Below are 72089 nucleotides of genomic sequence, written 5' to 3'. Positions count from 1 at the left end.
CTGGAAGGTCACAGCTGGGTCACGCCAAACCTTCTCCTCTCCAGGCTGAACAATCCCAGCTCTCCCAGCAGAGCTGCTCCATCCCTGGGATCATCCTGGTTCCTCCCCTGGGCTCTCTCCAGCAGCTCCAGGTCCCTCCTGTGCTGGGCCCCAGGGCTGGGGCAGTTCTGCAGGTGGGGTCTCACCTGAGCCCAGGGCCAGAAGGGCAGAATCCCCTCCCTCAAATTGCTGCCCACACTTAATTGCAGAAAAATAAGAGGAAAAAAAAGCTATATTTTGAAATCCAGGGTATGTGTAGCAACTTGGAAGCAGAATGTTGGATAGGAAAACCCTTTCTTACCCTCTCCAGCTCTGCTGCAGATAAAAACTTCAGAGGCATCATTTTGTCACACCAAAGGAAAACAAAACATGCCTGTGACAAGCTAGAAGCACCACAATCTGCATCAAAATCAACTTCAACTTATTTCTTCTTGGTGATTTTGTTGTCCACTTTGTTTTAGCATCTAGAGACTTGAACTGAGCTGGAATGTGCAAACACCCAGAGAATGTCTAACCCCATGAGCTGAAATGGTCCCTTGGCTGGAATCAAGGACAAAATGAAATCTGGGGTGGTTTCAGTGGTTGCTTTTCACTACAGTGTTTTTGCATAGAGTTGGAAAAAAAAATCCAGATCTTGTTTTTGAGGTGTTGGAAGGTCCATACCAAGAAACTCTCTGCTCACGGTAGGCTATTTTCCTGACTCCTGGGGCATGTTTGGAAATCCCAGGTTCAGCTGTGGTATTAACCCCCCTCCTGCAGAGAGAGACACAAACAAACAAACAAACACAAGGAAACAAAACCCTTTAGTTTAAAAGCAGCAAATCTGGAAAGGACACAAAACGATGAAACTGAAAAAAATCAACTAAAAGCCGCCTCAACACCTCATGGGAAAACAAAGTTCAGCTTAATAGGCTTTATTAATGATTTTTTTAGGAATTTAATATTAGGCTTTAAATTTTTAATTACAAGAAATATGGAGAAGTCAGATCTGCAGGTAATAAGAATTCACAGCCAGAAAGTATCCATTTTTTATTTCTTCTGGTAGTTTGTCTCAAAGCTCCTCAAACTGTTGTGATTTGCCCACTGCTGACACACAGCTCCAGGACAAATGCTCGGGTTTGTCATTTGAAAATCCTGTCGATAGCACAGGAAGTCCAGCAAAAACCAGTCAATAAAAAAATCTGCAAGAGTTTCAGACATTTTCTGCACATTGTAAATGTTGTTTGAAATCCTGCCTTGAAGGTTCGGCTTATTGAACATCACTTTTTAAGTGTTCTGTTCTGGTTTTAGCTTATCAAATGAGGTGTATTTGCTGTTTAAAAAGTGCCAGCAGTAACACTTTAGTGTTGGAGGATCTATGGCATCAGAGAATTGTGGGGTTGGGAGAGACTTTGCTACACCATTTTCCCACCCAGGATAAGTGGGGATCTTTTCTGACTGATGCTCTGAAGGAACAGCAGCAATTCTGGATCATCTACCCCTGGACAAAAATTAGAAATAATGTGGTATTTAATTTTCCTCACCACCAAACTACTGCACTTGTCTCAGGACTTCCATTTCTAGACTGAAAGGTTTGCTGCTTTTGTGGTTTGTTTGTTTTTTTTTTCCATCTGAAATAGAGAACAAGCTACCATGAAGTTTCTTTCATATGGCCAGTGCCTTACCAAAACTCGTGACTTGTCATTTTCAGGTTAGCTGCAAAGCATAATTCCTTCTTTTTTCGTGCATGGCAGAGTTCAGTCTTGCAGGTTTTGTCAGCCTGTTCAGCCAGGAGGGGCAGGCTCAGGTACAAAAACTGTGTGTGCCCTCCTCAAAGAGATATAGATTTAATATCACCTGGATCAAACTACAGGAACTGCAGCTGGCTGCATAAACTGCTCTGAAATGGAATCAGCTTTTTCCATCTGCGTATTTTCTAGCAATGCCATCATGCTTTATTCAAAAGGATTAATACAGACAGGGTACAGCCCTGGGAACAGAACCTTCCAAAGGGATGTCATGCATGGTTCAGTCACACGTGTTGGAACAGTCTAAACACACAGTGGCAGTTCCAGTACTTTTATCATCTATGTTTGTAATCACCTGAAAAGTTACCCTCAATTCTGAGACAGTGTTTTGTTTTGTTTTTTTCCCACAAAGCTTTTGATTGGCATGAATCATCTCTCCTGCTGTTTCAAAGGAGAACTTCAGCATTAAAGCACTGGTGCTTCCTACCCTGGGTGTCCCAGCCAGTTTCCCAGCAGTGAGCTGAAGCCCTGCCATGGCAGTGAAGTTCTGTTTGGTGCCAAACCAGAGCTCCCTGCGTGGAAACAGGAATATTCAGGAGGTTTCACAGTAGGGGCAGAGCCATCATAATGACACCTTATCTAAACACAGGATGTAGAGTCACTCATGCATCTTTCCCAATCAATGCATAAAATCTTTTTAAAAATACCTATTTAACAAAAGACACAGTTAAATTCCCTGCCACACCAACACCTCTGCAGGCAGATCCAAAGGAATGTGCTGGTTTTGTTCCCCCATGCAGTGAGTTGAGAGCAGAGGGCTCTGAAAAACATTGCTGCTGTAACATCTCTCCAGCTCAATATTTTGCCTTTAATTCTCACACGGCCATTTCCTTTCTGACACAGCTGTGGCAAAAACTTGGGAATGCTGCAGGGCCCTGGTTTGGCTTTCATCTGTCTGACACTGGCCTGGAGCAGACCTGATGACATCAGGGTTGTTGGATCAAGACAATCTGAAGGTGTTTTAAAAACAGTTTAAGTTCTCCAACATTTATATAATTGATTTTTAACTGGAAGAGGAGAAGAGCAATTGTTTAAACTGCTCTAGCTTGACACAAAGCCGGGGTGGATTTGCTGAGGTCAGGGCAGTGGGAGGAAGGGTGAAGGAACAGGGAAGGAATGACCAGGAGCAGCAGCTCCTCTGTGGTCAGGGCTGGTGCAGGAGCAGCTGCCAGAGCAGCCACAGCACTGGATGGCCAAAGCCCCAGGATCACAGCACACATCCCAACACACTCACAGCAAACTGCCTCCTTACACTGGAGAACAAAGGCCCCTGAGGCTGCCCACAGGGGGATTTGGATCAGGTGTCAAACCACAGACTCACAGAATTGTTCTGTTTGGAAAAGACCTTTAAAATCATCAAGTCCCATCAGTTCAGCACCACCATCTTGTTCACCATCAAACCATGTCCCCATATCAAGACATTTTTTGAACACTTCCAGGTGTGACTCCACCACTGCCTTGGGCAGTCTCCTCCAGTGCTTTACAACCCCTTCCATGAAGGAATTTTCCTAAAATCCAATCTAAATTTCCCCTGGCACAAGCTGAGGCCATTTCCTCTTATTCTGTTGCTTGTTAAATACACCAAAATAAACTCTGAGGAAAAATAAAGAGCAATAAAAAGTAAACATTTGGGTTGAATGCACGAGTAATCCATTGTGGCACCTACTGAAACTGGAAGAGCATAAGAGAAAGAAGATAATTTGTGGGCTAGTAACAGAGTATTGCAAAAAGGCTGACATTTCAGGAAAGGAAACATTCTGAAAGTGAAGAACAGTCTGTCTCTCCAGGGGAAAATACTTAGTCTGTGTTATTTCTGATACCATTGTCTGCTTTGGCTTTTAGAGGATGCATTTTCCTATGTTTACGAATTTTAGAGTTTTGCAGTATTTAAATATATGGAGAAGCATCTTGAACTCCTGATCTCTAAAAGCACAAGCATAATTACTCTCTTGACTGAACAACTTTCATGATTGTTAGTGAGCTTCTAAAATCTTCCAGTCTCTCACCTGTGGATTCTTGAAGGAAAAGTCAGTTTGTTAGAGTGGCTCACGTCCAAACACCTCCTCCTTCAGTCACATCCCCTCTCATTCCCCACATCCCTCCTATTCTTCCCACCCACCACCATTTTCCTCTTGTCCTCAGCAAAACCCATTGCTGCATATTCTCCCTGCTCTCCATGGACGTGAAGGAAAATTGGCTTTTTTTTGTTGGAGTTTTTTTTTTTTATACCCTTGTCAAAGACACAGCAGCACAATTCTAGTGGCTGCTTGACATTAGTTAATCCCATCATCTAACTAGACTCAACTGTAATATGAAAAAACAGAGTTTATTCATTAATCTTCCCATTCCCTTGACAAGCAAAAAATCTGAAATCAATACCAATGGTGAAAAGCTTTGTGTAGAATACTAAAAATATCAAGGTATGCCAATATTTTTTGATCAACCTGTACAAATTGGAGCCAAAATAGTTGGCTGTGCCCCCTATTCACATGTGAACAGGCAGCTGATTTTTAAAAGAGTAAAAGATTTCTACATCATTAAAATGCAGATGTTAAATACTTTATAGCAGACAGTGGGATCTTTGTCAGAGTCCTTGTTATAGCCTCTGTTTTTAACATTTTCCTCATGGTTTATGCAAATAGCCAGGCACACACAAGTCATTCCAAAAACTTGTCTTGAGTGTAGGTGTGTTTGGGTTGGGTTAGATTCAGCAGATCAAAATGAAGAAAAACATCTCCAGTGACATTCTTCACAGGAGCACAGAACAGGAATGGGAGAACATCAAAGACAGAAAGAAATATCCTGGGATTATATTTTTAACCACAAAGACAGAAAGCCCTAAACCAGATATGCTGGGGAGACTATGGGATTTCTATCTTCCTCTCAGGAATAAAATCTGCTGGACAGATCTGGCATGGAGATGACTTAGAAAACCTCTTTGTGGGTACTGCTCTTCCACAACTGCACAAATGTCTGCATCAAAAGGAGTGTGAAGGAACAGTGCTTGCAGGACAAGAAGCCTGCCAGGGATCTAAGCTTCTAGAATCCATAGCCACGCAGAAGTTTTTAATTTCTGCAGTTCCCTTTTCATTCCCTGGAGCTTTCCACCTTTACAGGACAGTGTCTCACAGCTCAGTCTAGAAATTATACAAGACCAAAGGCATTTCACAAAGGTCTGTGTGTTTGTAACACAGTCTCTGTCATTCTGGTTTCCAAAGACACAGCCAGTTTTCAGAGGAGTACCTAGAAGAAAGGCAGTGTTTGTTAATATAATTTCATGGCAAAGATGCCTTCTCATGTTTATACATTAGATCATGAAAACGACAGCTACATATGGCATCCAAGAGAACTGAACAAATTAAATTTCTTGTTTTGACATATTTTAGGTGTGAAAAGAAGGAAGCAGTATCTTCACAGGAAACAATCTAAAGTCAAGAGCTACCCACCACTAAAAACTCAATCCTACTATCTTTGCATTCCCAGTGCCTCCTTTGAAGCTTCCATTCACCTTTGAAATTCCTATATCAAAGGAAAGTTTGTTATTTTAAAAGGCCTTCAATTATTCTGAAACTTATTTAATAGAATCATCCTCTCCTTCCATCAGCCAGGCACAGAGACTGACAATACATTGGCACAGCAGGAGCTTAAGGGTTGCTGGAACAAAATCATTGTTCTAATGATGATTACTTTGCTGTTATGTCTGTTACAAAAGGAGAATTTGGAGACGCTGTTGATCCTTGAAATTTATTCTTTCATTTTTGTAGGAGTTGCCCACAAAGATTTCTGCGTGTGGGGCTATTTTTCACTATTACTCATAAACAAAACTCATGCCTGAAGTTAAACACACAAGAAAAAAAGGCAGTTAGGAACCTCAGTGTGCCATGATGTCTGAGTGATGTGGATATTCAGAATCAAGTGCTTCTCAAACCTCTCACCTCCAAAACAAAACCAATCTCAAAGTACTGCTCTAATACTTCAAGTGTCGGAGCTGAATTAAAAGCAAAAATATGGAGTGCTATGCCTCATCACAAAGTGATAACAAGCAGCTTGTTTACACCTCCAACCTGTAGGACAGGGCTTCCACCTGCTCTGGCTGCCCAGTTCACTCTGCCACTCTCCAGAGCCCTACTCGCCATCATTTTCAGCACTGATGCTCCAAGCTGCACATCAGCACATTCCAAGCCTTGCTGCAGCCTTTCACTGCTGGTAGCAATGCATGGGCATTCCCAAATGCTCTTTGCTGCGGCCACCTCGCTGCTGGAAACAACTCCCCTCATACTCTGACCTTTTGTTTTTAATGCTGGAGGTGGGCTGGGTGCCCCCAGCCCAAGGAGAAGTGCCACGTGGGAATTCCCATTGCCACACGTAACCAGGGCCATGGTCACCCCAGTGCCTGGAGCTGGCCCAGCAGGGAACTCCCTCCTCAAGTATTTTGGCCCAGCATGAGCAGCTGGAGTGGGCTGAATATTCCCTATGAGTCTGCTGTGCAGCTCCTTGCCCTAGGTATGGATGTGACAGGTCAAGATGAAAAGAAGGAAGGCCCTGCTCTGCAATAGTAAGGGAAAGGAGCCACCACAAAAGGACAAAACCTGTTCCAACTAAAGGGCCAGGGATTCCTGTGTGGATCATCACCTCCATTTAACCTGGGGCTGACCAAGCAGCTGTCTTTTTGTCTGGATGTCTGTGCAGTTGGGAAAGAAGGGTGTGCAGGGGGGAAATCTCCTTTTCTCCTTAATCCAAAACAGGTGTCTTAGGCGATCATCAAAATAACATTCATTAACTTACTGTGGAGATAGCTCCTCTAACCCAGGCTGGAGATACAGAAAGTAAACAGATGACCAACCAGAGCCAGAACAGGAGATTTTTCATGGATGAAAGGGCTGGACCAACCCTGGGTTTGACACTGCTGGCAGTGCTGGTGCTGGCCTACCAGGATCTGATCTCCGGGGGAAACAGTGGGCATACTAAGACCAGCACAGTCTTACTGGGAGCTGGGAAGGACCACACTCTTCTACCTGAACATTCAGCATGAGATTACAGGCTGCTTTTCCCAGTTGTCTGGGCTCCTGGTTTCAGACATGTCTGAGAAAGGCCACAGGACTGTACTCAGCTGATGCAAAACAAAGTGGCTGCTACTCCAGAACCCCTGGAGGTGTTGCTTCTGCCCTGAAGTGCTCTTTTATTTCTGCCACAGCATCTAGATGGCACTTTTCATGTTGCAGGAGTGTGACACTCACCTTCCAGCACCTGGTGCAGGGTGTCCCCCAGGGCAGAGTGTGAAGAAAGAGGAGGGCTCTGAGGTTTTACCTCTTGACAGAAAGCAGACTGTGCTTCTGCCCTGAGCGTGGGAAGGTGGGGGATAATCCCAACCACACACCCACAGGGGCTGCAGGACAGGCAGAGAGTTAGGGACAGGGAGAAACTGCAGCCAATCCTTCCATGGGAGCAGGGGAGGAGGTGTGAGGGGTCACAGCCTCTGGCAGCCAGGAGCCCACCTGGGCTGGAACACCAAACAAGACCTGCCTGACTTGGATTTTGGAGGGGTTCCAGTCTCACCTGGAGGAAGAGCAGGAAGGGCACTCCCCCACCAGTGAGCTGCTGATTAATCAGAGGAGACAAGTGCTGCTGTAATGAGGAGAGGCATCTTGGAGCACTTTCCTCACACACTTGACACTTCCCATGGCACTTAACCTGACAGGCCACGGGCTCACTCTGCTTCTGCAGAGCAAATATCAATACAGATTAACACCTCCCAAAGCTGTCAGGCACCAAGACCAGATACAGTGTTCTCCCTCCTGACCTCTATGAGAAACAAGCTTCTGAAATATCCCATCTTGTTGGATTTTAAGAGGAGACAGAAATTAAAGCTATAAATATGCTGCTAAATAGAAACACAAAAAGGGAAAGTGTGAAAAGCCTTAATGCTGATAGAAGTTAAGGCAAAAATGAAGATCGGGATAACAGAAAGGAAATATTTAAAAACAGAGAAGGGTGGAAAGGGTGATTGTTGAATCCTGAAGCATAAAACATGATAAGGATTTTTCAAACAATCTTAATATAAAAATAAAGGAAATTTTCCAGATTGCAGTGGAAGCTCTTGCCTGTAGAACAATGTGTCCACAGTGAGATACTTTAAGAATATTTTTTTCTGTAACTAAAAGATAATTAATACTCTATTGTGGAAGATAGAAGGTACACTTCAAAAACAACCTCGTCTTCTTGCCTCCATCAGCTGACTTCCTGGAGTGCTCCATTTGTCTTTAAGTGGACTCTTAGAGAATCCTGTTGAAGACTTAAGAGCCCTCAGTAGCACCTTTTCCTCTGCTTACCCTGCTGCCTGCTTTAGGCATCTGCAGCAGAGTCACATGCTTGGACTGAAATGTCATCTCCCTGCTCCTCCTCCTCAGCACTCAGGTGACTCCTCCTATGGCACAGCGCTCAGACTGTTGGGATTTATGACCTAAAGTGTGAGAGGGTTTTTTTTTCTTTTCTTTTTCTACACAACGAACAAATCAACCAAGATCTTCTCACTCCTCCCAGCCGCTTCTGGAGTTTACTTTTCTCTCCCCATCTTTCCCTCTCCACTGCTGTGCTCACAAAGAACAGGGAAGGGAAATATTGAGATGGGGAGATAAGGCAGTGTTATAAATGCAATGGTAAATATCAGATTAATAAAGAAACAATTTATTAGAAAAACAATCCCAATCACCGATAAAGAGACAAACCACAAATAGGACGTGCAGCACAGCGCTGGGTGGACAGGAGTCCGCACTCTAAGGTACAGATTTTCCCAAATCAATACGGAGCAGATCGCAGCCCGGAGTTTTATAGGGTTTTTCGTGTCCCGAGGCAAAACAGGTGAGGGGAATAGTCCAGCTAATAGTACAAACACATCTTTGGATGGGTTTCCTGGATTTGTCGAACTTTGCAAATTGTATTCCGGGAAGGTTCCTTTCACATGCGGATCGGGCCCGCCGGTCCATGGTTATTCCAATGTGTAGTCTCCAGCGAAGGATTCCTCTTAGTTCGGGGAGGAATTTTTCTGTCTGGGTACTATGCCGATTCTTATCTTGGTCGGCCAGTGTCTTTGCTCATCCTGATGGCTCCTGTCCTGCTCTTTGTCTCAGGCTGGTGAGCGGTTGCTGTATGGGCAGCCGCTAGCTCGAGAGGAATTTTTTTAACAGACTATACCTTTTCACATTTTTATATTAACACCAATCTAACATATATTTCTATATTTTTCATCACGAATTTTTACCCCAATGTCACATTTTTTACAGCAGGGACAGGAGCCAACCTGGTGAGTGGGAGAAAAGCACCAGGTTAATTCTACCTTGGTGAAGTAACAGGGCCAGAAGCAAGTTTAGGAAAGAGCTCCCTGACTCATCCCTACTACACTGCTTCAAGACTCAGCCCTGCAGAAGGGAGCAGCTATTCCGCTACAAGAGGTTCTCTATTTTCCCTGTCTATTTAAATGATATTTATGACTCTGGCCTAAAAGGAACCATTCAATTACCTAATCCCTGACTGCAGAAATAGCCACAGGTGCTGAGGGCAGGGCTGGGCTCTGTGAAGCTCAGCTAAGGAAAAGGGCAGGCAATTCTTTCAGGCATTGACTGTTCCACTTACAGCACTGATTGGCTGTTAATCTTCAAAGTAATTAATCTTTCTCATGCTTATTGATTAACAAAATGTAGAGTCCCTGACAGTGACATTGTTGCTGACCTTGGGAATTGTTTTGTGGTTGCCAAAAAGGCAAGATAAGCCACACTCTCTGCAACTGTCTCACTTGACTGCTGTGCTTCAAGTTTTTATTTTCCATGATGACGTGGAAAAAGAATTTGTGTGGCTGGCACAGCACAGCCAGAGCAGCTACAACCCCTTGCTCTGTTTCCAGGTGAGTGTTCCTGTGAACCACCTTGAAACAAATGGAGTTGCCTGCTGTGTCAGAGATGTTTATCTCTAAGGAATGTTGCACTTATTGGAAAAGCTGAGTGAAAAGAGCTCTCTCATGAATCTGAGAGTGGAGATTAGACTTGTTGCCTTTAGATTAAACCTCTCCTAATTAACCTTCCAATTAACCTCACATCACTCCTTTGAACAAGACCATAAATACAAATGTTACTACATTCCCTTTTATCAGAGAAGAGAGCTTGCTAGATGGAATAATGATAGATGGCCATAATCTACAGAGAATTATATTGGTAAAAGTTTCAAGCTCTGGTCTCAGTCCCCAGGAGGAGAAGAGAGGGCACAGGTGCTCTGACATGCACAAAACACAAAGCACAAAATTTTCTCCTCAGAGTTTTGCAAAGTGAACTCTGAGATGCAGAATCACTTGAAAATACTGGCCACATTTGCCATGTTTAAAGAAAACCTGAGCTGAAAAACTATGCTGTGGAGAAATTAAGGAAACCAAACAAAACCTAACCAACCCAGTATCCATCAGACAAGAATCAATGAATCTGCAACAACAAGGCAATGCTCCAAAGGAAATCGTCCTCTCCCTCATGTGAGGAGGAGCAGTTCTGCTCCAGAGGACATTTTTTTAAGTGATTCCCAATATGCTGAAACATCTTTTTCTCCTTATCCTTACCCAGAACAGCCCCTATCTTTTTGCTTTCTCAAAGACTTTTTTCCCTGTGTGAAAAGTTCTCTCTGTTAGAGACAAAGTTCTGCTGAATGTGCAGGTGCTGAGAGTGGATATTGTTTAAAAACTGGAAATAACTCAGTGTGAACTTTCAGTCTATGAACTTTAATGGTTTCAATACCAGTTTTCCTTTCCTCACTCTTTGGGCTCGTTGTCAGTGCTGTCTTAGGTTGCAATGCAAGATGTAACCAGCAGTATGTATTCTATCACCATCTGTTAAACCCAGCTGGGGCAGTGTTCTTTATCTCCTCCACTACCCACCCTCCCTCCAGGGGATCTCTGCTGTCCATGGGCCATCCAGGCTCACTGCAGGGCTGATATAATTCCATCATCCCATGGGGAGATGCTCCACCCAGGGAGAGGAGCCCAGCATTCCCACCTGGATAAAATCTGAGATTCAGAACAGCAGCACAGCCTGTTTGCACTGGATTGCCAGAGGAAGACCAGACCCATCTCACCACCACTGGACCTTCAGAGGAAACTACACCCTTCTACAGGATCATCTGTGCTCCAACAGAACCACATCTGCCACTGCAAGAGGATTTGACTGGACTGCTCCCAACACCCTGACCAACAACAGGGTGTCAGGTTGTGTTCTGACACTGTCAGTGTTTTCTTTTTGTTTGTAAGCTTTTCTGTACTACTACATTTTAATTTTAATTTTCCTCGTAAAGAACTGTTATTCCTCTTCCCATATCTTTGTCTGAGAGCCCATTAATTTCAAAATTAAAATAATTCAGAGGGAGCAGTTTACATTCTCCATTCCGAGGGAGGCTCTGACTTTCCCTGGCAGACACCTGTCTTTCCAAACCAAGACACATGTTAGGCTAAGTAGTGGAAAGTTTTAGAGTTTTAAGTTTAGCTCTAGAAGTAGTGATAAAGGTAGTAAGAAGTTTTAAGGTGCTGTAGGTGATGTAGGTTTACGTGGCATTATACGATTGGTTAAGAAGATCCGCATTGCAGCAAAATGTGTAAAACGAAATAATTAACTACTGGTTTAAAGACACTAACAAACTTTGTGGCAGTAGTTTATTGGCTAATAAATCTTTAAAAGGCATTGTAACTAGAGATCTTGTGACCTCTGATTTCTGATGTGAAGACATTTTCACCCTCTCATGAGACTGAAAGAAGATAAGAACAATAAATCATCCTTTTAACACGTCTCTTCAGTGGTCCCAAATATCTCGATCCCAATGAGTTGGGAAGTGCCCATTTCATTTAAATCCTACTAACCAATGTGTCTTTTGTGTCACAGAAGCCTTTTCCCAACAGATTTAGGCTTGAACCCTTTTGAACATGCATTTGCATGTACATGTTTGACTCCTCTTCCAGGACTAGAACTGCTAAACTCATACCAAGAGAAATGCCTCATTTAAATCCATCTCTGCTCACTTTCTCCAGCAAAAGGGACCAGCAGAACACATCAGTCTGGAAAAGAATTTAAACATCACTCAAGCTCCGGGGAAAGGTAACAATTTTAAATTGTTAATCACACTGATGTTTTGGGCAGTGCTCTGGCAACTCTTCATTTTCCTACACAATAATTCAAAATGCTTGAGTGTTTTTTCTTGCTTTTCCCTAGCCTACAATTCAAGCCAGGAATGTTGTATCCTAAAAAAAAAAAAAAAAAAAAAAAAAAAAGAGTGATGCTAGGATACATTACTGTGCTGCCAGTAATGTAGCTTATTGCAGCTTACCAAGGACATGCACCTGTACCTGCCTGTGCACAGAAATAACCACCCTCACACAGGCACTGGGAGTCTGTAACATATGGATGAACCTGGGAATGAAAAAAAAAAAAAGGCAGAGAAAGAAAGAAGAGGAACGAAATATCTGTTTTACCAAGGAATATGATTTTTTTTTTTTTTTTTTTTTTTTTTTTTCCAGAAGAAGAAAACCCCAAGTTATCTGGTAAATTTGTGTCTCTGGACTGAATTTGAAACAACGCAGCCACACTTAACAAAAACACAGCCATTAAAACTGGCAGAACAGCTGGAAAATCAGGCTTTTCAAAGAACACATGTGGCTCCCTGGACAAAACCAGCTACCACAGAGAGCTAAAATAGTGGAGAAAAGAAAGAACACCTGCAGTTAAAGGAGCATCCTTAGTCCTGAGCTCAGCACTAGAGCCGAGGGCAAACACAGGATGGAAAGCTGCTCTCCAGCCTGTGTGAGCTGCTGGGTGGGATCTGCTGAAACAGGGATTCAGATGGAAATCCAGGCTATGACTTTGAAGAGTGCCTGTAAATATTAGCGTTTGCTTTTTCAAGTTCTGGCACTTAAATAAATAGCCAGAAGTAAAACAAAGTTGGCGTACATTTTGGAATGTTTTGCAAAGAGCTCCAGAGATGAAAACAAGCATCCTCTCAGCCTGACCCTTGCAAAGCATCAAACAGAAGGGTTGCATGTTCTCAGAACAGAAGTAAGTGCAGTGTTTTCAGCCAAAGTAAAACCAATATCTATTCATCATATATAATTATTTGGCCAACTTTCCATGGAGGAAGGTTTTTGTCATTTGTTTGCATTCAGTTAACTTGGGGCACTTTAAAAATATACAAATGCAAATAGAGAAGGAAAAATGAGTTTCCAGTGGGAGAAAGGTCCTGCAGAATGCCACTGTAGACAAATTCTGAATTTTATGTTTTCTAAAGAACAGAGACTAAGCTCTGGCTTTCTCAGAATCACAGATTTCCACAGAATCACAGGATGGTTTGCTTTGGGATGGATATTAAAGCCCATCCAGTGCTACCCCTGCCATAGGCAAGGACACCTTCCACTATCCCAGGCTGCTCCAAGCCCCAAAGTCCAACCTGGCCTTGGACACTTCCAGGGATCCAGGGGAAACCACAATGGCATTCCTAAAAGAAGTGTCTCCATTATTTGGCTCTGCAGTCTGCCCTTGTGAAACCCATGACGCCCTTCTGGCTGTAGACAAAAACATGCATCCAGTCTGCAGGTGATTGTAAAAAACCTCCCCTCCTGCCACTGCTTCCCTATCCCAGTCTTGGAAATCCTCTCACAAGGCCACTGTCAGCGTTCAATTCTTTCACTCTGCTGTACCAGAGCTATTTTTGCATTTCTGCATAGGTTCTCTAATCTGAACCTGCCTTTTGAGCTGAAGTTTCATCTTATTGCTTCTCCAGGAGTGTTCTGGTAGTGCTGAACAGATAAATGATGGCCACAGATAGCTACTTACCCAGAGTATGTCAGCAAACCTCTGACTGCAAATGCAAAGCACTGCAGGCAAATTTGGATTGAATTCAGGACAACCAGACACAGTTTCCATACAGTTATACATTATTTTATGGCTGCTCATTATCTGGACTTATTTCTGCTTAATGCCTATGGAGAATGAGATCATGAAGCCAGTCCTCTTATAAACAAACCTCCTGTGCTCAAGAACAAACAGGAATTAAATAGGGAGATTTTGCCCTTTTTTTTAATGGATAACTGCAAGATGTATTATAAGCATATATAGCACAGCTAATGTGATACTCAGGAGAAAAAGTAAAGGGATTTGGCTCCACTTCCAACAAATGAGGACAATTCAATCTTACTTTTCGGCACAGAGCAAAAGGAAAGAGAGAAAGTGGTCAGCAATTTTTGGGCTGTTAGTTCCACACTGCCATACTGCCCAGTCCTCAGACCATGGAATTATTTACACTTTAAACATTTCATAGCTTCAGCTGCTTCTGAAGGAGGATTTTATGTAAGATTAAATTGCCACCAGAAAAATTTTTAAAGGCAGACCACCACCCCATCCCCAATAACACAAGAACTGCTCTCATATCCAAAGCTAGATTACACTGGATATTAATACATAAGGAAGGTTGTCTGTTCTTATGAATCTTTTGGAAGCTCTGATAATTGTGGAGAGTAGAAAGAAATATTTCTTCCTTGAATGCAATTTGGCCTTACAGTAAGAAGAACATGGGAGTTGGTGAAAATAATTTAAAAGGAGTTAAAAGGTGGTAAACTGGAAGTTTAAGGTGGTAAACTGGAAGAACAGCTCTGTTCTTAAACTTCCAGTTTACCACTTTTTAAGACCTTTTAAGTTCTTTTCATTGACAGCCATGTTCTTCTTACTGTAATTAAGACCAAATTCCATTCAAGAACGAAAAATTTCTTTGTACCCTCAACTCAACAAGTTAGCAGACCTTCCAAAATATTCATAAAAACAGATAACCTTTATTGTATAATAAATATCCAGTGTAATTTAGCTTTGGATACGAGAGCAGTACTTGTGTTATTAGGGAGGTGGGGGTGGTGGTCTTTCTTTTGAAAATCCCAGGTGCATATGTACCTGCAAGCTTTTACATCCTGAACCAGCACAGCCAGGAGAACTCCAGCTAGGAAGAGAGAAGGACTGAAAAAATGAGTGAAGGAGGATCTCTGCAGACAATGGGATTGTCTAACACCAAGGAAATGATTTGGAGGAGAAAAATGGGGATTTCAGTACCTTGTGTGTTATGAACTCCCATAGAATTAGAGAGTCATGGACTATCCTGAGAAGGAAGGGACCCACAGGGATCATTGATCCAACCTCAAATATCCCACCCTATGCATCCCTGGGAGCAATGTCCAAATTTTCCTGGAGCTCCTCGGGGCTGTGCCCATTCCCTGGGGAGCCTGGGCAGTGCCCAGCACCCTCTGGGGGAAGAACCTTTCCCTGACCTCCATCCTAAACCTCCCCTGGCACAGCTCCAGCCCTTCCCTCACGTCCTAGAGATTTTCACACCTTCCACTTTGAAATATAACCCTTTCTACATTGGGTGTACGTACAAACACACAGAGGAGGAAAACTGGCAAAAAAATGCATGTTATAGACACAGATATTTATAAAATGGATCAAAATATTTGGACCTCCTGCACCCCATTGCTTTCTCCCCTCATCCCCTCTTCCTCTTCTATCAAGCTTAATTATTCTCAAATAAAAGCAGATTCAGAGGCTTTTCTTTTTCATGTGTGAGTCTTCCAGCCACAAGGGTTTTGCTTTCCACTATTTTTGATCTTCCTACCATAATTTGGGCTATGGGAAAACAGAAATAAAACTCAAGCTGAGCCAGAGGTTCTCAGCATGAGGAACCACTCAGGTCAGTCCACTCAATAGCACTGTCAGGTGTTCAGTGAGATTAAAAAATCAAGTAAGAAAAACATTTGAGGGATAACCTGGAAAGAACAGCCAGAGAATAAGTTTGCTGATTGTTTCATGGAACTACATCCCATAATACTGCAAACTGCCCCATTCTCCTCCACTAAAACTTCACTATTACTGTTCTTGTGTATTTTGCTGATGCTGGGCTTTAATTTTCACATGTGATGAGCATCTACCACACAAACATAATCCAAGAGCTTCTCTGGATGCTCAGCCAATCTGATCACCAGGACATACACAGATCTATTAATATTTCATCCTGACATGTATTTTTAATCAAAAAGATCTTAAAGTCCAGTTAAATCTCCAGTTTATATATTCCAGTCCTTAGATGTTTCATTAATAGTTTATGGGATACAGACCTTACACAAAAATGTCAAGATTGTAATGATTTACACGGATTTCTAGGATGAGCACACACTAAAATGAGTTCTGTATCTTAAAACTCAGTACCAAAGAACCATTCGCCATTATAGAAGGACAGCTACAGATGTGAAAGTTTCCATGAACAGAAGACACAGTGACATTTTAATAGTTTGTTTCAATTACACCATTGCAGTGTTCACTGTAGATTCAAATCCAGGCTGGAAAGAAGAAGAAAACTGGAAAAGAAAGCAAAAATTAAAGATCTCTGTGACATCTGTATATTTTAGAGCACCAGTTCCCAGACTGTCCCAGACAGAGGCCTGGATTTAAAACCAACACTGAAAACATATTAACTCTTCCTAATATATCTCAGTCTTATCCTCCTATTGAATCTGACTAAGTATTTGATAGTTCATAACTCCAGCCTCCAGCACAATTACAACAAACCAAATAAAAGAGATTTCCTATGACTGCTGTATTTATTTTAATGGGGGAAAAAAAAAAGGTAAAAAAGGGCTACTCTGTGTAGAGACAAATCAATTTAAATTCTAACACGAAAGGATTTCACACTGAAAAACTAAATGCTGATGACAGGATAATTGATAAAAAATTAAGAAAGATTATTGGTTTGATGGGTTTTTATTTTTTAGTTAGGGTTTTTTTTTTTCACTTTTTCAGCAAAGAAATTTTGCCTAATATCCAAACTGACCCTCTCCTGGTGCAACTTGTGACCATTGGAACTATTGGATAGTGCACTGAAAATCGTAATTTTTACTTACCAGCCACATATTACTCACTGTGGTGAAAGAATTAAGTCTTTGAGGGTAAAAACTTCCAAAACCTAGCAAGTCATATTTTTGGGGCTGATCAGAGCAGCAGCCCCGCAGTCAGTGATCAATCCAACACCAAGCCCAGAATAGCCAATTCCGTATTGAAGTGATTTGTCAAATCTGGCAGCAAGGTGGAAAGAGGCACTGGTGGGGCTGGACCACAACAGAGACATGAAGATGCTCCCAGGGCTGGAGCCCCTCTGCTCTGGAGCCAGGCTGGGAGAGCTGGGGGTGCTCACCTGGAGAGGAGAAGCTCCAGGGAGAGCTCAGAGCCCCTGCCAGGGCCTAAAGGGGCTCCAGGAGAGCTGGAGAGGGACTGGGGACAAGGGCTGGAGGGACAGGACACAGGGAATGGGTTCCCAGTGCCAGAGGGCAGGGCTGGATGGGATATTGGGAAGGAATTGTTCCCTGGGAGGGTGGGCAGGCCCTGGCACAGGGTGCCCAGAGCAGCTGTGGCTGCCCCTGGATCCCTGGCAGTGCCCAAGGCCAGGTTGGATGGGGCTTGGGACAACCTGGGATAGTGGAAGTTGTCCCTGCTGTGCTTCTCCTCTCCTTCCTGGGTGCACTGTGCTGGAAGACCCAGTGTTATTTTGTAGTATGGTAGTAGTGAGGGAAAAAAGCAAATGGTTGCTGTTATTAAAAAAAGTATATTTTTTTCGTTCAGTAATATTTTCTGGGATGGATGGTCCCTGTAATCCTGAGTCTTCACAGCACATTTTCTTTAAAACAATAGATTAAGTTAATAACCCCTTTAAAGTACATAAAAGGTACATTTGTATGGCATAAGAAAGGCAAATATTTGAGTTTCTGCTCTAACTCTGTCAGTATTTCCAATCTCAGAGATGTGCTAAGTGTGCCAGGGGCTATTTCTCTCATACTTTGATTACTCATTCCTAGAAACTCTTGCCAATGTTGGGGGATGTTTTTTATTTCATAAGGAAACACATTATTTGAAAATCTGATTTACATTGACTAAGGTTTCTAACAGTACAAACTTCTCTCTTTAGCCCCTCATGACACTTCTCCATTCCACTTTACTCAGAGACACAACTCATATCACCTCTTCCCCTGGTCCGAGTTTCCTTCTATTCAAAGAGATGGTTAACATTTTCTATCATTTATAAAAATTTCTATCATTTTTTTCTCTTTCTTTTTGAGGTTGGCCCATATTTTATTTGTTGAGGACCACCCAAACCTCATCTACTTTTTCCAGCTACGATGCATCACTTGGTCTAATAAAAAATAATTGGTATATCTTCCTGTGAATCTCATCTCTTCCAAGCCTCTGGACAAACCCAGTTCCAAGCTCACTTTCAGGAGTTCCTGATGGAATCACTTTATTCAGTTTCTCTGGAGGTTCGCTGGTAGAAAAGCCCACAAAGCTCATTAGCAAATGATCATATTTAGTACCCAAGCTGCATCTTCTACATTTATCTGCCTTGCTGAGCAATGTTTCAATTCTTCAGGAAATATATGCAACATATTTAAGACCAACCACAGCAAATTTTCAGATGTGTGTGACTTATAATTACAAGATTTGATGCATGGTTTATGCACCCTTGCTGAACACAGGTGTTTTTCTAAGGCTGTTTGCAAAATCCAGAAAGTGTGAAGTGAGGTTTGCTCCATGCAGGAACTGGGAAGAAAATTCTGTCTCAAAGATTAGGGTCTTAGTTTCACACAGCATTTCTTTTTTTGCTGAATATGTGGTGCAGTCACTGCTCTTTAGGAAAAAAAAAATCTGTTATTAAAATATCTAAGTTTTTTTAGTCCTGCTAAAATCGAGCAACTGGCAAATATGGTGAGCAAAGGTGATTATTTCAAAGATAGGAGTGGAGTTTTTGAGATAGTTTTAATGAGCTGCCAAGCCTTCTCACTCAAACAGGAGAGGTGTCACTCCTCTGGAGTCCAGCTCAGATTGTGTCCAGGCTCTCCAAATCTTATTGGGATGTTTTTCTGACACATGTCAGGGTGTGGGGCACAGATCTACACTGCTATGAACAGAGAAAATTCTCAGCCCTCTGCCCTCCTTTACGGAGAGGAACTCCACCAAGCTCAGGGATTCAGAACCACCTTTCTCACTCTCTGGGAGCATTTCAGCATCAAGTGAGATTTACACATCTGCTGATATTCCTTTGTATCCTTCAGATGAACCAGGGCACCATGTCCAGCCCTTGCCCTGCCAGAGACTGACACTGACCCCTCAGAGAGGCACCAGACCAGTGGCACAATCCCACATTCACTGCAGGTTTGTTGGAATTCTGGAAACTTAGATTTAGTAATACATGTGAGTCAAGATGGAGGGCTTTGGGCATTGTCTAAGTCCTTCTTCTTCACCTTCTTCTTCCCTCTTCTTCATGGGTTTAGGTGGTTTTCTGTAATTGGGTGAAAAAGGTCCACATTGTGGGCCTTGGGTGGTCATTATTGGGTCAGAAATATAAATAATATACATGTCATCTTGTTATTGGGTAATTATCTCTTAAATAACCTTGGAAAGAGCCAGAGGTAAGTCTAATTTTACCTTCATTTTTTAACCTGTTGGTTAGAGCTCACAGCTCTAAATAGGTAAGAAATAAGAAAATCCAAGTCCAAACACGACATCTAAATTTCCTGTGTATTATTCCTGACCTCAGCAGAGAGAAAAAGAAGCCAGAACTGTACATAGGTTGTTCCCTCTGGAGCTGCTTTAGTCTTGCCAACAGTTTTCTGCTATTGCTTGGGCAGTCTCTTCCTGTTGACAGCCTCCTCATTCTGTAACACTGAGCGTGGCCTTTCATAGCCCCAAATACATCAAAACAGGTACTGAAGTACAGCCCTGTCAAACAGGGTTTTACAATACATTAAACACCGTTTTACAATACATTTGTGATTAAACTGGCATTTAAACACAAGGAGAAAGAGCAGCGAAAAGGAATCTCACAGCTTGGCATCCTTTCATGAAATTTTGAAGGTAAGAAAATATTAAAAAATATTTTCTGTCTAGAGGCAGAAGATAAACAAAAGGTGTTACAGTCTGAAAATGAAGATAAAACACTTCAACAGTCAGCAATAAGTAAGTAAAATAGGAGAAGGAGGAGAGAAAGAAAAAAAAAAAAAAAAAAAAAAAAAAAAAAAAAAAAAAAAAAAAAAGAAAACAGCTCCCAAAAAGGTATTTAACATAAAAGAGGTGGATTAGCAGGATCTTCCAAACATGAGAAGGGGCAGGAATGGTACCACATATTGTTAGCATCCTAGCATATATTTTAAGAGCTAAAATATTATGTGTAATGTTCTGCAAAGAATACCTGCAATCTACACCCCTTTTCCCCATATAAGTTGTTATTTAAGGTTCCCTTCTCTTGAAGTACGTGTGATGGGTATGAGAGATGTGAACATGAATGCAGACAAAAATGCTTTTAGTGCACTTCACAGCAGCTCAGGCTGGAATGGAATGCCAGGGCTATGCATCTAATTTTTAGCTGTGCTGGATACATGATTGCCTCCTGGAGTGGCAATCACAAATTATTATCAAAGGGCAACACAAATGGCATTCAGATTTCAGTGCCTGAGCTCATTATGACATTTAGAGCACTTACTGCTTATTGTGAGTTTTGCTGATTGCTGCTTATCCATGGATGACAAATATTGCAGAGCACCTCAGACAACCAGAGGCATTTTCTCCAGTTGTGTATCCCAGTTGTGTCCTTGTTTTGCGGGCAATTTGGCTGTGCTGAGCAGCTCTGCAGGGAAGAGGCAGCAGGGACAAGCTGGCAGCCAGCCTGTGTTAGGTGTGACATCACCTGGGTTAGGTGTGACATCACTTGGGTTAGGAGTGACATCACCTGTCCAACCCCACGCAGAGGCTGAGGTCAATTTTTGTGAAAGCAAATGCTGAAATGTTGCAGATACCCTGAGGGTCTGAGAGCCAAATGGTCCCATTTTGTCACACCTTGGGTCCAGTCAGGCATTTCAAACCCTCTCACCACAAGAGAAGCACCAAGGACAATTCAGCTGAGATGTATTTCCCTGCAGGAGCAGAAATGGGAGAGGGAAGGGCTGAAGCTGTGGTCATGGCAGGGGAATTTGGAAGTAGGTGATATTTAAGGTTCCTTCCAACCTCAACAATTCTGTGATTTCATTTCAGAGTAGCAATTAAATCTTCCAAAAATCACCTTTAAAAGGCAGAATTTTGAAGACATTATATTTTTTTCCAGGCCAAAACCAAACCTGTTCATGTTTTTCCATCTGGAGATTAAAACCATGACTGTACAGGTCAATGAGTTGGATGAGGGCTGTCACTCTTGAAAGCCACAATCAAATCCCTGCCTGCTGATTAAGCATCACTCCGAGGCAAGTCAAATGCTGCAAAGGGCATTCACCAATAACAGAAACAACCAAGTGGTGTCCCAGGAATGGATCTGTTCCACAGGACTGGTTTGATTTAAGTCTCAGGCAGTGCTGCTTTGTAAGCAGTGCTCTGAGTGTGCTTGAGAAGGGGTGAGAGGCTCTTGGTTGAGGCTCTGTCAGACACACGTTTGGGGAGGCCCTGGAGCTGCTGTGAGGAGGAGGAGCTCCCTGGTGTGCAGAAGTCAGACATCACTTGCACACCCCTCATGGCAGTGTCAGAAGCTAATGCTCGTATCCTTTACTGGATTTTTTTTCTGCAACAGGCGAAATCGCTGTAAAATAATAATTTCACTTCCCTGAGCCATTAGAAGCCTTTCCTAATGGATTAATCAGTGGAAAGAGTGTTCTGAATTGTGCATTTCTTTACATGTGTCCTGCTCACTCTAATTTGAATTCCCTTCATTGCCCAGGAGAAAACGCTTCTCAGGGTTAGCCAGTACCTCTCGGGGACAAAGCTTCTCAGTTAATGAAAATGACTCTGTTTAATGCTACAGTGCAAACCATCAGGAGCCTCCCAAAGCAGAGTAACACACAGCAATACAGGCATCAAATATGTGAAAGAGAGTAAGATTAGTTGAGATTTTAGGGAAAAGTTTGAGGGTGGGCAGACCCTGGCACAGGATGCCCAGAGCAGCTGTGGCTGCCCCTGGATCCCTGGCAGTGTCCAAGGCCAGGCTGGACTTTGGGGCTTGGAGCAGCCTGGGACAGTGGAAGATGTCCCTACCCATGGCAGGATGTGGCACTGGATGGTCTGTAAGGGCCCTTCAACACCAAATTATCATATTCTATTATATTATATCTTTGTCTTTATTCTAAATATTTCTTCTTTCTTCTTTATCTGTCTTATCTTACCTTCTGACCTTACTTACTATTTCATGCAACAGCTGGGCTAAAACCAACATCAAGGACTCATCAACCCATACTGGACTCTAAAAGAGGATCCTCTATGCACAACTCTCAGACAACTGGAGTTCAGAGAGTTTCAGAGACGATTTCAAAACATCCAGAGAGGAGCTACTGCAGTACTTCTCCATCCTATATCCATCACTGATCATCCCTGTTTAAGTCACTACCACAAAAACAGAGGAAAACTTGTTCCCTTCTTTCTGCTGTTTTCTGTATCACTTCATTAAGCTCATACTAACAACAAACCAATGTCCTTTTATTCAGTACCATTTTTAACCCACCAGTGTCAAAGCAGTTTGCCAAGCAGACACCAGCCCTCAAACATGTTTATCAAACATTAAAATGTTTTCTCCTCAAGGAGAAGCTGAGGCAGAGCCAGGGGTTTCCCTGCTGTGGCTGTGTTTGAGTCCCCCCAGGTGTGTACCCACCACGACAGCAGTAACCAACACCTACTAACCAGAATCCAAGCTCAGATCATGCGCCAAAATGATTTCACTTTCCCAGGAGACTTTTCCCTAGGTGAGTAGCTAACAGGATGTAATAGTGTCATCCAACAAAGGCACATGGATCAGCTTTGCCTCAAGCACAATATCTTGACCTGAAGATAAAGCCAACTACAGACAAACTACTGGCAAAGAGTTGAGAGTGTTGAATTTTCTTACAAACATCACACTCTGCTAAGCTGTGACCCAAAGAAAACTTTAGCAATTAAAGCCACCCTGGCTGATTTGCACTCTCCTTTCTCTCTTCTGAGATCTCCTTGCATTTGTTTGCCAGAGGAAACACAGTAGTCTGTGTTTCAAGTTCTTCCTGGAGGTATTTGTAGTCACAGAGAAAACTTGATTAAAAACTTCTCCTGCCATGTTGTTCCTCTATCACACGATGCAATGATTTACATTAATAACAGCAGAGTGCAGAGAAGACCTGCTGAGCCTTTAATAAACTTCCTTTTTCCAATCACTTAAAACGTTCTTTAAAGTTGCAACTGAAGTAATACAAAGCCTGCATAACAGTACACTTGACATTTATGAGCTTGGCAATAAATCAGATTTTCGTTTTTACAATGTCTGCTTTTGATTAATTGTGAAAAGTTTACTATAAATACTTCCAGACAAACAGTAGAATGGCTAATAAAGTGTATTCTGCTTGCTAATACCTCAAGTCATAATGGAGTAAATGCCTTAAACCATATACATTAAATTCAAACTACTACAAAAAGCCAAATGCTCACAGATTTCATTACTGTGTTCATTAGAGAATAATTGTGAGACAGCCTGAATTTCCTTCAGCCTACTATTAATGTAGTGCACAATTCAGTACAGGTTTTAAGATAAAACCTCCAGTGTTCAAATGTAAACAACATGTGTAATGCATCTTAAACCCCTTTATTTTTGATAATAGAACATGATTAAGTTCGAATAGCAAGAGACTGTAATGTAGATTTGAAAGCCTAGGAAGAAAACCCTCACTATTATTATTTTCAGCGTGACACGAGTGAAAGGCAAGAAATTGTAATTATGGCAGAATTCTGCCACAGGACAGACCTGGCACTGGGCTGTGTGGAGAGCAATTTCATCCCTTCAGGAAACTGTCTCACCTGCTACCCATGGGTCCTTTCCTGGGAGGGTGCCAGAGCTGAAGGGTAATGGAAATATAATGAACAGCTGCAAATTAAATTATGCTGTTGTAATGTGGCATTATTTGGCGTAAATGATTTCGTTGCAATTAAGAAAACAGCTCCACAGCCCACAGCAGGTGGTTGGTGGTGTAGCAGCACCAGGTAAGTCTGCCTGCTGGCAGGAGAGGCAGCAAGAGGGAAGATTCTGTATGCAGAAGCAGGTTTGCTCTCCAACACAACAAACATAAAGCTGCATTATTAAAGGAGTAACTGATATTGCAGACAATCAAAGTAGCCACTGTATAAACACTCCTGAAGTGTTTGTCTGGCTGAGTGCAGAGGCCACATCCAGACTTGTGTAGTGTTCAAATCTCATTAACACCTCACCAAAGAGGTGTGAAATGATGGATGTGCTGGGCTTTGTTTTCTGCCCAAGAGTTCACTGTTCCCCTAATTACTGCATGGAACTAAAATCAGCATTTTTAGAAAGCTCGTTTTGCTTGCAGTTCTGCCACTTGCAGACAGTCCTGCCACACTCAGCAGCTGAAATAAATCAGATTTTATAATAGTTTGGAGAAGAGCGTTCAAAAATCATGCTCTCAACACTTTCCACTCTCTGGTGGTTTTTGGGTTGCACCGTAAATCATTTTTATGCCAGGAAAACATTGTTTTCATTGATATGTCTTTACCCTAATTGCTTATGAATTCATAACATTTTAAAAGCAGGCACCATCCTTTACATGAGACAGATGAAGTACTGAACAAAAGAAAATCAGGTAATTGCTCATTACAATTGAATATAAAATAAATAAAGAGGGCATTTTCTGGAAGTTCTCTTGGTCTGCTCCATCCATGCATGGACACACAGTGATGATGCCCTTCACAGCTCTTTAGGATGTAACTGAAATTTCCATATAAACCAGGAGCTCAATTTCTCCAAAAGTCCATTAAGCCAAGGCCAGGTTGAAGCCACCTGGGATAGTGGAAGGTGTCTCTGCCCAGAGCAGGGGCATTGGAATGAGATGAGCTTGCGGTAATTTTCCACCCAAAACACTCTGGGATTGTGTGTTTCTATGGAATATGTGCTCAGTTCCCTCACCCCAAGGGCAGTGCAGACACATTAACAGCACAGCAGAAGGCAGCATGGAAGAGTCATAGAGGGCAGATCCTTCAGGTGACATAGAAATCAACACAGTCATAGAGGATCCACCAAAAGCAATGCAACAGCTGAGGAAGAACACATTAGGCAATGGAGTCAATTCAGTGCAAACTCACCAGGAATGGGATGAAAAAATTAAAAGTCATATAAGTGGACTCAAAGCACTTACGGTGACTCAAAACAAACCTGTATATATAGCCAAGCTTTGAGAGGTTCTTTGTGCTCTATTTCCCAACTGGTCAGCAGTGGTGAGCTCAGGGCTCAGTCCCAGGCCAGTCCTCCTTAACAAAAGGAAATGGCCTCAAGCTGTGCCAGAGGAGGTTGAGGTTGGACTTCAGGATGCATTTCTTCTTGGAAAGGATTGTAAAGCCTTGTCACAGGCTGCACAAGGCAGTGGTGGTGTCACCATCTCTGGAAGTGTTCAAAAAACATGTGGATGTGGCACCTGGGGATGTGGGTTAGTGGTGAACAGGGTGATGGTGCTGTTTGGACTTCATGATCTTGGAGATCTTTCACAGTTTAAATGACTCTGCAATTCCATGTTTCACCAAGCTCTCTTTGCTTCAATCTAATAATTCACTCCCTTTTCAGAGCAGAAATCAGCAGCCCCTAAGGCAGATTCTTTCCCAGATCTGTGCAGCAGAGATTTTCCCAGGATCCCTCTGCAGACCCAACAATCAGCTGCCATTTGAGACAGGTCAGGGGAGCTCTGGCCTTGTCCAGTTGACACTCCTTTGTCTTGGGAAGAACCTGTTTGAGAGGAATAAAGTAAACACCTAACATAAATATCAGGGATTCTCGTCAGCTGAAATTCTGAAGACAGAGTGGATTATGTTTGTTGCTCAAAACCAAGGCAGTGCAGCTCTTCTCTGTCCTCGAAGAATGTCTGTAAACTGAGTTTTTTGGAACTAAACCAACAATTGAGATCTTGCTGCTGTTCTAACCCACTGCTACCACTTGACACCACCTGCACATTTAAAAAACATCCAATAAAAACAAGAATGTCTAATAGAATAAGAAACTAGAAGAGAAGTTAAAGCAGCCAGAGGCTGGATCTTAATTAGAAAAACTCCTTAGAAAAAGCCAGAGAAGTTATCAAACTAAAGAACAGAACTACAAGAAAGTTGCAAGGTTCATACTGCATGGATTTTCAAGTCTTAGGTTAAGTGACAGAATCCCAGAACCACTGAGGCTGGAAAAACCCTCCAGTATCATCAAATCTGTGATGCCCAATACCCACCTTGTCCCCAACCCAGAGCACTGAGCGCCACCTCCAGCCCTTCCTTGGACACCTCCAGCCATGGGCACTCCAAACCTCCCTGGGCAGCCCCTGCCAAGGCCTCAGCACCCTTTCCATGGGCAAATTCCTGCTGCTGTCCAAGCTGAGCCTCCCTTGGAACAGCCTGAGGCCCTTTCCCCTTGTCCTGTCCCTGTTCCCTGGCAGCAGAGCCCGACCCCCCCTGGCTGTCCCCTCCTGTCAGGGACTTGTGCAGAGCCACAAGGTCCCCCCTGAGCCTCCTTTTCTCCAGGCTCAGCCCCTTTCCCAGCTCCCTCAGCCCCTCCTGGGGCTCCAGCCCCTTCCCCAGCTCCCTTCCCTTCCCTGAACAATAAATTTATTTTTCTCTATCAAATGTTGGTGTGCTGAATCTGACTCCCATTCCTCCTTCTGTCTTGGTCCTGCTGCTTCTCACATTCTGTCTTTGAAACCCTCAAGAGCAAGGCTGCAATAATTTTCTCTAAAGTTCTTCACAATCTTGCACCACGATGGGGTTTGGTGATGCTCTATGCATCAGAAATGCAGCTACAAACTCCAGAGGGCAGGAGGCAGAAACTTCTCTAAGAAAAGCTTCTGACTGTGGGAACATAAATCTGGCCAAAACAAAAAATGGCATCTTAGCCATGTCAGCTTTGGGTGACAGTGTGAAAGGTGCTTGTCAAGGACCCAGGGATATTTTGGGTTCAGCCTGTCTCCTGGGGAGCCTCTCTTTCTAAATGCTGTGCCTTGGCTTTCCATGTCAGACAAAGCCGTCAGTACTCCATCTTAACAACTCACTCCCAATTTCAGCACCAAAGGCCACTGTGCTGCTCTTCTTTACAAGAGCACCAGCCCCTGGGAAAACAGCTGAAATTTGTAGTGGTTTTTGAAAAAGGCAGGAGCTTGCACCTGGAGACACAGGCTCACAGGAGGATTGAAGCTGGGAGTGACCTGGGGAGGACCCAGCCCAAGCTGCTGCTCGAGGCAAGACAAGGCTGCTCAGGGCTTCATCCACTCAGCTCCTGAGAACCTTCAAGGATGCAAAACCCCTCCAGCCCTCCCGATTGTTGTCCTCCACACCATTCACTTCCTCACCTCCCCCAGGTCACTGATCAAAACCTGGTGGGTCAGCACAGTCCTCCCCCAGCACTCTGCCTCTCACTGGCACCCATTAAAGAGTTTAGAAGAGGAGAGCAAGGCCCAAAGGAGGCAGAAGTGCTGGCAGCATCATTCCCTGTCAGTGCCCCAGCACTGTGGCTCTGCCTGGCACATCAAGCCAGCTCACCTACAGCGTTTCTGCCTCAGGATCCAGCCCAGCCCTACCCAGCCTGGCCAGCACTCGGCACAAATCTGTAATAATGAGCTGTCAAGTCTTTCACTGCTCCTCCACAGGAGGACCACAATCCTATTCACCTACAGCAGCTCGTGACAGATCATGCCTAACCCTTTATTCCCTTCAGTAAAAAAGGGCTAATCTTTCCAAGAGGATGAAAAGGCAGCGTGTGTGCATTTTATACATACATAGATATTGGTTCTATATGCAGGTTTCTTTAAAGCACATAATTATTTCTTCTTCTCTGCAATACAGATTGATGTGACAGTTCAGTAACAAGACTTCCATCAATATATCTAGAGAGAAATAAAATAAATGAGTACTGTGCTCACTAAAATGTCCATATTGCCCCTGGATGGGCTCAGACATTCTTCCCACAGCAGTGCTGACCCTTTCTGCCCCATAATAAAACTAACCTTGCAAAAGGAGGATTATTCTTGGCTCTCCTCAGGTCCTGGGTCTGATTCCTTGGTTTTCTGCAAATTCTCTTTTCCAGAGTGGCTCCAGGAGCAGGAGCCCAACCAGCAGAGCATTGCCCATGGTCACTGTGGGAACTGAAACACACTTTTTTATGACAACACCAGGGAGAAATTCTCTAACAGAAAACAAACAGCAACTTTGCATAAGCAGCAACAATCACCTTTAATAATGATAATGCACATATTTCTCTTAGTTGAATTTCAACTCCAAAACAAGTTTTAGGCAATAACACCAAAATTGCACATAAAAGGAATTAAATTGCTATGTCTGGACCCTGAAAGATAAAGCACTGTCTGGTTAAATCTGTGTATCCTCACAGCCTCTGTGGCTGCTGGTTGGGTAAACAACACAAGGAATTCCATTTTCCTCGTGGAGTCAGAACCCTGCTGAGTGAGGAAATTAGGATATGGAGGAAAGAGACAAATTTTGCTGTGTCTGAAAACCACCACTTCCAGACACAGAGAAACAAAGAGCCTGGATGTAGGGGAAAAGCTTCATTAATGATGGAGTTTAAAGGGCTTCCATCACATCCATCAGAGCATTACTGAAAAAATAGTATTTTTCAGCTCTGATTTACCTTCCTCTATTTATTTAACTCTGTCTTTTCACTGATTTATGTTCCTAAAAAGATGAACCAGGAGACTGCACAGCACAGGAGACAACTAGCCTGGTATCCCATGCATGTATTACAGAAATTCTCTTGTAGTGGTGCCATCAGCCACTGACAATGAGTCCTGTGAGGATCTCTTGGATTCCCAGCTTGGCTGAATTTCAGCACTTTCTGCTCATTGTTTCTACCACCAAACTCCAGGAGTGGGGCACCTCTGTGCTTCCTTGGGATAGAGGACTCTCCATGGAATGCTGCAGATCTGTGGTCTGACCTGTCCAGCTCCCTTAGTCCTGCATCATGTCCCATTGTAGACACCAAGCCACCCTGAGCAACTCCAAAACTCACCCAGGTTTTTTGGGTTTTGCTCTTGATGGCTCTACAGAGCAGAGTCACGTTGCATGCTCAGAGAAGGGTCTCCAGAGAGAACTGTCTGTAAATCCTGCATATTTTTGGGTGCTTTTTGTAAAGTAACAGCAACTTCCTCATTCTGCTGTCACAGATGTGACACATTCTGAGCTCACAGATGTCACAGTCACCTCTCTGGGAAGTCAGGATGGCACTAAAGGAACACCTTAAACAGGAGTGGTTTCCAAAGACTTCTGAGGCTTTTACATGGCAATTCATCAGCATTCATGTCACCCTTCAGTGCCATGCACCTGAGGCACCAGGAGTCTGTGGTTATACCTTAACAAGCATTGGTACAATGAGGTCTCTGTGATACCCCTGAATTCACCAGCAAATGGCAGTGGTACTAAAGGGGCAAAAAATGCACATTTCTTGACTATGCTAGTGCCTCTCACCCAACTGCTCTGCTTGTACATCCTCAGGTTTGTCATTCTTGATGCTTATCCAGCTCCATGCTCCACATTTCTGTGATGATCATGATTCCCAAAGCAAGAGAACAAGCAAACACCCTCCTTCCCTTCACTGTAGGCAAACTGATTTTTTCTGCTGCCTTTGCATCTGCTTCACAGAGAGCCACATTCCACAGAGCAGCTTGGTGGATAGAGAGCTGGGTAGCTCCCAAAAGCACTGTCACATCCCAACTCCCTTTCCCCTGAAAGTGTTATTTATTAAGAAAGCTCACACTTGAGGACGTAGAAGCTTTTTCACAGCACTGCCTTCTCAAGCTCCAGCAGATCTGCCTGTTCAAGCTCCCGGAATGTTTGCAGCTCTCCATCTGCTGCAGCTCCTGCTGGCGTCACCAAACCCTGACAGCCAGGAGCTTCCAAGTGCTCTGACTTGCTATTTTTTGGTTTTTGTTTGTAGAAAACAAACCGTGAGGACACAACTTTTTTTAAAAAAATGATGTCACAACATTTTAATAAAAAAAGTTTGCTTGCAGAGAGGTGTTTTCTATTTCCTTTGCAAAAACATCCGGCTGCTTACAGAAAATGACAAAGAGGATAAGTCTTGTGCATTTAATAGCTCCTCAAAGCACTGGGGTGCATGGCCTTAGGTGCTGCAGAGTTGTTAGTTCTGACACCCCTCACCTGAGGCAGCTGTGATTCCTTCTATGCCCACCTTGCACAGCCTGTGCGGATGGGGTGTGGACCTGCCACACCCAGAGATACCCAGGGCTGCTGGAACAGGGCAGGCAGTGCTAGGGCTGAGAGGTAAAGCCCTCAGGATCGGGGTAAACCAAACCTGAGCTGCATTATCTGCTTGAAAGGCAAAATTCTTTCCCTCCCCTGCTCCCCTTGGGTCTGATTCTGTAGGCTGTGCTGATGTACCCTGGAGGTGTCTGTGTGAAATCCTTCTCTCAGCACAGGCAAGGGGAGCTGAGGACATTGGGCTGCTCCCCTGAACAGGCAATCCCCAAAGCCTGGCCCAGCCTCTGATCCTGCTCAACCCTCATTCTTTGTGACTGTGGCTTCCCTTATTATCTCATTTTTTCCCCTCTCGTTCCTGTTTATTGTTTCCTCCCTCAGTTACCAACCTTTTTTTCTTCACTCTGCTCTCAGCAGAGTTCACACCACTAACAAGCATTTCCCTCCAAGAGGAGGGAAACCTTTCTGCAGCAGCTGTGTGCTGGGTAAAATATGCCACCAGTTGCCTCTTTCTACACAACCTAAATACCCTAAAGAAGTCTCCTTTTTGGACTCCTTGTGGCTTAGCTCAGATCCTGCTCTTTGCTGTGCGTGAAGTAGCAGAAATGACTGCCTGTGCATCCTTTCAGAATGCAATTATATAATTATATACCCATTAAAAGAATATAACCCACCCTTAACCACCCACATGAGAAAAACAACATGAAATAAACTCTGAATGTGGTAAAAAAGTGAAAGTATTTTCAGCTATTCCATGAGCTAAAATAAAGTTAAGCTGGTGTTTCAAAGAAATGTGCTTTATTCTAACCAGCAAGATTGTTTTCAATGAAGATAAAACATCAAGCAATCTGAGCAGCAATTCAGATTGAAGTTAGATAGAAGAGCTGTCACACATTGGAGATGCACACACAAGGCTTTCTCTCATATGATGTCAATCATACTTTTCCTCTGATGGATTAAAAAAAAAAAGCAGTCATCATGTTGGAAAAGTGAGAAGAGGTTTGCCTGGTATCCTTATGCAATAGTGAGGTGTCAAAAGAGTTTTTACAAAAGCTTTCTAAGAAGGCTTGGTCCCAGGTTCATGAGCATGATTGGCCCTGGACTCTGGCTCTGCAGGGAAGACTGAACAGGAGTTGTATCTTCAGCTGCTTAAAGTCAAACACATCATACAAAGAAATGGCACAAAACAATCTGGGCAATTTGGGTGATAAAAAATTTGGGTGATGATTGGCTGTGTGGGATCTGTGATTTTCTCACGTGCTGTAAAATGTCTCCCTGACAAAAGCCCAGCAAGAATTCAGGTTGTGACACAAAAACATGAAGGTACCAAACAGTGAGCTGCAGCCTGTTTTGCATAAATAAATGGAGAAGATAAATAAATATTAATGCAGGCATGATTTAACTGAAGCATCACAAATAAAGAGAACGATATTTTTACCTTGACAAAAGGATGAAGAGAAATACTTTCTCAGACCTTTGAATTCTGCATCAGCACAGTCTTGTTCTGGGTAAGGCAATTTTCCTTCTCTCTCCCACTGAGCCATATTTGTCCCTGTTGCTGCTGTACTGATCTCAAGGAAGCATCATCAAGGAAGAATCTAATAACAACCAGTTTGTCATTATGCATCCCTCAGCACTAACTGGAGCATGCTGAGCTGGGAATGAGTGTGGGAAAACACTAAAAGACAGCTATTAGGAAAATGGTAAATATCCTTTACCCTTCCCATTCCAGAACTGGCACTTTCTAAGTCCAGATTTTATGCTAGCTGGACATCAAATAACTCAGGTCCTCTCTCAGTTATTTACCTAACCCTAACCTTAACCCTAAATATAATTTACCCTTCCCATTCTAGAACTGGCACTTTCTAAATCCAGATTTTATGCTAGCTGGACACCAAGTAACTCAGGTCCTCTCTCAGTTATTTACCCTAACACAGACTCATAGAGCCATAGAATTGTTTGGGTTGGAAGGGACTTTAAAGATTATCTAGTTCTAAGCCTCAAAAGTATCCAAAGAAGTAAACTTTGAGTGCTGGCTCCTCCAATTTGAATGTAGAAGTCAGTGTCTCAGGTGCCACCTTGGATGCAGAGGGTAGATAAACCTGAACAGCCGAAGGCTGTGGTTGGTCTTCAATATTGAAGTCATGTTAAGGATGAAAAATTATAATTGATTTTTGACACTGTTCCAAAGTTCATAACCTCCCCAAGAGAGTAAATAATTAATTTCCAAACAGTCAAGGATTTAGAAAGTGCTGGGAAAAGGAACGTAAGAGAGGAGCTACCTAATTGGTTGAAATTGAATGTTAATACTAACAAAAGCTAAAAAGAAGAATGAATAGAAGGCAAAATTGGTTTGAAAATATTGGAATATTACAGCTCTCTCCTTTGTCACTCCTGGTGAAACGAGTACCATCTGTTTACTCTGGTATTTAATGAGCAGAGGAGAGCTGGGGGAGGCCAGCTCAGGCATTTGCACAGCACACTTAATCCTGCTCTGCTTCCTGCCTCTGATAGATGAGCCCAGGGATGTGCAAAGGTGGGAACCCACAGCTCCTGTGGCTGCCTGGCTGCTGGGGGAGGATTGCTGAGCCTTTGCAGAGGGTGCTGCCACAGAAAACAGGCCAGGAGCAAAGCAAGTGAGTGAGGACACCGGTCTGGGGAGAGTTATGGGACCTGATGACTGGGCTGTAACATGGGAAAGGAGCAGGACAGAGAACATTCAGGGAGCCAGGAGGGAAATTAAAGCCTTTCCTGGCTAATGTGAGTTATGAGGGGGCTCCTTGTGGCATAACTAGACGATTTATCTTCCTGTAAGGAAATAAACCTGGGAGAGTAATCCAGCTAATTATGCAATGACTTTATAGACACTGCCTGAACAGAAATTACTTTCTCGATGGGTTGTTTCCACGGAAATTTTCTGCCTGTTTGCCCATGCAAGAGCATTCCAAAAAATCTTCCTTTAGACTGCACTGTATCAGAGTGAAAGAAAATAATTTGGTATCAACATGATCTCAGTGGAACAAAACAGGAGATTTCCTGCCATGGTCCTAAAATCCCTCATGCCTCCACCATCCCTCAGTTAATGGCTAGGGCTGCAAGGGGCTTAGAGAAACTCTGCTCAGCTGTCCTGGTAATCCACTGCTGTCCAGGAGCCTGAGTTTTATTTCTCTCCAAATATAACATCTCTTTCTCTGCTTTATTACTTGGGTACCAGTCGACCAGGCCCTGGACCAACATTTGATCTCAAAGAGTTCACTCAGGGAGGGCTGGAGTGGGTTTGCCAGTTTCTCAACACTGGTTCGAGGACTATTTAGCTGAGTCATCTTGGTTGTAATCTGGGTGTTTAATCTGGTAAAAATTTCGGCAGAGTAATTGCCAGTCGACTGAAACACAGATTTGAGTAGAAATAAAACATAGCACCTCACAGGTATAAAACATGGGAGAAGAGCCACAAGAAAGGACACCTTTCACATGGGAAAGGTGGATGGGTGAGACAGAAAATCCTGCTGGCTTTTTCCTGAGCAACCCCGAGCATGGGAAAGGCGACAGGCTAGTTAGGACTGGGACTAGATGTTGTAACATCTAACAAAACCCCTTTACCTGGTGCTTGAGGCAATAAAAGGCACATTTTGATCCTTCTAGAGAGTGGTTGCAGATGGTTCTGGTGGGGGAGGACTGAAGTCAGTAGGGTCACAGAGGTGTTATTCAGAACACCGTCCAAATCAATGAGCAAGGCAGTAAGGATGAGAAATGCAGTCATGGACTTCAAGGGGGGGGGGAAAGAAAGCTGTATTACTGCCTCAGACAGCAGCCTGAGAGGTGAAAATTGTAGGTGATCTTGTGCTACCACCAGGCTGTGGAGAGCACTTCCTCTCCTTCCACATTTTTATCCGTGAGCTGTTCTACGAGATGTGACGATGAGTCAGAAATGTCACATAATTACACCTCAAAGAGCCCCGAGTAATTGGCAATCACCAAAAGCTGCCTTTCCTATAATTTGCTAAAAGGAATGAAGCTCCTTGTGTGTTTTGGGGCACCACTAGAACAGAGATGTCTAATTACCAGCAAGTTCAGCTAAACAGCTGTCAACACATCAGCCCTAATAGCTATTTCATAAGGACAAAGACATAATATGGGCTGAAGGAGCTCTTCTAAACTTGTTCAATTTCACTCTGCCACTTTCACCCAACATTCAATAACAGTTACTAAAGAAACTTGTGAAAGACTTAATTCCAGCTGTAGCTTCAGCAGCACTGAACACAGGCTATAAATGGTGCCCAAGTGTTGCTGGTGTCAAGCTGGAAAGGCAGAAGAGCCTCTTGCGTGGCTAAATGGTTTTTAATGTGAAATGTCTTGACAAAAGAGGTGTAAAGGAAAAGGAGGAGAAGAAAAACTGGGATATTATTGTTATTGCTGTAGTTCACAGAAACATTGAATCACAGATAGGTTTGGGTAGGAATGGACATTAAGGATCACCTAATTCCACCCCCTGTCATGGGCAGGGACACCTTCCACTATCCCAGATTGCTCCAAATCCCATCCAGCCTGGCCTTGGACACTTCCAGGGATGGGGCAGCCACAATCTCTTCCTAAATTCCTAGAAGGAGAAGTAATTCCATTGACAGTAAATGTTCAGGAATTTGCTGCTCTGGAGTAACCCATCACTAACAAAGTGAAGACACAGGAAAAAGAACAAGTGGTATCTTGGTGACATCTTGGCAATACGGCTTAGGCAAAAAACTGGAGTTTGCACCATTTTACTTTTGGCCATCCAGCTCTAAAAGAAACCGAGGAGGACTATTTTACCAAACTCTGACCTTATGGCAAGAGAGGGACACGCAGCAGCCTGTGAAACCCCACACATTTTCACACTTCTCTTGCCTTAACTCACTGGAGTCATTAGTGTTTAAAGAACAGATGAAAGAGCACACATATCACTAAATTTCTACACAGAAACTCTTCTCTAGTTTTTCCCCACTCTGTTGAAGAAGATACAAAGAGTCAGAAGGAAACTGTGTATGCGGAGGAAACTGTCAGGTGGCACTGGTGACAGAAATGAAACCTGTGCCTGTGCTATCCGAACCCACTGTGATGACAAAGGATTCCAAGTAGAAAATCCCAAAGCTTGAGCTGTGGAGCAAAGTGTGCATCTCATTATGTTTGTCTTCATGCCCTGGCACACAAGCTGAGCTTTTTTCAGCCACCACGACATTAAAGCTCAATTAAAGTGAGCACAGGGCTTGGTGACCTTCCTTAAGAGGTGAGCAATCACCAGAGCCTTGAGATGCTCTCCCTTTCCTCTGGGCCTGCTCTGAGAAGAAAGGGATCATTAAATGACACTCATTTAGAGCTCTCAGGTCTGAGTGCTCTGCTACAGGCAGAAGCCCCATCCCAGTCTTGCTGAGATGGACAAAGATATGTTTCTATTCATCCTCTCTTGTTATAAGATTACTAATTTAGGCAAATCATCATTTTCTAGCACAGAACGTGTTCCTCATTAACATTTATCTGTCTTATTTTCAAGCCAGGACAATGCAAGCAGGAGAATTCAGAATCACTGCATTTGTGCTGCCCAGTGGTGGTGACTGCAAAGAGACAGAAGGTTACAGCTCTTCCTCTTTTTCTATGATTTTGTTGTTGTTGGTTTGGGGGTTTTACATTTATTTCAGTGGATTTATATTACAAATTTATCCTTTTTTTATTATAGGCACGTAATACTGTATATTTTAAAAGTATCCAGTGGCTACTCATACATTATGGAAAAGTTGGATGTTAAAGATGAAAGGCAATGAGAGTTACACAGAGAAGATGATCTTAATTTCTCATTTTTCTCCCTCTCCACTCATTCCCCAACACACTCCTCTGCTGGCCACCCTTGTGTTTTCACACACAGCACTTAATATAATCTTATTAATTTTATGCTTTTTAAATCTGTTTATTTTACCACTTCAGCTTTATTTCCTAATCCTCTTTTGTTCTTTATATTTTTGATTTATTTTTTTTTAACTGGGAAAGCTATCTGCTTTTTCCCTGCCAGCTTTAAATGAGCTCTTTAATCATAAGAGCAGCAACAAGTGCTCCCACATTCTGCACTCCCCTGCTGAGGAGCCTTCCCAAAGTGCTTCCTCCTGATCTCTCTTTTCAAGACTTGCTTACAGGATACTAAAATTTTAAGAAGTAGTTAATAGAGGAGACAGTGTTCCAGCCCAGCTTTTGTGCAGCGTTCTCAGGCACCAGAGAGGTGTCTCACAGATACTCAAAATTACATCACCCTTGTAGCACTGCCAGTCTAAATGACTGCAGACAGCAGAGAATATTGTTAAAGTCATTCCAGAGACAAACCAAATGACACTGTCACTCCTTCTCTCTTTGCATGATGAATGTGCCAGGCTTGAAGGAGATGTGACCCTACTGCTCTGGCTTTCCTTCTCAAGTCAATAAATACAGCTGTGGGGAAATGGGAGGAGTTCCTTTCTGCAGCAAAGCCCTGCCACACCGATGGCCAAAAATAATCAAGTGATATTATTCAGCCTTCTCTTCAATTCCAAAGAGATTAGCAATACAAGAGAGGGAGACACAGCTGTAATTAGTCTGGTCACTCAAAAGGAAAAATACAGGATGATTCCTTGTAGATAAATCCAGGGAAACATATTGATTGCATCTCAGAAGGCAAAGAGTGACTTCCTCCTGGATCTCAGACTAGGTAAAGTCCATTTTACTACTAAAATCCTGTAGCAGAACAGCTCCATGTTTCTGACTTCCCACAGTGAGAGCATTTATATGTATGTACTGATTTCTCAGTTTGCAGGACATCAATATATGTGTAGAGCCAAAGAGTTTCTGAGGCAAACTTTAGGCCGCTGCTTACTGTGAAGGACAATCAATCTTAAAATTTACCTTAACGTGGCAAGCCCACATGGTTTCTAAATTATTAAAACACGCCTGAAGCATTGGGAGAGTTCTGTAGCTCCAAGTGAGTGATGTCAGTGAACCATCGGGTGCAGTACGGGTCTGTACACTCAGAGTAAAAGTACTTACAAACCTGCACCACACCTGACATTTCACTCACCTCTCTTTTACCTGAGCACTTGCTCAGTGGAGCCAAACTTTACAAGGGAGATGTTTCAGAATCTGCTTCTCTGGAAGAGACGTCTCAACCTCTTCTTTGGGGCTTAGTGTTTGAAACAGGTAGAGGAGCGCTGCTTTCTGATGCAAATCCCAATTCCTCCGTGTGGAATGTGATTAGCCCGGGCCAGTCTCAGTGGGCAGAAACTCTTCAGCCTGAAATGTTCCAAAGCAGGTACAAATGGCTTTTGACAGGGAAGATCAGGATTAATTTGTTACACTGGGAAGTAAAGTACAGTCAATGACGGGATTCAAAATGTAAGACACATAGAGAGGGCAAGGACATAGAGAGGCTCTGGAAAAGATGAAACCATTTCCTGAACTCGGGGTGAAGCAGTGGCAGCACGTCTGCCGTGCAGGGAGGGAGCACAGAGCACATTCACTTTCCACTCAGCAACTTGGCTGAGCAGCTCCATCTCCGGAGTGCTCCTGGCACAGAGCAAAGCTGCAGCTGCAGGACACATATTCACCTTCTCCCGGGGTTTGGGGGCACTGCAGGATTCCCAGAGCTCTGCAGCTGCCCCGGCTCTCCCAGCACTCTGAAACCCTGGGCTGCTCCAAGGACTGCACTTGTCCCTGAACTATGAGGATCTGAGCCAATAGATGTAAAACTAACACAGTTATAGAGGGTGGAAATACCATCCCAAGATGTGTGTGTGGGACTGGCAGGACAGCCCCAGCTCCAGCTTTGCATGGGAATGGTGCCTTGTCCCACAAAACCAATCCTCAGCTATGCCATGGCATTTATTCATCTGAGAATAAAGAAAACACGTTAAATCCAAACCAAAGGAACTTCATGCATCACGTACATCCATTTATAATAAGTGTGGGGCTTGCGGGGGAGAGAAAGGCTCTCTCATGTGGTTCCACCAAAATGACATTATGGAAACAGAAGAGCACAAAGGGGACCAAAAGCACACAGCCCACAGGCAAAGAGTAATAAAAGAGCATTATTAAGGCAGTGAATCCAAACCCTGAAAAAGTTAGGAAATCCTAGGGTTCAGCTGGTTTGTGTGATGAGACTTTGCCACTGCCATCTGCAAGTCTGCTGTCCAGAAGAGTCTTCATGAAGGAATATTTATTTTGTCCTAGAGGATCCTTCCCATTCATAGAGGGGCTTATGAAAAGGAGGGAGAGGGACCATTTACATGGACAGATAGTGACTACTGACAAGGGGGAACAGTTTTACAATGGGAGAGGGCTGGTTTATGTTGCATGCTAAGAGAAATTCTTTACTCAGAGTGTGCTGAGGCCCTGGCACAGGGTGCCCAGAGCAGCTGTGGCTGCCCCTGGATCCTTGGAAGTCTCCTGGGCCAGGTTGGATGGGGCTTGGAGCAATCTGGGATAATGAGAGGTGTCCCTGCCCATGGCAGGGGGTAGAACTGGATGAACTTTAACGTCCCTTCCAATCCAAACCAACGATTCTATGATTCTTCTCTCTCTCCAAACAGCCAATTCTCCCTGAAGAAGCAGCAATTCCATATTTTCCCCTTTTCCTACAGCCCCAGCATGCTGCTCTATGACTTATTTACTGCGTGCTGCTTTGAAGACAGAATTATTTTTTCAAAGGATTTTTCTCCAGCACACACCATGCCAGGGCTCCTGAAAGATTAATGACAGCTGTTAGCACAGTGTGCCTCTGAGGTGACAGGATGTGTTTTGTCTGGGTGGCACTCAGCCCTTTAACAACCCCACCAGCTCCAGCCAGGACACCATCAGTGTCTCTGTAAAGGGCTGAGAGTGTGACAGGTAAACAAGCCCAGAGCCTTCAGCTGGGAAGATGAAGGAACAAGTGTCTGTATTTAGGGCATGGGGCCGTGATAAGACAGCTGTTTTCCTCGAGACCTGCTCAAGTTTCGTGAAATGTTGACGCTGAGCCAAAAGGAAAGCAGAGCGTGAACCCTGCCGTGAGCTGAGAGAAGCCCAGCTTGCTTTGCAAGCAGGTAGACAAGTTGTGACAGAGCACTGTCACCTCCTCCTTAACATGTGGAAACTGAAACACACAAAAAAAAAAAAAAAAAAAAAAAAAAGGATAGAAAGCAGCCACTGGTGTAGTGTGCCTGACTGGGAGCCTGGGCCTTGATTTTGAGGAATACTTGCTGCTCCATAAGCATTATAATATTCAAATTGTGATGTTTAAATAGCACGTTTTCAAAAGTGAGAGTTTGGTGACATTGTCAATCAGGCCTCGGGTTCAGGGCAGGCATCAGGTGATGATGGACAGTGACAAGTGCCCCTCTCTCAGATTTCTCATCTCACGTCTCTGGCAAAGGCTGAAAACCCATTCCAAGGGAAGCATCCAGTGGTCCTGAAAATGAGACAGCCCCCCAGCAGGTCCCAGACCAGGAAATCAATGCTGGAAATCAGCCACAAAGGAGGCAAGGTTCTGCAGGTACCATAATCTGTCACTGGTTATTTTCACACAGATAGTTTGGCCTGCATTCTGTGCTACAGCAGATAATCTGCTGCCTCAGACAGCTGTTAGCAAAACTAACCCTAAATTACCTTCCCTTTCTATTAAGTTAAAATACTGGATGGGGACTTTTCCTTCCCATGTCCTGTCAATGAAAACCTTTCCCAACAAATTATTTCTTTTTTAAATCCGATCTCACTGCCATTATTTTCCACAGGACAGGGATAAATATCTTAGTTTGCTTCAGCTTATTTAAAACATAATTTCAGCATCATTTCTGCAATTATGCAGGCATAATCAATTCAGTTAAGTAGTACCACAGCCACCTTCAGCATCCCTCACAGGTGGAAGATCCCATTCCCTTGTTGAGACATAGATGACAAAATCCCCTCACTGTTCTCTGGGAACCTGCTGAAATCATGGGCTTGTTACAAAGGCCCCTGTTTCAAACAAATAAAGGGATTGCTCTGGAGAGATCCTGCAGAAAAGAAGTTTCAGGGTGACCTAATTGTGGCTTTCCAATGACTGAAGGAGATGACAAGAAAGATGGAGAGAGACTCTTCACCAGGGATGGAGTGCCAGGACAGGGGGAATCGTTTCCCACTGCCAGAGGAAGGGATAGATGGGATATTGGGAAGGAATTGTTCCCTGGGAGGGTGGGCAGGCCCTGGCACAGGGTGCCCAGAGCAGCTGTGGCTGCCCCTGGATCCCTGGAAGTGTCCAAGGCCAGGCTGGACTTTGGGGCTTGGAGCAGCCTGGGACAGTGGAAGGTGTCCCTGCCCAGGGCAGGGGTGCAATGAGATAAGTTTTAAATCCTACCTGACCCAAACCCGTCTGGGATTCCACAAATATTTCAGACGCTGCTGCAGAACCAAAGCATCCCATCCTGGGACAGAGCATTTTGGTAGTCAATAATCCACTGCTTTTGGGATCTGACAGGTTCTGGCACGGCAGAGAGAGAGAATAACTGGGTAATACAGGCAGTCCCAGCACACATTCACACTGCTCCCCACTGAAACTGGAAAAGCAGCCATTCAGTCTAAGGAGAGCGTAACTAATTAAAAGGTCTCATGTATTGTATAGAAAGGAGTAGATTTTTGATAAGAGTGCACTTATGTCATTTCTGCAATACCTGCCTTTCTCTAGTGGGAAAAAAGCCGATATAACCAATTTTCTCACACTGAGAAAACAAAACACAATTCATGGGTGAGTGACCAATACTTAATTAACATTATTTTTTATGTACAGGGTAATCTCTCAACATGACTTTCATTGCATGGAAAGGAAAGGGAATAAAGGAAATAATTTAGAGTACTATAGGAGTTTCTTTCTTTTTTAAATCATATTTTCATTTTTGAATTTGCTTGTATTTCTTCTAAATTCAGGGACCAGAGCACTTTTATTATCTCTATGGCTTATAATAAGTATTTATATTATCTCTAGTCCTCATAGTCTGCCAGGTTGCTGACTAACAGGTGTGTAGATATAATACAGGATGTATACTTTATATATTTATATATAAAGATTTATATATTTATATCTATGATTTATATATATATATATAATTTATATATATATGTTTAGTGACAAATCTTACATGGGACAAGAAATGAAGAATAGTTTCTCAGGGAAAAATCTGAAACTCTGGGAAGAAAACAAAATACAACAAAAATTAAATTTCCTAATTGTAAGGAGTTTGCAAAAGCAGCTGAAGAAATTATTTGCATAACAATCCTCAAGTGACTGTAAGATATGTAGGAACAAAACCAAATAAGCCACCAAGTCGACATTAGTGTTAAACTGTCTTGTTAAATAAAATTCTGTTCTGAAACCCTTCTGTTTCATTGACAAAAGCACAGAAAAAACCAAAGCCCACCCAGCTGGAATGGGACCTGGAAGAGCCAGAGCCAGAGCCAGACACGCTGGATGAGCAGATGCCTTGAAAAATTACCCTCAGAAAATAGATAAGTGAGGGCAAAAGGCAGTGAGGCTCTGGGATTCAGAGAAACTCACCTGAACACCTCCCTAAAAGCATTGCAGGCAAGGAGAGTTCTGTTAATGGAGTTTTTTAATGACCATTTGTACACTGTTTTTCTTCTCTCTGCATGAAGGTCATTTTACTGAGCGGCATCATTTGCAAACAGCTCTTGAAGGTGCAGTTTGCTTTTGCTTTTCTTTCCTATCTCCTCGTCCTGTGTAGAGCAGTGTAACAGTTGGGTGACTCACTAAGTGGAAATGGATGAGAAGAGTGATCTTTTCTCCTCCAGAATGCAAAGCTGGAGGAGCCATTAATGCATTGAAGTGAGGAGTGATGTTGCAGAACAACCTCAGCTGGGAGTTTTCCTAAAAAGTGCTTACATTTGTTTAACCACTGAACAATCAGGTTGGAATTGAAGCAAACGGCACCCTCTACACAACCAAATCCCTAAAGGTTGGATGTAACATGGAAAAAAAAAAAGGTTATATTCTCATGGAAACCCTTTCTGCTGCTTTTGTGGGGAAATTGGGAGAGAATATTACAATGGAAGTAGGCCTTTTGTTTTGTATTTCAAACATGAGATTGCTGTCTATGCCAAGAACATATTTCCAGGATGTTTCACTCAAAAACAAGTTATTAATCAAAAACCTTTTTCTTCTTCTAGGATGATAAGAGAAATAAAAGGTTGATTATTTTAGAGCTCACAGACATGTGGAGAGGGATGGATACAGGGTCACACAGTGTTAAAAGCACCTGAGGCAGGAACTGTGTGCAGAGATTCTTTCCCCAGTATGAGGCCCAGCAGGTGAGACACAGGTGATTTTCCTGGGCATAGGACTGGCCTTTGGATATCTTTCTAAAGGCAGCCACAAGTGGAAATGTATGCCATTTTCTACCTGAAATGGTGGTGTGAACTGAACATGAAGCTTGTGGGGTTCCTGGGAGTTTGGGGTGGATGATGCAGCAATGAGGTGGTTCTGACCAGAGTTATTGATTGGGAGTTAAGGAAAAAAACAAGATTTGGAGCAGAATATTTTCAAAATAAAAATGGATGAAGAGCAATTCCCAGTTTTCTCTGGTGGACTCCACATCCCTAGAAGTGTCCCAGGCCAGGCTGGACAGGGCTTGGAGCAGCCTGGGATAGTGGAAGGTGTCCCTGCCCATGGTGGGGGAATGGGATGAGCTTCCTCATCCTTCCAACATAGACCATTCTATGATCAATATTATTTTTTTTTACTGTTCTGGAAGAGAATGTTTGTAGCTGCAGATTCCTGAACAATCTCTCAGGAAGAAGAATTCAGCTGAAGAGCCTTTTCAGACACATTAATTCCCTTTTTTCGAGAGAGCCTGCTGGACACAGAGCACTCTAGAAGAAACTTCTGTTTAGGAGTTCTAATGGCTCCACACACAATGATTTCTTTCATGAGACATCTCAACCACTTCTAATGTAGTCTTGCATTTTCAAATAGGAAGCAAATGTAGGGGAAAATGCTACAAAGCAGCTGAGGAGGTAACTTTCCCTATGATGGAGTCATTTTATATTCCATTAGACTGTGCAGCCCAGCTGAGCTTTGGAGGTGAAAGATAAACACATGAGGAAAGCCTCGTTATTAATTAAAGGCATTGCACTGCCAACTGTAAGGGCAATCAAATATTGGTTCAGCTTCACTGCTGCTCACTTTTAACAGGTGTGAGGATATTTGCTAAAGATGACAGGAGTGCCCAGCAAAGCAGAGTCTCTGTGCAAAGACTCACCTCTTTTCAAATCAGGTCTGTGCAGACTGTGAAGACAAAGTAAAAACAGTCCAACAAGTGCAAAGAGGCTGTGGTATTGAACCTGTTCATTGCCTGGGTAGTGAAACCAGGCCCTTTGTAAGCACTCTGCTTATTTATTGTAAATGCTGCAGCTCAGCTAGTGATTTTTGGTTTAGTTGGAGTTCAGTTTCTCACGTTCATCACCATTATCTTGGCAAATACATTCCCAAACTTGCTTTAATTTAGGATTTGACACCAGCGATTGCTTTTTTTTTACCCCTCAAAGGATGAATTAGTCCATAATAAAGGATGCACATTAAGCAATTTATTATGCTAATGAATTCCAGAAAAAAAGCCAAATTACATTGGTGGTAGATTATATTGAACAATAAAAACCCCACCTCCTCACAACTCTCAGTGAATACATAGCTGAGCTGTAGTTAGCTCCAGGAAGCTTCCTGGGAATAGTATCCACACTACAGACAGCCATGCATCAGCAGAAACCACATTCCCTGTAAAACAACATGGATCTCCCTCACATTTGTAATTATGTCTCGTTACCCCTCAGCAGTCATTTTTAGCTCAGCTAAAAACCTGCTGTTATTGTGGCATATGGCATTTCTGACGTGATTATCTTGCAATCTGATTCCAGGCAAACTGAAAGGGAAGTCAAGATTCAAGAGCAGTCAGGCTCACTTTTTTTTTTTTTTTTTTTTCTTTTTTTTTTTTTTTTTCGCAAAGAGAGAGTCAAGTAGAAGAAGAAGCTGCCATCAGTGCTCATCACTGATAGAGGAGCTTGGCCAGGAAATAGGGATCCAGAGGAAGCAGCTCTGCAGTGATCCCAGAACTGCTACTCAGTAACTTCAATAAAGACAAGATTAAACCAAAAAATTTAGAGGAGACTATCAAAAACATTATTTTGAGCTGTGTCTTATGTTGCAATGCAAGATGTAACCAGCAGTATGTATTATATCAGCATCTGTTAAAACCAGCTGGGGCAGTGTTCTTTATCTCTCCCACCACCCACCCTCCCTCCAGGGGATCTCTGCTGTCCATGGGCCATCCAGGCTCACGGCAGGGCTGATACAATTCCATCATCCCATGGGGAGATGCTCCACCCAGGGGAGGAGCCCAGCATTCCCACCTGGATAAAATCTGAGATTCAGAACACCAGCACAGCCTGTTTGCACTGGATTGCCAGAGGAAGACCAGACCCATCTCACCACCACTGGACCTTCAGAGGAAAACCACACCCTTCTACAGGATCATCTGTGCTCCAACAGAACCATACCTGTCACTGCAGGAGGACTTGACTGGACTGACACCAACACCCTGACCAACAACAGGGTGTCAGGGTGTGTTCTGACCCTGTCAGTGTTTTCTTTTTGTTTGTTTGCTTTTTTTTGTATTACTTTATTTTAATTTTCCTAGTAAAGAACTGTTATTCCTATTCCCATATCTTTGCCTGAGAGCCCCTTAATTTCAAAATTACAGTAATTCAGAGGGAGGGGTTTACAGTCTCCACTCCAAGGGAGGCTCCAGCTTTCCTTAGCAGACACATGTCTTTCCAAACCAAGACAAGTTGGATCGATAGCAAGATTCAATCAGACACCAGAAAAGCTGTTCTGTGACAATGGCAGGAGACAAAGTAATAAGTCCCAAGGGAGTCAGAAAATAAAGGAATCAATGTAATTGGAGGTAAAAGAGAAAGTGGCCTGTATAGTAACTTGGCTCCAACACCATCAAAATCTGAGCAGTCAGAGTCAGGGGGAACAGCTCAGAGAGACTCTTCCAGGTTCAACAGCACTCAGAAACCCAGCAGTGTCAAAAGGCTTCAGTGGGATGAGCTTGGACCAGTCTTAATTATCAGATAAAAACTAATCCTATTTATGAGACAATTAGTGGGACTTTTGTCAATAAGAATGAAAGCACCTGGCACCTCAGAGTCTGGTCAGTTGAGATTTCACGACACACATTATCATGGACTTCCTCTCCAGTGCCTGTAATTGTTACCTCAGACCTCAGAGTTAAGGATCACAGAACTTATTCTAAAGTGTTTAAATACAGTTCACTTTGAGTTTATATAATCTGAATTGCTGAAACTAAGCATTTATTTATTTAATTTCTATTTCTTTCCCTGTTTGAGAAGAAAACAATTGGTCAAAGCCTGCTTCTCCCCCCCCAGCAGTTCTTGTGCACACTCAGACCTTATCCCCATGATGGGGGTACGCAATGCCATCCCACAAAAGGCAGGGACAGTGATCAGGAACTGGATTAGTGACACAGGGCTGTGTCAGCAATGACACTTCAGCACTATTGTAACAACATTAAACTGGTATCTAAATGAGCCTGTTGTGAGAATGAGCATTTTCAGTGTGTTCCGTAGCAGGAAATATTTTATCTGCTATAAAAACAACATCTTCTGTAAATGATTAAACTCTTGAGGTTCTTTTCAGCAATTAACAAGCTTTGAACATTGTTTACAGTGTTGGTTGTATGGCATCATTGCTTTTATCTTCCAGTGTAGCAACAAAGATTCAACATGAATTAAATCCCATTTTCTTTCCCTCTGTATGTCTGTTCAAGTATGGCACATGAAAAAAATTTGTTCTAGTAATAATTACCTAGGACAATGTGAAGTTGAGCCTCAGTTTGTAGGGAGAAATGGATATTTATTTCCTGGTTTATCATTAGTAGAAAAGCTGAAAATATCCAGATGAGTGATTGCAGCACTACAGTGAGTAAGATTTGGGGAAAACTGTTTCAAAACAGTGTCCAGTAAAAGTAAGGCCTGGTCTGCCTGGGGTGGGTTCATTTTCCAACACAATGCAAAAGTTAAGAGGGATGACTTCCCTAGAAGCATCCAAGGCCAGGTTGGATGGGGTACTGATCCACCTGCTCTAGTGGAAGTTGTGCCTGCCCATGGCAGGGGGTTGGAACCAGGCAATCCTTTCCAACCTAAACCATTCCATGGTTCCATGGTGTTTTCTTTCCTGGCTGAACAAGAGCACAACCCTTTTTACACCAACACAGTATCACTCACATGAGGGAACCTGTCCAGCTGCTACCTGTGCTCTTTGATCAGGTGGAACATTCATACCTGGAGGTGTGGCCATCAGGGACACTCACATCCAGTTTGGGGACACCCACAGACATGTTTTCCAGTCTAGACAGAGCCTCCATTTTGACAAAGCTCATTTTCTGTTTTATGATAAAACAGGACAATTCTTGATCTCCCTAAATCCTACTCCATCCCCCTGTTTCAATACATGAATCAGTTACTTTGAAACAATGACTAATTTTATTTTTCGTGGGTGAATGCTTATCATTCACATAGAAAAACCACAAAACAGGCTGGAGCATCTACCGGAAGGAAAAAAGCCAAATGTTTCAAAAATTCAATGAAAACCTACAAAAACCACTAAGAAGGAGCTGTGACTGAGACAACAAGCAGAAATTCAAGCCCTCAGCTTCCTGCTCTCAATGCCTGGTGACACCAAGTATGTAATTTGTCATGCTGTGTCTGGGTCCCCATCTCTGAAATGAACACAACAGGCACTAAGATGCCTCAAGTGTATGTGGGGAGGTTATTTTGAAACCTGCTTCCTTTTCCACTGGTTTCCATGGAAAATTACCATCTTCCCCTGCAAACAGTGCTCATTTTGGTAAGACAAACAAGCTCAGGGAAAACCAAGAAAATTTAGGTAACTGTTTTTTTTTTTTTTTTTCTGTGCACAAAAAGCAGAGGGTGAGGGGTATGGGGGGGAAAAGACAGCAGCAAGTCCAGCAGGTGAGGCTGAGGAAAATCACATTTGATTCAGCCGTCCCTGCCTGGCATATGAGGGGTGGGAAACCTCTCACACCTCCCTGCTCATCTGCATTCCCACCCTGCCTGGCACTGGCTTTCCTCACCCCAGAGGAGGCTGGAGCTCCCACGACTTCTCTGCATGAGATGTTCCCAGTCTCCTTCCACACCCCAGTGGTGCCAGCGGGACTTTCCTGGTTTTAACTGTTCCCCAGTCACTGTTGTGGGTCAGACCTTCCCCAGAAAGAGGCACCTGAGGGTCCAATCCACAGGAATTTCATTCCTTTCCATAAGCAGAGCCTTATTTCAGCCATCCACAGATTAAAGATTCACCCAAAACTATCCGGAGTTACTTGCTGCTGAATGGGAAGGGCAACTCAACTCACCTGACACAGAGAGAACAACTTTAATGTGGGATGAACAGTCCTTTAGAAAAGCTTCCTTCCCTTGACTGGAGATTAATTTAAGGCTCTGTGTTTAATGCAGGTGATGTGGAATATGAAAGGATATTTTTGGCCCTGTATATATTACCCTTTCTGGACTAGAAGTACGGCATATTTTGGCTTTAAACTGAAAGGGGGAAAGTTTGGATTGGACATTAGGAAGAAATTGTTCCCTGGGAGCAGGGGGTGAGGACCTGGCACAGGGTGCCCAGAGCAGCTGTGGCTGCTCCCTGGAAGTGTCCAAGGCCAGGTTGGATGGGGCAATAGGAATAAGTTTCTTCTTTTAAATGTACAAAACTGAGCAGTTAAAAAACATTAAATTTTGATGGCACATCATGGCAGCCACACAATGGCTGGGAACTACTGGAAACAGTGGCCTTGATCTTTGGTGGAATGCCACTAAAGCACATTTAAGTTACAAATAAGGAAGTAGGAGCAGAAAAACAATTCCTATTCTGAACACAGCATCTGCTAAGGAAGAAAGAATCCAAAAGCAGCTGGATTTCATACAGCTATTGGCCATCTAAATAAATCTAGTCATGCAGCACATTCATGGAGACCTTGGGAGGTGTATCTATGCCCTGTCTGTCCATCTGTATTCCTTCTCAGATCTTGCTTCATTTTCATTTCAAGGGATTTAGGAAATTTACAGGCACCCATTAACAGCTTGATAGCAGTAGATCCATGGTGGAGTATTCTAATACAGCTAAACCCAGTAATGTGCCATGACAACACTGATTAATTCATATTTAAATAATATGTATTTTAAAATATATGTAATAGATATTAGAAACATTTCTGATATAAATCCTCAGGGCAACCTGCAGAGCAAGCAAGCATTTTGGAGGCAAAGGACCTCCAAGAAAGCCAAACATCCAAGCATTTAGCCTTCAATTTAGATCACAAACCCAGCTACTGATGGTTTGAATTCTCTAAGCTTTTCCTCTGTCACTGCTCGTTGCCCACAGGAGACAAGGGAGCTTTGCAAAGTGTCCCCTTTGGTAGTCCAGGTGTGTGTGGCACGGTTTGCCACATGGCAGGAGCCCATGGCATGAGCCCCCTCCCTGGCATTTAACTCCAGCAGGAACCACCTGGATCCATCTGTTCTAAAAGAGAGATGACATTTCCATGAAACCAAATAAACCCAGGAAAGGCAGATGGTGTGTGTGTGTGTGCAGGGAGGGAGGCGGAGAAAGGAGAGTGTGGTTTAAAAAAAGGACCTGCCCCAAATACAGTGTGAACTGCAGGGGAAGGGAAGGGGAAGGGGAAGGGGAAGAAGGGAAAGGGGAAGGGGAAAGGTACTCCGACAAAGGCACAGGGAGAATACTAGGCATAATCGGTTTGATTAGGGTGCAACTCTGTGGATCCAGAAAGCAAAAAGAAAATCAGGGGGCCAGGTGAAATGGAGTGCTCAGTATTATGCACTTGGTGGCTCACATCCATGAGAGCAAATGCATGGTGGGTGCTCTCCCCAAAATCTCCAGCAGGTTTTCAGCAAAGCCTTCAGCAGGACATGTCACAGCTGCTCAGCCCAGAGGCAACAGTGACCAGATGAGGGGGAAGCTGACCTCAGACACGTGCCCCTCCTCTGCTTCTATTCAAACACCCACTCAAACGTAACAGATGAAACCCATTGTCTGTCCTGATGTCCAGGCTATGCCCCAAACCACTGACTGTGTTCAGTGGTTACACTGAGGCTTTTTGGAATGTGTTACATAACCACAGCAAATCCATCAGTGTCTTGGAGATCACCATAGAAACAGGCTGACAGCTCAGTGCAGGAGGAAGGATCCCTGATCTCAGCCTGGAGAAGATGCTGATGTGCCTGGTCCAAGACACAGAGCTCCCTCTCTTCCAGCACCTGGACTCCTGGGGCCCATTCCCTCTCCCCTTTTGGCCACAGGAGTGCATGGAGGGTTTCATACTCTCTGAAGCAATACAGAAGACACCAAAACACTTCCTACCAGAGCAAATGAGACATTGAGGCTCTGTTGCAAATAAAAGATCAAAAAAAAAAAATGGAAATAGCTACCTGGATATCTCTGTATGAAAAAATTCTGCTTCAACTCTCTGAATGACAGCCAGACCATGTCAATGTGCAGTGGTTGCTGCCATCACCCCATTTTTGGTGCTGGGCCATGAGAATACAGAGAAATCACACAAGCTACAAGGCCTGAGGCCAGAAGTGCTCTGCAGGAGGGGAAAAATAGGGTTAAAAAAGACTTAGTGTTATTTGATGGGACAGGTACTCACCTGGCTCCTCCTACATCTCCTCCATTTCTCTGATTTTGGGGTTGAACTAGAAAATTTTCCATGGGCTTCATTCCTTCCTGAAGTATCTTCCTACACAAGTGCCTGCTTCTGTGTGGCCTCCACATCACAGGAAGTAGGAATTACATGTATTTCCACATAGTTCTCCAAATTAGTGCCCAACAAAAGCATTGATTGGATTAATAATTCATAAATAGTAATTGTACTTGAATGGAAAAGTGTTCAACAATTACCCTGCTCATTGACCTGAAAATATATTCCCCAGTTTAAAGTATTTCTCTACATTTTAATCTGATGACAGCAAATCTTTTAATCACTCCCTCATAATTTTGTGACTTCAATTTAAAACCATTACAATCCCATAAAAAGAATTGACATATAGTCAAACAAAATGATGAATTTCATTGCACTGCAGTGAGTGCTCAGATGGTTTGAATTTATCTCAAGCTTAAAAAGTTAACTGAAGTTTGCCCCAAACTGGATTAATTTTAAATATGTATTTACTCAGTGATTACAGCTCAGTACAATTTAAACTCCAAGGAAATAAAGAAATATTTTAATGAGTGGTACTAAAAACTAAACCATTTCATTTTGTTTCATGTTATTTTCTGTGTCTCCATGTCAGCCACAAGAACAGTTGAATTCTATTCTACATTGCTCTCCTTGAAATGTTTATTCTCTGTACATTTAGTTTTGTAGTCCCAAATTAAAGGATAATTTAGGATAGTTAGTAATCCACAATATTATCTAGAGTAAAGGTCCACAAAATTATTTGGCTTTTTCCTCCCACATCCTTTATTATATCACTTTTATCTTCTGTATCTTCTATTATATCTATTATACCTATTATATTCTTCTTGGCTGATAGGAAAAACTCTTTCTCCAGAGGTTTGTCCAGCACTGGAACAGGCTGCAGTGGAGGAGTCACTATCCCTGGAGGGGTTTTAAGGACTTGTACAGGTGACACTTGGGTTCCTGCTTTAGTGGGAGCCTTGGCAGTGCAGGGGGAGCTGGATTTGTCCTTCCCAGCCTCATGGACTCTGTGTTTCCCTGCTTATTGCATTTAGTGATGCATCAGAGCTATCATGCAAATACAGCAGTATCATTTCTTTGCGCATTTTGCTATGTTTGGTTTCTTTTATTGCTTGGGGCACCATGCAGAGACCTAGGGGTCAAACAGCAAGTTTTTGTGGAAATGTTTCCTTCAGACATAGCTTTAGGAGGAGAAATTTGGGAGAAATCACAACATCAGGAGGTAACTTTCAGTATTTATATGACAATTTATTACTGCAAAACAAGAACTCTAATTCTGGATTAATTAGGCTGGACAGTGTCCAGTTTTCCCCATACAAACACTCCTGTTCCCCCTTGATCTCTCAGTCAGTGTCTGTGATGGTTCACCAGCCTTTGTTCTGTGGAATATTTTACCCTGTTAGCAATGAGATTTTGGGGGGAGAGACTGGCTTCACCTCTGTGTTTGGGTTTACTGTTGATGTGTGATGCAGAGTCAGTGTGAGGTTTGCTAATGAATTCACTACTCTTTATTCCCAGCTGCTATGGAAAGAGGAAGCAAGCTGAAGCAGGGAAAAATCATCTCCCCATGTGCAATGAAATAAATGTTCCTCAGGAAGGTGCAAAAGCCAGTCTGCTCCCATTAGGAAAACAGTAACAGTAAAGTAAAAACAGTAAAGTCCAACTAGCTAAATCCTACAGGAGCAAAAGCTCATCCTCTATAAACACATCCAGAAAGATGATTTTTGCCTTTTGCCTTTAGATATTTGTAATCTTAAACAAGCTAAGGCAGTCCCATGAATATGACACTGTCCCAGTCATTGTTTCCTCCCAGCTCAAGGAATAACTGCATTTTTGACAGGACAAACACTTGGATGACTCATGACTCATGTGGAGCTTCTCTGAGAAACAAACTCCTTTTTGGAGGGGATAGAGATGTAGAAAAAGTGACAACAGGATAAAAGTGGGGGGCTGTTAGAATAATTCAGTGTCAAAACCAACTTGTGTTATTTCCTTTTTTTCCATCTTCCTGTAGAGGAAAGATATTTGCTGATACTTGTGGGAAGCATCTTATCCTTAATTCATTCTACTCCATCCTGCATTCAGTTAAGTTCAATTTGATCTCCTCTATACAGACATGACTCTGCCTATTATTGCTGGTGACAAAAACCCCACCAGCCTTAGCCAAAAACCAGCAACAACACTCAGCTGTAATGCTCAGCTCTCACCCTGTCTGGCTTCCAGCTTCTCAAGTTGTGGCTGTGTGTGCTCTATGGAAATAGTCCTTCAATTTCACTTTCCATGTCTGCCATCAATTACACTGAATTATGACAGATTCCTCTAATCCAGGCTGATTTTTTTTTTTCTTTGTTTCTTCCCATTTAAGATAGATCTTGCAAAGGAGTACTCCAAAAATGTAGCATTAGCCTTGCTGTCCTCTGCATCTTTGCAGAATTATTTCTGTGGGGTTTTTTTTTCAGTGTGGAATTCACGTTCCAAACAAAAGCTCATGACTGTCACTGACAACAAAATCTTAACTTTCCCTGCATTGCTTTCCATTCCCTAATGAATTGAAGATGAAATTTTTGCCTTTTTCCTACTGTTGCTGTGTTCTGGAGAGATTTTCACTTTGCTGGCTTACCAGTGAAAACGAGAATTTCTTTTTCTCAGAGGAAGGGGAAAGTTTAAAGCTCAGCAGCATGAGAGGTTTGTACTGTTGTTGCAGGCACACATTACCTCTAAATTTATGCAAGCTGAATCTCATATGCCAAGCTTTCAAAATTAATCTAGACTCTCTCACCATCCCCTGTGGTTTGCACAAACCGAAAAGTTTATGGGCCAAACTGCTGAAAAATGCCTCTGGATTTGTTTTCAGCACTGGCACATGCAAAAAGAGATGTGCAGACACCAATGTTTTTGTTTCAAAGTCAGCACGCCCATTTCCTTTGTGTGTGAGAGCTGTGAGGAGCCAGGGAGCATTACCAGAGGCATGGAGCTTCCCCTGGCAGGGGCTGAGCCTCCCTCAATGTCACAGCAATCCCCAAACACAAATCTCCCAGGAAGTTCAGGAAGAGACAATGACATTAAAGTGACTTGTCCATTGCCATCAGCAGTTTGTCTCACAGCTTCTGTTTGCAGGGAATCTTTCTGGAAAGCTTTTGTTTTCTCAGTGGCAGTGGTTATGTCCCTACCATTCAAGGTGTGAACACAACACCACAGGCCTCCATCATTCAACTGATTTAGGGAATCACAAAATCATTAAGGCTGGAAAAGGCCTCTAAGATCCTACACTACAACCATCAACTGAGTACCACCATCATGTTCACCATTAAAAATGTCCACAAATGCCACATCCACACATATTTTGAATACTTCCAGGAATGGGAACTCTCACCTGGCTACTCATTTGATGAAGGAAATATTTCCTAATGTCCAAGCTGAGCCTCTCCTGGCACAGCTTGAGGCCCTTTCCCCTTGTCCTGTCCCTGTTCCCTGGCAGCAGAGCCCGACCCCCCCTGGCTGTCCCCTCCTGTCAGGGACTTGTGCAGAGCCACAAGGTCCCCCCTGAGCCTCCTTTTCTCCAGGCTGAGCCCCTTTCCCAGCTCCCTCAGCCTCTCCTGGGGCTCCAGCCCCTTCCCCAGCTCCCTTCCCTTCCCTGGACAGGCTCCAGCCCCTCCAGGGCTCTCTGGCCATGAGAACTGACACAGCCCTGGAGGTCCCTCAGCAGGGCCAGCCCAGGGGCCATTGGCCTGGTGCCCCCTGGGCCCTCCTGGGCTCCTGTCCAGAGTCAGCAGTTCATTGTCCTGTCCCACCATGGGCTGTTTTAACAACCTGTGGTTTGGGTTCCAGGAGGATGATCCCAGACTCTGTTCAATGGTGCCCAGAGACAGGACCAGGAGCAATGTCCATAAACTAAAACCAAGAAGTTCCACCTCAACATGAGGAAAAACTTTGTGTTGAGGGTGGCAGGACCCCACAGGGAGATCCTGGAGTGTCCCTCTATGGAGAGAACCCAAACCCTCCTGGACACACTCCCAAGCCACCTGCTCCATGTGACCCTGCCTTGGCAGGTGGTTTGAACTGGATCATCTCCAGAGGTCCCTTCCAACCCCAGCTATTCTGTGATTCTGTAACCTTACCACAATTCCTGGGTGTCCTGGATTGTAGTGTAGGATTTACGCAAAGTATTTATTTTATCACCATCTTCATGAGCTGTTGGAACCAGGTGGGGCAGTGTTTTCCCAGGCCTTTGGGCTGTCTTCTGCTCATGGCCCATCAATGCCTTGTCCAGGACTCACAGGGAACTCCCTCCAGGAGCTCTCTCTCTTTAATGGGCCATCAAGGACCCACTGCACGACTCCTCATCCCATTGTGAGATGCTCCACCCAGGGGGAGGAGCCAAGCATTCCCACCTGGAGAGAATCTGGGATTTGGGACAGTACAAGCAGCCCTGACCCACTGGATTCCCAGAGGACCAGAGCTGCCAGACCTTTCTGTGGGATCACTGCTTCAGGAAGAGCCCCTCACCTGGACTGCTCCCACCACCCTGCTCAGGTTGTGTTCTGACCCTGTCAGTGGTCCTTTGTGTTATTGCATTTATTTTATTTTATTTTACTTTTTACTTTTCTTCTTATTAAATTGTATTTCTGACTTGGAGCCTCTCACTCGTTTTGCTTTCAAACCACGACACTGGGCAAACTGAGGTTTTAGTTTGCTTACAGATCATTCCCAAAGGATGGTATGGGCAGGAATGAGGGAGGTTTAACTCCTTCTGCCCTGAAAAATTCTCCAGTTCTGCAGAAGCACAGCACAGGCAGCAAGGGCTCTTGGCACTGTGCTCTAAGAACCCTCTGAAAACTCTTGACATGTACCTTGCAGTGTTACAGACACTAAAGTGAAACCCATAAAATAATAATTATTAATACCTTGGAAAACCAGGGTAGAGCCAGGGTGGAATTCAGAGCAGCATGGACATGGGCAGTTTGCTCCAGAGGCTTTTTCCCCTACACAGCACAGAGCTAAACCAGCTCATGCCAACAGCTCCTGATTCAGGAATCAGTCCCTCATTCATTGTCATTTGCTACACTCACCATCTGCACTGAAACCTTCTCTAAAAAATTTGAAAAGACTGCTATTTGATAAAACCTCTTTGAAAGAAATGTAATTTTTCCGTGATCAAGAAATAATCCTAATAATTCCTTCAGAAATTCTTTTAAGACTGAAACTAGAATTTGATAATGACTCAAATTAATGTATTTTGACATTTATAAGAGTGTTCAGCATTTATCTCTTGATACACATTAGAGATACAGGCATTCTACTAAACAAAGGTACATCTTTTTATACACAGGGAAGTTGCAGTCCTCTTTTAAATTGCAGTGTTACAATTTCTAGATTAGAAGAATAAAAAGCATTTCAGTGATTCAAAACACCAAAATCAAGAAGCTCTGACAGTTTTAGATGAAGAATCAGGGTGAATGTTATTTTGTGCAATACCTTCATCAAAGAATGCAATTTATTGTGCTCCCTCTCCCTGATTAAGTCCAGTTTTACCTCCTGGCAGCTCCTTGAGAAAATGCTCCTAGTCTGATGCAGCTCCTCCAGCAAGTGAGAACTACAAGATATAAGGACAGATGAAGGGCAGCAGAGAAAGCATTATCTTTTCCTAAGTTATTCATGCCAGGAGGGTAATTTTCTGTAAAAAGAAGCCTACAATCCGTTGTTTACAGGCAGACATAAAACCTGAATAAAAAGCGGTCATGGGTATGGTTTTCTGTCACACATTGTGGGTTTCTGACCTCATTTCTTCCACTGGCTTCTGGTAATACTGTTTGCAGTAAAAATGGCAGAAAACTGAGGTGCTGTTCATGGCTTGACTGGCATTTTGACTCTCAGTGTGCCCAAATTTCTGTGTCCAGTTAGGGGTCTGAAGGTGAGCACAGAAGGGATGGCACTGGGTGAGCCAGAGCACGGCTGTTCCCTGTGCCCTGTCCCCAGCCTTGGCCCCCATGACACCTCACTGCCAGGCTTTGCTTCACCTGTGTATTTCCTGTCACCCCTACTCCCTCTGATGATGCAGATAGTTTCTTAAATAAATCTAACCTTGAATTTGTGATTGGAATAGTGTAAGGATAACACTCTGCAGGGCAGGATTTGCACTGGGGCTTTATGCAAATATCAGTAAGTATTTAAGCCTTCCAAACTCTCACACATTTTAGGTTCCTGTTTTTTCACCTAATGAATATTCTCTGCTGGACTGTTTAGATCACCTACAAACATTTTTGTTTACAGAGTAAGTTAATTAATACTGTTAATACACCAGGGCATGGGGTGAAGATTCTTTTATCTGCTGCAAATGCATTCAAGATTCTGCTGGCATTGAAAACCAAGGCAAAGCAGCCAAGGTTCATGAACCTCCAGCAAATTTTCAGTGAACTTGGGTTGTTGGAATATTCCCCCTTAAGTGATGTGAAAACAGGTACTTTGAATCCCTTCAAATAACTACTATGTGAATAAATAATTTTTAAAGTTCATCTGTAGTTAAGAATTCTAGGCTAATATTAAAAAAAAAAAATTAAAAAGAGCAGATTAGCCAACCCTCCTCAAGCCTTGATTTAGTTCAGTTCCATGAATTTTAATGACAGGAGTAAAATTTGGAAAGGCCAGATGAACATGGAAATTCCACAGGACTAATGATGTCTGGATCATGAAGAGAGTCCTGTTTCAAAGGCCCTCTTAAGGCTGTGGAGCAAGGATTTAAACATTAGTTTTCTGCTGCCCTGACAAGTGTCCTACGTCTCTGGTTGGAGTTTATCTGGAGAAGGACTCTATTTGTCTTGTTAAAGGTGCTCCAGGATGAAGCACAGGGATCCAGGAGTGGTAATGAGTGCACTGTATGACAGTCAGCGCACCCAATTAGGAGCCTGGTATCTTGATTAGAGCCCCTATTCCAGTGACTAATCCTTCACAGGATAGTTACAGCCATTGGTAAACAAACAAAGAAATAATGGTACTGGGGGAATTCACAGAGAGTATTTATAGCTCAGCCTGATGTATTTAACTAAATTACAGAAAATGGAATCGATCCCTGATTCATTCAAGGCTGTATTCCACACACCAAGCACAAAACCAGGCACCAGGAACTTATCAGTGGTGATTTTCTTAAGGCTCTTTGTCTCCTGCTGCAGCAGCTGTTTGTAGAGTGAGGGTAAAACACACCATATATACACTTAGAAATGTGATATATATTTAGATGGCTGCCATAGGGTTGGAAATGCAGTTTTGCACTTCTCCTGTGTCTCTGAACATCGGTACCTGTTAGTTCTGGACAGCAACCTTCAGACAACAGAGCCATGAAATGAAGAAAAATAACTGTGTGAGCACCCTTAACTTGACAGGACAGGAACACCTTTTCCAGCTCCAACCTAGACAATTTCTGGAGCTTCTCTGACACAGACCACCAGAGGTAACATTTCCCTTGGCTTCACAATCCAAGAGAGGTGAGAAGAGATATCCAGAACTGCCCAAGGAAACATCCTCTTTGTAGAGGCACAGGCAAAGATCCCATGGGAGTAATGTTGCCTCTAAAAGCTCCCTTCATATGCAAAGAAAAAAGGAAATTTCCATAATGCTGCAGGCACAGACTATCTCCAGTTCTGGGAAATTCACTTTGAAGTATATGGATTATAGGCAGCCATCCAAGCCACATATATAAATATCCCATGTAAGTGTGGCTGCAAGACCCAATATTCTTTAAGAATAATAAAGCTCAACCATTTTTTAGCTGAGCAGAGAGAAAAAAAAAAAAAAAAAGTCAAATGAGGTGCTGGTACTGAAAATCCCAGAAATACCCTCTTTTCTTTGGTTAGAACACAAAATAGCATCTAAAAGGCAGCACAGTTTTCATTTGCTGAGGGTGTGGAAAACATTTTCTAGGGTTTTATCCATTGTGAATAAAACTTCAGCTGCTTCTGTCCTTAACTGTCCAAAAGGGCTCCATCTGCAGGTAAGGCAGCACCAGGAGCAGTTTGTGATATTTCCTGTCATTGAAAACTCTCCTGAGAGTCCTTCATAAAAGCGGAAAGTGAGCCAAGAGATTTCACAGTAAATACAGAACAGCAAAGCCCTTTCAGAAATGCATGAATGAATGAATGGATGACTTGTTGTGCTAAACAAAGTATTTGAGCACTGCAGGCTTGCCCTGAAAGCAGTCCCAACAGGAACAATTTATTTCCCTGCTGCAGCTCACCCTGGTCTCCAAAGGAGACAAGCAGTGCTGGAAACCCAAACCACTTGTTACAGCCCCTCAGAGTACATTCATTGCCTTATGGCAATTGCTAAACCAAGCTGTGTTTTCTTTTCCTTTTCTGACTGATTGTGAATGAGCACTTTCCTAATGACTCCCATGGGGATTTTTGGGGTGGTGACACAGACATCCCACTACAACTGGCTATAAGCAGAAGAACCCTGCTTGTCTAAATTCTCTGATTTCAGTGCACTAAAATGACAAATCTTTGGTGTGATTACTTTGAGCCATGCAGGGAATCGGGAGGCCTTCACAGTATCTCAATTAACCTACACAGAAACTGTGTGGGTTCGGACTGTGCTGTTGTTTCACTGCTAAAACCCCCAATTTAAACTAAGCACACTAATGTGCTTAGTCTAAACTAATGGTCACTAAACTAATGGTCTATGGACTCCAAGCCACATAACCCAAATCCTGTGTGTGTCCCTTATCCTGTAGCCTCCTCCCTTGTGTGGTGAGCAGCACACACAGACCCACAGAGGTAAAACACAGAACCTACACACAGGTGAAACCCCAGCAACAAAACACTGCCAATGAGCCCCAGGAGCACCTGAAACTCATCTAAAAAGCAGGACATTTTGTGTCCTTGGCTTAGTCACCATTGTTGGCATGTTTTTGTTGAAATAAGGATGTTTGAGTTGCTCTGGAACCCAGAGTGGAGTAGCCCAAAGTCAATGAAGGCTGGGGGGTATGGGAGGTCAGAGTAGCACAAAAAGCTGATTTTCCTGCCATTAGCCCCAGAAAGCAGTTGGCTCTCCCAGAGAATCAACAGGAATTTTCTTGTGTTCAATACTTAAACTGTGAACGAAATGTTAATAATGAACATCAGCCTACTTTTAATTTCCATCAGCGAAAGCATATGCTGCAGTCTGCTCAATTTCCAGTGGGAAGGAAATTGTGAGCACTGTAGCCTTTTGTTATCAAAGCATTACAGTAGCAGTGTGAGGCTGTGCAGATGTAAATTTGTCATCATTTTCTCTAGGATAATATTTACAGTATTTCAGGGGCCATGTGTGCGAGCAGCATTTTGTGCCCACTTGGCAGTTTGTCCGAACATCTGCTTTCATGGTTTGTGCCCACAAAGGCTTGGTTCCCTCCATTCTGGTCTGGTATGAAAAACAATACTCTTTGTGTGATGGGTCTGTCACATTCCCTCTTCAGCACACCAGAAATTTCCTGTTATTTAGGGCAAACATCCCATTGCAACTCGAGTGTAGGAGAGCCTTTGGGCAAGCCAAGAGTGCCAAGATCTTTAGTTAATGATGAGCCCCACTCTTTGAAAAACCACTTTAAGACATATCAAAGAAGTATCTTTAAAAAGTAGTTCATGGGGGAAAGGGAGATGAAGAAAGAGAAATCATCATGTCACAAAGAGATGGAGGAGCTGGCTCAACTACATCATGCACTGGCTTTCCTCCGCTCTCTTTCTTTTCTGAAATCCCATGGAGGTAAAAACACTATGCACAGTCACTAAAAGAACAGAGAAGTTGATACAGGGAAAAAAAAAGGTATAAATAGAATACAAAAACTTGCACTGATAAAGCAACCAAGAAAAATGATTAAAAAAACCCACAGCTTTTAGAAACACTAAGAAATTTTAATACACCATCAAAAAACTGGCAAGATACACCTTGAAGAGTATAAAAGAGAAAAAAGAACAATGCATTGGGCAGCATCATAAAAAATGAAACAAAAATGTTCACTCTAACAGCCACATTTATCCTCTTACAAAAGAGAGGCAAAAGGGCACAATCACATGGACTTTGGAAGAAGCAATTTCCTTGTATACATAATGCTGCTGAAAATTAGTGTCCCTGCATCTGAAAGGGATGGAATTTGGAGGGGTTTGAAAAGCCCACTTGACATATTTCCCTGCTCTGAAACCTGACTGACCTCAATCAAAAGGACTCCTGGGGGATGTTGTCTCCCCTCTTGCTAAAAATTCTGCTGGAAACTTTTCTTCTCAGCAAGTGAAGACCTCACCAACTACCTTGCAAGCTCACTGCAGTGTTACATCCCTCCTTGCCACTCAAAGATCCTTCCCCATGTCCAATTTGTATCACATTCGGTGTGTTTTAAACCCTGGATCAAGAATCTGACATGCTGTGGACAGTATTTACGGTGAGCTTTTACCTCCTTGGTGGCTTAGAGTGGCTTTTGTCAGCCTACTCCCGATGAAACAATGCCCTCTTCTACACTTGCTGCTCATTCTCTGTTTTTTTCCCCCAGTGTCCCATTTTTCCTGTCCTCCCAACCCCAAGAGCAGCAGGGGCCTGTCTCTCTCCTGGGAAAGGCTGCCTTTGCTGCTTTAGGCACTGCACCCTCCAAATTCTCTTCTGTGCCTTTGTAGCTTGCTGGGTTTCCCCTGGCCTGACTGAGCAGATGATTTCCCCTGTTCAAGGGTAAGAGCTTAACTTCACACTGAATCCTGTTCTCATTTAAGGGCAGAGGGCTTTTCAAACTCACCAACATCCTTTTAATCCTGTATTTTCTTCTAAAATCAAGAATTTTAATCTTGTACCCCCTTTAAACTAGAATTATCTGCAACTGTGTAACTTGTCAGCTATTTCAGGACTCAGGAAAATGTCCCAAAATCAGGCTTATGAAGAGACCTTGCATTTTAGAAGAGAACCACAGACAGCTGCATCCAGCTTATATTAATTTATCTGTTCTCCTTATGGGAATGCCAAATGCAACACTGCCAAAAGCTTCCTCTCTGCTGGAATTCAAGCCTAGGAATCTCTTTGCTTTCCCTCTAGAAAGACTTTTGGTATTAGCACTGGGAGAAATCTGATTGCTGTGATTTAAACTGAGTTTAATTGTGACAAAACTATACTGCCTCTTATTGATCACCTGTCAGAGGTTAATTATCTTGGAGCTGCTCAAAAATAGTTTATTTAGGCCAGTAATTTTTTTCCTGCTCAGCCATTCCCTCCTTTTTTTTGTCAATCTCTAGACTAGCAATGTTTACTGGCTCCCCCTCAGTCTAGTTAAGATTTCAAATACACTTCCTGATGGATCTGGGATTGCTTCACCACTTGAAGAGATCCTCTGTGATTAAAGCCATTGGGTCCAATGAATCTGAGATCATTCAACAGCTGTGTGTTTTCTTCCCCATTGGCAGTGGCCCCCTTTGCAGGGAAGCCCATAGGTGTTTCTCTCTCTGAAGCAAAGACAGTCCTGCCTTTCTCTCTTCCCCCATGGAACAGACTGCAGAGAACTCTCCAGACTACAGCCCCTAAAGAACTCAATCCAGCAGAAAGCAGGAAAATCAGCACCATCTTTAAACATCCCTCCAATGTAATTAGAGGGGTGCTCTAGCCAAGACATTACTGAAGATTTTTTCCAAATTGGAACCAAATCAGTTTCTGTATTTGCCTTCAAAACAGGTATGTTTACACAGCAACATTCAGGTCAGATACCAGAAATGTATCTAAGAAAACCTGTCCAGCAGATGCTTTGAGAAATGCAAATAATTAAATAATTGATTGCTTCTAGGAAACTCCTATGGCCAGAAAGCCCCAGAATATTAAATATTAATTATATTAAATTAAATATTATCATTATATTAAATATTATAATATATATAAAATATTATATTTATATAATTTAATAAATTAAATATATATGTGTGTGTGTGTATATATAAAAAGGAAAAAAAAAATAAAGGAAGGAAGCAGCAGCAGAGCCTCTGCTCAGAGCTGCAGAAACCTGCTGAAATACATTCCTGACACTGCATCCATCACTGAAGTGATGCTGAATAACAGGAGAGGGAGGATACAACCTGATCAACCTCTCCAAACTTTGAATATGCTGTAGACTTGGTGTGAGACCAGCCTTCACTGTCCCACAGGAGTCTGTGTGCTGCTGACAGGGCTCTCACAAGCTGGCAGGGGAGACTGGAGTGTGCACCCTCAGCCCTGGGAGCTGCAGTGCAGACACAGCTCCAGCCAGGAACCTCTGCCTAATGGATTAGCCCTTAGCTGGAAGTGACACACGGGCTGGGCAGGGGTTTATCTCCTGTCACTTGTGCTTCACAGCACAGCCCTGAAACAAATCGCCTCCCTCACACACCCAGCAAGGCGAGGAGTGCCAAGATCAGGTGTGGGAAAGCAGTTTCACAGCATTATCACACAAGGCACATCACCTCTGGAGAGCTCTTTGTATGCAACTACACCACAGCCCATAAAACAAATCAGGAATTCCCATCAGCAAGAAGAAACATATCCCTAATCCAACATTTACCTCAATAAAGGATAACACTGACTCTACACACCTCCAAAGTCAATGTGCCATAAATCATTACCAGAGCTTTGCCTTTTCAAAGAGAAAGAAGTTTTTTTCTATGAATTACCTTTAGAGAAATGCAGACTTAATGGATGAATCATAGTTATCTGCTAACTTCAAATAATTTCAGCTGTGTCTGGGATCCTTGAATATCCACAGTAAGGTAAAATTTGACATCATATTCTGTACAGAGTCATCTAATATTGACAGAAGGCTTGAAATACTTATGTTTGAGTGAAAAAGGGTGAGAAGGTTGGGTGAATTATCTGAAGTGAGATGTAATGCTCAGCCTCGTTGCAGGTTTTGAAGCTCTCTGCATGCAGAGGATACACTTCCCTGCAGCCTCTTGCTCAGCTGAAATAACTGGAAGGAACTTAAACCAATTACCAGAGGTGAGCTTGGATCTCTGCTCCAGGAATAACATCCTGCCACTTTTACTGCTTGTACCTCTCTCTTCACTTCCAGTGGCACTGGGGCAAGAAAGTGCTGTGCTCCCTCTTTGGATGAGAGGCTGCCAGAGCCACAGGGAAACGTGGCCTTTTGTAAAACTGTGGGCTGGAGTTTAAAGCTTTCCCAAATAGCAGCAGTGGCCTCCTGTCGCAGGCAGTTTAACAGCAAATTCTACAAAGCGTCCCCCTGCAGTCTCCAGCATGGGAAAATTCAGTCTATAAATGACTATAAAATACCCCCTGCTTCCTGCATGGCAGACTAATACAGACGTGTGGTTTGAAAGGAAAAATTCACAGCCAAGTTTGTCCCCAGTGTTATGAAACCTGTCACAGCACTGACAGAAACTGCTTGGCTCCCAGCTTTTAGTCCACCAAAACTGAGATATGCCCCACTAGAGGATGAAAATACCAGCACAAACTATCCAATCCCTGCTTTGGAAAGAAAGCACCGTCATGACAAAACAGGCACTTCGGGTAACTTTCCTTCATAACTTCCAGAGCACAGCACTGAAAGGAAAAAGAAAGAAACATTTTAGTATTGCACAGCTCCATTCAATGCCATTTGCAGCATGATAAAAAAATTTTCTTGCAAAAATTATAAAGCATTAAACCTGAATATCATTCAGGCCAGTTTTGGCACTGAAACCTTGCCTTTGGCAGCCTTCTTAAGCAAGGAGAGGGAAAAGCTGCTCTTCTCCTGTTTTTTGGGGTTTTTTTTACAGAGGGTGAAATGAAACAAGAAGTAGAGGCTGGAGAAAAAGAACACACTTTCACATTGTTCAGGTATGCTGTAGATGAAAAGAGCTGTGCAGAATTGGTCTGTGCCCCTAAATGTCTAAAGTCACATGTAAGAATGAGCCATACAATGAGGCAGAAAATACATTGATAAAACTGGTCTTTCATACAAGAATAAATGTGCCTCCCAAAATATTTCAGATTGAACCTGCAATTTCATAATGACAAAGAATAAAATCAAATGCAGCAAAAGACATTTTAAAAAAAGGCAAGTCTGCTGAGGACCTAAAGGCTGAAGACAAAGACTGCCCAGAGAGACCCCACAAAAGGCAGTAAATGTCAAGTACAACCAACATCCCTGGTGTTTGGGGGATGAATTCTTGGATTCAGCTCCAGGCTCACAATTCAGCCTTCTCCTGGTGAAGGAAAAGGTGCATTTAGAGGATACAGGATTACACAAACCAGAAGATATTTCTTGACTCGGTAGGTTCAGCACCTTGGCACAGGGACCTTGCAGTGTCTCAGAGCATCCCAAAGCCAAGGGTATGGGGAGAGTTACTGCTTGGAGATGTTTCCTTGTGTGGATGCCCAGGGTTTGCATAGTGAATTTCTCCTTCCTCCCTCTGGCACAGCAATGATCTCTGCCTTTGCTTTTTGCCATTTGAGTGTCTGTTTGTTGAACATTCCCTCCTTTGACACACAGACATTTCCAGTGCAGTCACAGCAACACCAACAGAAGACATTCTCAAAATGCAGACATTTAACAGAATTTAACGTGTGCAGTGCTGCATGGATCTGTTTAGTAATTTGTGCTAACTACATATCACAAGTGATCATCTCTTGCTTCATTCTGTTGCCATGTTCTTTCAGAACACAATACCCACACTTGTCCCTGTGTTTTCTCACGGGAGTATCCATCACAGGCAACACTTTCACCAGGAATTTGTCAAGTTATCTGACCTGAAAGAAAATATTTCTATGAGCTGCCATGATCATAACACCTGAGAACCTCAGAAAAAATTAATGAATAGTCTCTGCACTGTAGTCTTCATGTGCAGGTAGAGATCTCAATTACAGGGAGCTTAAAGGTGGATTGAATTCACTGAACACTGCCAGGTAAGGTTTATACATCCACCCCAAGATAATCATTAAATCTCCTGCAAAAGCTAATGAAAGGAATCTTTCATTGCTTCTGGAGATCACTTACATCCCAATATTCCTAACAGAGGCAGGATGCACTACCTGCTGAAGTTCAGTCAGACTTTCCCCTTTAGGATATTTCAGATGACCTAAATGGAAGTTCAGGCTTCATGCCTTATTTCTGCACAGTTAGACTGCAATTCCCCCCTGTTTCAGGATATCTGAGAGGATTTTCCATGTCTGATGAATAGGATCATTTTTCTTCCTCCAGGAAAGGGTTCAGTTGCATGGAGGGTACAGCAAAAAGAGGCACCCATCCCAATCCAGTTTATGGAACTTTCCATTAAAGCCCTTTTGGTGAAAAACTGTGGACAATAAAGAAAATTGTAGACAAGAAAGAAATTTGTAAGCTGCAGCATGACTTGCAGCTTTATAGATTTATCCTTTTTCCTCTGGATGAATGAGTGACTTGTCCAGTGAGCAAGCATGCAGATGTCAGCCTGCCCATCACCAGCCCTTCCCTGGGGTGTCAGCAGTAGGCAGGATGCTGAATGCTGACATCCCCTACCTGTGACAACTCCAGCAGTGAGATGTCAGCTGGGCAGGAGACACCACATACATCTGCTCATCTGTGCTGCCCAGCAATGGAAAGCACTGGAAATAAGGATGGAGCTCATGGAAAACCAGAGAGCCCGACTCAAACCTGGTTTGGATTGCCCAGGTCCCACCAGACCCACCAGACTGGGCCAGTACAAAAGAAGACAAAGCACAGGAAAGCTCCTGCATAGGTATTTAAAAACAAGTTAGAGCTTTATCTGACATATTCCACTTCAGCAGTAAAACATCATCTTTAGCTGCACTTTGCTGATGAGTAAAGTGTACTGTTAAAAATTTAGTAGTTATTTTCTTCCCACTAAACAGATTCCTCCTTGTCCCTCTTTGCTCCCTCAATTATTTTTGTTCATGGTACTTCCTCAATGTTAGAATACTCCAAATTTGCATAGTACATTTTATTTCACTCCTTTTTCTAAAAACTTTCTTGCCCTTATTAAGCCCACACAATCCTGAAACAATGACATGTCTCAGCCTTTCAAAAGAGAAAAATTTAACTCAGTTGTGTACCTAAAAGCCTGGACTTAGAAAGTCCTCAGTGTAAGGCAAACACAGTTCCACAGAATCCTGGAATGGTTTGGCTGGAAGAGTTCTTAAAGTCCATCCAGTGTCCCCTGCCATGGGCAGGGACACCTCCCACTATCCCAGGCTGCTCCAAGCCCCAAAGTCCAGCCTGGCCTTGGACACTGCCAGGGATCCAGGGGCAGCCACAGCTGCTCTGGGCATCCTCCAGGGCATGCCAGGGCCTGCCCACCCTCCCAGGGAACAATTCCTGCCCAATATCCCATCCAGCCCTGCCCTCTGGCACTGGGAAGACATTATGTTTTCCTCAACTATAGCCTGAGTTACTGTGATACCATGTAACTAGAAAACTTATAGTTTGGACAACATTTTTGGTGTAAGGTAATCCTCTGTTTATTTGTCCATCTAAAGGCAATGTGGGGGATTTCAATCACATGCTAGGAGCAACTATTCTGAATAAGAAAATGTCTCCCCCCTATCATGTCATTTGCACATTCTTTCCCATTGTCTTTTCTTCCTGTCCAGGCTGCAGCCTGAATTGGCACAAGTTTCAGACGTGTTTTCAGAGGCTCTGACCCATTTTGGCAGCACATGTGACAGTTTAACTGGTCCCCAAGGAAGGCCCATCTCCTGAAAGTTTGGGCTTCATCCCTTCAACTCAGGTGCTGAAGAGGGACAGAGGAAGAGGGATCAGACATAGGGTCCTACTTCCCTGTGGACTTTAGGGGTTACCTGGAATGTGAGGGTTTCACTGCAGGCAAGAACTAATTCCAGTCACGGACTGACCGGAATTCCAGTGACTGTTCCAGATTTCTTCCTCTTGTATAAAAATGAGGAGCAGAAAAGAAAGGCATCTGAAAAACAGATGAGGGGGGTTATGCAACATCCAACCGCAACTCTAAAGGAAGATAAGGTTGTGCTCACACTTTCTGTGGTATGGAGCCATGTAAAAAGCATGACTAGAGTAATTTAATCTGGCTTTTGTAACAGTCAACAATAAATTGATTGGTAAACAGATGAGGTTGTGTTAAATACATGCACTGGAAAATTAAGACCTTCATTTTCTAAAGCACATGTATTTTTTAACTTTCTCAAAATTAGGTCCTCCATTTTTAATGGAAGAGCATTTTCAATGTTCTCTCCTCACTTGCAGATTGAATTTTTTATCAGCTAACATGTATTTTAGTGGAATTGGTGTGCTGCTCATGAAGGAACTCTAACCTGAAATAGCTTTTCAGAGAGCTTAAGCAGTATCTTGGAATTGATTGATTTGAATACACAATCCACAAACCCTTAGATTGCCTTTTTAATATCTCCCACCCATCCCGCACAAGCTACAGACATCTCCAGACACTCTGGAATTCTCTTAAACCTCAAAGGCAAAGTGCATGCTCCACAAAGAAACAATCCATGCCAGCATTCTAACTTTTATTACATATGCTTTGGAACATCACCTTAAAAGGAGGAAAAAAATCAGGATTCAGAACACTCTTGTAAAAAGGTCACGTCTGTGATTTTGCCTGAGCTGTGCTGAAAGCCAAATTCTAGAGAGATGAATCCACAGAAATGGCTCAGTCCCCACAACCAGTATTAAAAGGAAATCTTCAGTGTGTCAGAAAAAATCAGGTTTTTTTTAACATAATGCTTGGAATGAGCCAAAATTTGAAGAATCCACACCGAAGCTGTGTAGGGTTTTACAAACCAAGGACGTGTTAAAGACAGCCTGAAATGATTAGGGAACTAATATGTTCTGTGGCCTTTACTGTGGGCCAGGATTAAAGCATTAACCTCATTCTGGGGTGGCTGCTGGGATATGAGTCACTTTTACATTTCCCACCCCACACAGAAGGTAAGCAATTTATTCTTCATAGCTGGCTGTCACTGCTGCAATCACAACAGGACAGAGATCCATTTCCTAAATGGAAGAGGTGAGAGAAAGAATGCAATAATGTAAATTGATAATGTAAATTTTGAGGGTGACTTTGCAATACTGGTGGCTTTGCAAACCTAGAAAATACAAAATAAAAAATCCCTGGAAAATACACAAACCTAATAAATACTGTATGAAGAGTATTTACCAAAACCAGGACCTCACATATGCTGGGTTTTGTCTCTGTTTACTTGTATAAATCTGTAAGAAACAACTGAGTCAAACTCTCTACAATACTCCAAGCACCTTGGTATAAAAAATGAAGATAAAGCAATAAATAAAGAGCAGAGCCTTCTGTGAAAAGTTTGTGCACCTGACTGGAGAAGGATGAAGTACTGACAGCTATTAAATCCAGTACTCTAAATGCAGTACTGGCCCCAGAACCTCCACAGTTACAGTTCTGCTGGCCAGAAACTGGAAAGAAGCACTGGGGAGGGATCACTTCATACTGATCCTACCTCTTGCACTGTTTGTTTAAGGCTCTTCTGAGGATACAGACCTGCAGTTAAAGCAAATACCCCCAGCCCTACATAGCTCGGAAGAAAGGAAAGCTCTATTATCTCTTTTCTCCTCCCTTCTGTGTATTTTACATTCACTTTAAAATTACAAAGGAAAAAATACCCAAGAGTAGGTGATGTGAATTAGATCCCACCATGTTAAAAGTTAACAAGTCTAATTCTTTTCTGGGTCAATCTGGGTACATTCTAGGACGTATTTTAGAGCAGGTTGATGGTTACACCAAGGTCGTGGGTTCAATCCCTCAAAGGGTCATTCACTTAAGAGCTGGACTTGGTGATCCTTGTGGTTCCTTTCAACTCAGAATATTCTGTGATTCCATCACATTCAAATTCTCCAGGAGTATTTTGTCTGAGACATTGTAATTAAGTCTATCAGAATATATGGCATACTCTAAATAGTAAGCAAACTTAGTCCTATACAGCAGCCACAACTCTTCCAAGCATTTGCAAGCTCTTTCCACAAGCCCTTTTTGATGATGGCACAGTGTATAAGGAAACTAAATATTCTTTTGTGTCCCATCTGATGAGCAGGTTTCCTCCACAGAAAATGGCAATGAAAACTGTGTTGGCTTTGGGGGATTTTAAAGAGCCAAGACAAACTGTGTCCTTTCACAAACCCCAGCAAACCTCCATCCTGCAGTGTGAGTAGGCCAGCAATGAATCACCTGCAGAAGGACAAGACAAACCACTAAAACACAGATTCCAGGTAGCTGAACTATAGAACAATTTCTATTCATTAATTTGGTTATTTCTTAAAGAAATTAACCACATAAGCAGCAGGTGCATATGCTAATAGAATGACTTCATGATTTAATTAAGCCATATTTCCCTACAGAGTAATTACATATGTTGTTTACTCAACTTTTTTAAAGGCCATTAAAAAAACCTGCAATCACATTTGTTCCTGGCTAAAAATAAAAGATCTCAAGAACTTCGAACACACAAAAAAAAGTAGTGAACACGCTCAGTAGATCCTGCACATGCCCAATGAAAACTTGCTATGCACAATCCCATATAGGAGCTTCTCTAACAGATGGTGTTATCTGAACTCCTATCAAAACCTGCCTGCTCTGATCCCACCCAGTGTAATGTGTGAGCAGATATTTTACATTGGCTGCCTTGGCTGTAAGAAAACTAGGAGTTTAGATTAGATATTAGGAAAAATCTCTTCATGGAAATGGTTGTAAAGCAATGGAACTGGATGCCCAGGGCAGTGATGAGAGTGTTCAACCATCCCTGGAATTGTTCAAAAAACCAAGAGGATGAGGCACCTGAAGATGTGGCTTATTGGTGAACAGGGAGGTGCTGGGCTGATGTTTGAAGTGCATGATACTAAAGGTCTTTTCCAGCCTCAGCATTTTTGTGATTCTGGTCTAACCCAGCAAATATTGCAAAGCAACGTCTGAAATAGAGACTACAGAGCCTAAAGAACATAAATTTAATGAGATGACAATTTTCTGAGCTTAAGACACAAATACGAATTTTTCCTCAAAGGACAGGGACAAGGACAAGGCCCTGATGCTGGAAAACTGGTCCTGCTTCTGGTCTGGATTCCCCACAGCTATAGCTGCTGTTCCCACTATTCAGTGATAGGTACATCCATTGTTCTGGAATACTGAGGCTGTGGCATAGATTTCCCAGAGCAGCTGTGGCTGCCCCTGAATCCCTAGAAGTGTCCAAGGCCAGGCTGGACTCTGGGGCTTGGAACAGCCTGGGATAGTGGAAGGTGTCCCTGCCCATGGCAGGGGGTGGGATGGGATGAGCTTTAAGACCCCTCCCAACCCAAACCATTCTGTGATCCTCTCGTTTTCTGCTGTGAAAAAAACCCAAACATTACAGTGTGGACAAGATTAAGATTACAGCACTGAAAATTATAATGCAGCCAAAGGCCACTTGCTGTTCCTTTAGGTACATTCACAGATTTATCTCCGTGCTCTGCCAATTCACTGCAGTGGAAAACAAAGAATTTCAGGGTGAACAAGTGAATTCACAGGCAGTGGAAGCCCTCAGACTGGCAGGCAACATAGCCAAGTAGAACACTGATTTCTAGAAACAGACACAGGAGCAAACAGCCAAATTCAAGCCCTCTGGGTGTGGATTCAAGCCTGCTGAGGCTTCTCCTCCAAACTGTGCCCAGACCTTGCTTCTGAGCTTCCTTCAAAAGTGTCTTAGGTTGCAATGCAAGATGCAACCAAAAGCATGTATTCTATCATCATCTGTTAAAACCAGCTGGGGCAGTGTTCTTTATCTCTCCCACCACCTATCCTCCCTCCAGGGGATCTCTGCTGTCCATGGGCCATCCAGGCTCACTGCAGGGCTGATACAATTCCATCATCCCATGGGGAGATGCTCCACCCAGGGGAGGAGCCCAGCATTCCTACCTGGATAAAACCTGAGATCCAGAACACCAGCACAGCCTGTTTGCACTGGATCGCCAGAGGAAGAGCAGACCCATCTCAGCACCACTGGACCTTCAGAGGAAAACTTCACCCTTCTACAGGATCATCTCTGCTCCAACAGAACCACATCTGCCACTGCAGGAGGATTTGACTGGACTGCTCCCAACACCCTGACCAACAACAGGGTGTCAGGTTGTGTTCTGACTCTGTCAGTGTTTTCTATTTGTTTGTAAGCTTTTGTGTACTACTAAATTTTTAATTTTCCTCATAAAGAACTGTTATTCCTATTCCCATATCTTTGCCTGAGAGGCTCCTTAATTTCAAAATTATAATAATTTGGAGGGAGGAGGTTTACATTGCCTAGTTCAAGGGACACTCCTGCCTTCCTTAGCAGACATCTATCTTTCCAAACCAGGACAAAAAGACACAATTCCCTCTCTGCAGGAGACACTACTTTAAATTCCACCTGTGAAAAAGAAACTTCTTTCATTCTTTAGGAGAAAAACGCACACCAAGTGATGTTTAACAGAAGGAATTTTAGGCGGTTTTTTTAATCCTTATTTGTGCAAAATTATACAAATCCAGATTCCATCACATCTGTCTTAAATATGACTCCACTGGAGAGATATATTTCTGAGAAAATAAAGATGGGAAGACATTCTGTATTGCAGGAGAAATGTGTCAAATGCGTGTCACATAGCTATTAAATTGAAAAATGGAACTTGCAGTAAAATCTGAGGGTGTTTTCAAAAGCTAAAAACCACATTTTCTCTTGCTTCGCTTGTGCAGACACAACTTTCTTAAAATATCTCAATAAGGTATTTCTTTTTTTCAAGATGCTCTCTGTCCATTGTCCATGTGAGATCTGTTATTTTCTGTCAGTGTAGCACTTCTGGAAAAGCTACTTCAGCAACTTCCTCAGAAATGAGGAGTTTGTATAAATCAAGGTTTGTAAAGAAGAGCTAGCAAGTGCAACTTATAGGCCAAATGCTGGTCTGCCTGCAATCTTAAGAGTAAAAAAATAAAGAAATAATACATTCAAAGCACATTATTTGTCTTGAAACAGCCAGAAATCAGGGAAACAGAGCACGTAGTAGTTTGGGGGGTTTTCCCCCTCAAAGCAAAAATCTGATTTTAGAAGCACACATACAAATCTAACTTACCCAATGGCTTTCCCAGTCCCTTAAAACAGCAAAATAGCCAATTAAAAAAAATCTCAAGAGAGAAAAATTATTTTATTGGCAGAAACTGGCACAATGGGTAATT

Source organism: Zosterops lateralis (assembly GCF_965231275.1).
Source record: "Zosterops lateralis genome assembly, chromosome: 8".
NCBI classification, from domain to species: domain Eukaryota; kingdom Metazoa; phylum Chordata; class Aves; order Passeriformes; family Zosteropidae; genus Zosterops; species Zosterops lateralis.
Note: the sequence above shows the minus strand (reverse complement) of the source record.